Below are 72089 nucleotides of genomic sequence, written 5' to 3'. Positions count from 1 at the left end.
AACTGTAAAAACTAATAATTCTTCCCTAAGAATCATTTGCATTTTAGTCCTGTGACCACCACCACTCCATCCTGACACACGTTTCCTGAGACCCAAACATCCATAGGAACTGGCTGGGAAGGTTTTATCTGGGTGAACGTATCATAACACATAACACACACACGCAGATACACACGTGCACACACACACACACACCTCTATTATGGGCAACTCAGTGGTTCTCTTTCCCTCTTTATCAAATCATCCTCCAATCCATCAGTTGGTGAATTTGACTTCTTGTTTGGAATAAAAATATCACCTTCACTGGATAAGAAGAGAAAATTCCCTCCTGGCCTTTCCATCCCCTCCCCTTAGGCCACCCACCTCCATTGTTTATCTCAGGAAGTGCCTCTTTAAATGCCAAATATGGTAAAATGTGAGCTGTTGGGCACAAGACGAGTGAAACCCATCCAGAATATAGGTGAATAAGCAAAATTCCCCTACTGTTGTTAAGGAAAAACAAAAAGCTCAACGTGTGTGCTATATGGGCGGAGTTAAGAGCTTATCTTCACACATGGAGCCTGAAAGTGAAAGTTGCTCAGTCGTGTCCGACTTTGCGATCCCATGGACTGTATAGTCCATGGAATTCTCCAGGCCAGAATACTGGAGTGGGTAGCCGATCCCTTCGGGGGATCTTTCCAACCCAGGGATCAAACCCAGGTCTCCTGCATCGCAGGTGGATTCTTTACCATCTGAGCCACCAGGGAAGCCTATGGTGAGAAAGTGAAGCCCAAAGTTTCGGTGACAGGTTAGGGCTCAGCACAAGCAGAGCTGATCTCGTAGGACTCTGATCTCCCAAAGCTCCTGACACTCGCTGGTAAATACGCTCTTTTATGCAGTGAGGAAGGAAGCCCACTCAGGTGACCTCAGCCTCAGACACCTGGGCTGGGCATGCATGGCAGCCCAGAGAAGCCAGGGAACCTGCCCAGAACAGCCAGGCTCCATCCAGCCCTGGCAGGGAAGCCAGAAAGCAAGCCAGGTTCTAGAGGTGCTGGCCCCAGTCCCCTTGGTGGGGTCTGCCCGTTGCTCCTCACACTATGGCTCCATCATTCTGGGAACCCAGCCTTTCCGAGGCCATGGCTAAAGAGCCAACTCTTCCTCCTGCCTCTGCTCAGCCAAGGCTTCCACCATCTAAGACTTTGCTCACTGACTTTCTCTTTCCTCTAAACTCCCAGAAGGGCCTACAGACATGGCAGGCACCAAAAGCATCATATATATAAATATATAATATATACATTGCATATAATATATAAAATAGATAATAGATAATATAATATATAAAGCACATTGGATAAATTAAAAATAGACCTACCATATGATTCAGCAATTCCACTTCTGGGTATATAGCCAAAGGAAAGGAAATCATTATCTCAAAGAAGTATCTGTTCTTCTGTGTTCCTAGTGGCATTATTCACCCTGGGCAAAACACAGAAACAACCTAAGTGTATGTCCAAGGTGAATGGATAAAGAAAGTGTGAGATACATGTATAATTTATATATATATATATATAATTGAATATTCAGTTCAGTCACCCAATCATGTCTGACACTTTGTGACCCCATGAATCACAGCACACTAGGCCTCGCTGTCCATCACCAACTCCCAGAGTTTACCCAAACTCATGTCCATCGAGTTGGTGATGCTATCCAGCCATCTCATCCTCTGTCGTCCCCTTCTCCTCCTGCCCCCAATCCCTCCCAGCACCAGAGTCTTTTCCAATGAGTCAACTCTTCGCATCAGGTGGCCAAAGTACTGGCGTTTCAGCTTCAGCATCAGTCCTTCCAATGAACACCCAGGACTGATCTCCTTTAGGATGGACTGGTTGGATCTCCTTGCAGTCCAAGGGACTCTCAAGAGTCTTCTCCAACATCACAGTTCAAATACATCAATTCTTCGGTGCTCAGCTTTCTTCACAGTCCAACTCTCATATCCATACATGACCACTGGAAAAACCATAGCCTTGACTAGATGGACCTTTGTTGGCAAAGTAATGCCTCTGCTTTTGAATATGCTATCTAGGTTGGTCATAACTTTCCTTCCAAGAAGTCTTTTAATTTCATGGCTAATTGAATATTATTCTGCCTTAAAAAATGAAGGAAATCCTATCATTTGCAATAATATGGATGAACCTCGAGAGTATTATGCTAAGTGAAATAAGTCAGATAGAGAAAGACAAATTCCACATGGTATCACTTAAATGTGGAATCTTAAAAAAAAAGTTAAACTCATAGAAAAAGAAAATAGAAAAGAGGTTTCCAGGGGCTGGCAGGGTAGGGGAAATAGGGAACAGACTTTCAGCCATAAGATGAATAAGTTCTGAAAGTATAATGTATCGGAGAAGGCGATAGCACCCTATTCCAGTACTCTTGCCTGGAAAATCTCATGGACGGAAGAGCCTGGTAGACTGCAGTCCAGGGGGTTGCGAAGAGTTGGACATGACTGAGAGACTTCCCTTTCACTTTTCATTTTCATGCACTGGAGAAGGAAATGGCAACCCACTCCAGTGTTCTTGCCTGGAGAGTCCCAGGGATGGGGGAGCCTGGTGGGCTGCCGTCTATGGGGTCGCACAGGGTCGGACATGACTGAAGCAACTTAGCAGCAGCATAATGTATAGTGCAGGGACTCTAGTCGATAATACTGTGTTTTATAATTGAAATTTGCTATGAGAATAGAACTTAAACACACAACTTTAAATATGGGGGTGATGGGCACATTAATTGACTCAATGGAGAGAAGCCTTTCACAACTGCATAAACATGATAAATCATGTTGTCCATCTTATCCTACAATTTTATTTGCCAATTATACCTCAAAAAAGCTAAGAAAAAAATTCAGATCCTTACGTATCCCTCTATTTGAGGACATTGTTTGGGATCTTTGGAAGTTGGCCACTGATTTCTCTTACCCCACAGTCATCAACTCTGCATGCAGGTGATCAGAAGAGGAACAACTCATCTGTTTCAAATTCTGTCCAAGATGCACCATTCACTGATTTCCCTCCCCCACCACAGGGGGAAATGTGACAGACTGGTACTGTAATATAAAATAACAGCAATGGCATGAATCCATGAAGTAAGCAATGCCACCGAGGAATTTAGAAATACTTTTCTGTTCTACTCATCTTTACTAGGCTCTGGTTTCCTTTGAATTCCTCCAAAAGAGACACTGGATGTTTTCAGTTTCAATGGTATATACCCAGTAAACTTTCATTCGGTAAACTAAACTGAGTTTGAAACCATCTCTAATCCTATTAAAATCAACATGGGGCAATCTCAGAAGACAGGGACTAGGGTGTGATCTAGTGAGGGGACACAAAATCAATTGTATGATGCCTTGATTGGAGAAAAATTGGGCATTAAAGCCTGGTAGGCAGGTGCTCTCTAAGTATATTCATGTGTATGACTTGGGCAATGGGTGGATACATATCCAGAACTTGGAAAAAGAGGTAAAGCCCAAACCAGAGATTGACAAGATTCCTGGGGTACAACCCATTCAGAGAAGCAGGGAATGGATAGACAGATGGAGTCAGAAGAGGTGGCCAGGCTGCTGTCTGCAGGCACTAGAAATGGGTCCCTCCCTCGCCCAGAGGTACGTACCCTCCCCTGAAACAATTCACTTCCCTTGTCTCTGAATCCCATTGCTCACCAAGTAACCTACTGATTACGCATCTAAATTCTCCAGTGAAATTCCAGCTAAAAAGGAGGTAAGGACTTGAGCATTCTGATGCCTGAAAAGGGATAAATATTTGGGAAGAAGGCACCCCACCCCAGTACTCTTGCCTGGAAAATCCCATGGATGGAGGAGCCTGGTGGGCTGCAGTCCATGGGGTTGCTAAGAGTTGGTTGGACACGACTGAGCGACTTCACTTTCACTTTTCACTTTCATGCATTGGAGAAGGAAATGGCAACCCACTCCAGTGTTCTTGCCTGGAGAATCCCAGGGACGGGGGAGCCTGGTGGGCTGCCATCTATGGGGTCACACAGAGTCGGACACGACTGAAGCGACTTAGCAGTAGCAGCAGCAGCAGAAAAAACATTGACTATGAAGCAACATCAAAATTGGTACCAGAAATCGCCATCTCCCCACGGTTGATTCTTTTCCTACTTTGTCCAGAAGCCTGACTGATTTCAAAACCAGCAGTGAGCTCTGCGCAGCAATTGGTAAGAAGCTGAAGAACAACAAATCTAACTCTAAGCTCCAAAGTGTCCTCCTCTGAATACTTTGCGCATCTGACTTCCCCTATAACACAGTCTCTCTTAAGCCAACTTAAAAGCATGGTTTCCGCTCACTTTTCAAGAATTATGTAAAATAAACATTTCCGCAGACAGGACCGTGCATTAGCTCTGGCGACTCCGCTCCTTGATAGAATTACCTCATTACTTCTCACGGTCTGGCTTTCTGACCATGGTATCCTCTGTGGTGCTTCATAAGAAAAACCGCTGGTACAATGTGCACCACAGTCCATACATGGAAGTCCCACATGTACTGCAGCCTTGCAGTGAGGGGACAATATTAATTACCTTGCTCCTGGTGTGGAAAATGACTAAAATGACCCACGCAATGAGGATGTCAAACTGTCTTTTTTAATCTGACACCTGCACTGGAAATGCTAGGAATCTGTGACACTTACAATTAAATACCTGAGATTACCAAGCACAAGTTCAGACAAGGCTAATTTAGAAATTATTGTCAAGACTCTCCGAGGAACCATCATCATTTGGGAGAGAACTAAAGTTTCAAATACCAGAAGAGCCTTGTGGAGGGACTTTGCGCATGGCTTCCTCATTTAGAAACCCAACTGAAAGTCAAGAACATTTACTTTATTTAGACTGAAAATCACAAAGATTCAAAGACAGGTGGGATTCAGAAGAATCTGTAGTCTTGAGTTATTTCCAAAGAAGAGCTCTTTCTAGGAAATACAAGGCGGCGGGGTGGAATCTAAATTCTGAACCTCCCTTTTCTTCAAGGTTTTGGCAAAGAACAAAGCGTTCACCTCTGACTAATGTTTTGGTGGTGAAGTTTTGTGACTTTTTTTTTTTTTTTTTTTTGCCCCGCGCTGAATAAAACTGAGACAGGAAGTAATAAAAAATAAAAGTGCCAGACGGACTCAAACTCTCAAGAAGTCTCAAGTGTAGCCCAAGTCATCCTTTAAAAAAACCTAAACAATACAAAAACACAGAGAAGCCTTTTTCATATCTTACAAATGATACAAGATATTTCTCCTCAACCCCTTTCTCAGCCAAATGAAGCCTCTCTGAGGCTTCCAGAGAGATGTTCCATGTCTATCTGAAATGTCAGTATTCAGAATATGAAGAAATAAAGCATTTCTGATCCCAGGTATGACTAATATAAAGCCAAGCTGAGGGAGTGAGAAGGAAGATTAATCTAAGAACATTACATATGGCATAATGACAAACTAAAACCCGGCCAAGATCAGATAAATTTCTTGGGGAGGGGGGCGGGAAACAAAACCTGTGCATTAAATCATAAAGTTGAGTTTTCAGTTCAGGAGCTCATGTTCGAACAACAGCAAGTTCGGGACCATTACAATGGTGGGTGTGGGGCTGATGGAAAAGTTAGCGGAGGGGTGATTAGAACGTGAAGCCATTTGGCATCCATTAGTCAATGGTGGCGCCAGTGGTAAAGAACCCGCTTGTCAGTGCAGAAGACTCAGAGACGCAGGTTCGACCCCTGAGTCCGGAAGACCCCCTGGAGGAGAGCATGGCTACCCACTCCAGTATTCCTGCCTGGAGAATCCCATGGACAGAGCAGCCTGGCGGGCGACAGCCCATGCGGTCGCAAACAGTCAGACACGACTGAAGCGACTACCACGCATGTACGCAGCCAATGACAGAGAAAGGCCCAGAAAACCCTACGGATAGGCTGAGGGAGCGACGGGTGTGAGAGACCAGCCTTGTTCTGAGAGTTTTATACCCCGAAGCCCAGCCAAGGAGAACGGAAGTGGCCCCACGTGCTCTCTGGAGCATCCTTCTCCTTCCCACGAGCCCCTGACTCAGGACACGGATGAGGCAGTGCTGGAGGCCAGGCTGTCTACTCCCCAAGAAAAACCATTAAAATGGAGCTGCTGCGTGTTTTTGACATTCCTGTGACCACTTTAAAGACACAGTCGCTCTACTTCAATCCTCCGATTCCCCCAAATATCATAAATGGAGAGCAGCTCGGGGGCGGAACTGGAAAGCAGGCAGAGCTGGTTCCCGGGGGGCCAGGGCGGCCTGGCACAGGGCTGCTCACACGATGTGTCTTTCCTCTCTCCCTCCAAATGTGCTGGGGTCGGGGTGTGACGGGGAACGGTGGCAGCTGGTCCCACCGTGGCTGCGTGTGACAGACGCTCCCTGAGGCTACGCTGGCTTGCGGTGCTCAGGTGGCTCTTGGGCAGCACACCGTCCCTCTCTGCTTGTCAGGATGGAGGGCTCACTGGAGGAAGAGTAATGTTGGGCGGGGGGAGGTGAGTCATCAGGGAAGGGAGCCCATCTCTCCAACTTGAACCTGGAATTTGGAGGGAGAGCCTCAGACAGAACAGAGAAAGGGACCCTGGATTTCGGGGTTACAGTCTTGATGGGCGGGTACGTTTTCTGAAGCAAAACCAAGAGCTGGGACTCAAGAACCCACAAGGGGTGACCTGGTTTTGTGCCAGGTCTTTGGAGGTAAAAAGGAATTAGCTCAGTCTTTCAAACTGGGGCTGTTCCAATGCTCAGGTGTACTGGGTCTTCCTTTCCATCAGCTCCACCTTCTGGAACCCTGTCTGCAGGGCCCCACCTCCTGTAGCTATACTGAAGGGGACACAGAGAAGGTGATGGCATCCAGGCTCAGGCAAGCACTTTTCAAGTAGGGACACCCCTGAGGTCAGCAGAGCCCAGCGAACCCCAGCAGAAGAAAAACCTTAGCAAAGAAGGGAGCCCGGGAATCCCTCTCCAGCTAGAAAGTCTCCTTCTGGGTCCAAGCCTTGATTCTTGATTTTTTTTTTATTGAGTTTTGGATTTACTGAATTTTCATTAGAAAGTTAGTTTCGCTTGTTTTATTTAAAAAGTGCTGATCTTGCATTCTAGGCTCTTCACCACCCCTGCCCCCGCCCCACCTCCTAGCAAAACTCACTCTTAAGGGGGAAAAAAAAATCAGATCTATTTGTTTAGCCGAGGTACTGAAGGCTTTCTTTGTCTGGGCCCCAGGGAATGTTCCGGAAGCTACTACAGGGTGCTTCACACCTGGCTCTCAGGGAGCCGAGACTCCCACTGGTGACGGCTGCCTCTGCCAGCCTGCTCCCTTCGAAGCCTTATCTCTGAGTGAGTGGGAATGTTTCATTTTCTCCTCCCTTCCAGGAATATCCAGTGTTGCCAGCAATTCAGAGACAGGTTTCTGGATCTTTGCAAGGTCAGTTTTGGGTATGGATCCCAGCTGACTATACTCTCTTTCTAGGCTCTACACCACTGAGCAAATGATGATATTCAGCACATGACCAAGTGACTCGATCTGTTCAGCTGCACCCAACTGCTGGCTATTAATTGCACTAACTTAAATCTCCTAACAACTGTTTTCACAATATCTTATTCATGAACACATTTAAATCGACACACACACACACACAGCGCACACTAGATTCTGGATAATAAACAATATTAAATTTCAACGACTCGCCTCACCTTAAGTAAGATAAAGATGCTAATAAAGCCTTCTTCTGACAGGAGTGGAGTTAAAAAGTCATTGTTTCTCCCCGTGAAAGGCAACACCCAGACAGGAAAAAATAAGTGAAAAGACAGAACGAGAAAACACAAAGTTATCGTCCCTCTAGATACACATTGAATAAAACAGGCGAGCTCATCCTCTCGGGAGGAAATTCTGCACTTCCAAGCCTTCAGTTAAAGCCTTCTCTGTCTTGACCACAGTGCCTCCCTCGCCCCAACCCACCCCTCCCCAGCGCCATTTCAGCCTCAGGTTCAATGCCCAGACTGCACATACTTCAGTGCTTACAAAACTCTGCAAAAAAAAAAAAAAATATATATATATATATATATACAACTGCTGTAAAAATACAAAAGCCTACATAATTAATTCAGGTTCAATTAGCTATCTGTTGTGTCCTTGTACTAATATACAACAAAGTACTACAGATAGGGCATTTATGATGGAAATTTATTTTCCCATATTTCTGGAAGCTAGAAGTCCCAGGTTGAGGCATCCACAGGGTTGGTTTCTTCTGAGGCCTCTCTCCTGGGCTTGCAGTTGGCTGCCTTCTCCTGTTTTCATGTGTGCGTCCCTGCCCGTGTGTCTGTTGTAACCTCCTCTTACAAGGACGCCAGTCATACTGGATTAAGGCCCACCCCATGCCCTCATGTTATTTTAATTACCTCTTTAAAGGCCCCATCTCCAAACACAGTCGCAGGCTGAGATACTAGGGGTTAGAACTTCAATGGAGGAATTTTGGGGAGACATGGTTCAGCCCATAATATTTATAAAACATATTATGTCCATCTGATTATTAGACTCAGAATTCACAAATATTTTCTTTACTTGAGACAGTTTGTAGATTTTAAAGGTTCTCACTTTATACAAATTCCTAAGTGCTCCCGATGATTGCTTTTAAAAGTATACCCCATTGTAAACTAGATGAATTGCTTGTAGTCAAGTATTCATGGGAGTGATTTATATTTCTGGCTCACACTTCCCTTCCAAATGCCTCACTTGTATAATCTAACTGCCTGCTTGACACTCAGATGTCTAACTGACATGTCAACCTCGATAGGTACATATCCCCAAAACTGTTCCACCCACAACTTTCCCCATTGTGCTCATGGAAGAGACATCAGATGCTCAAGTTAAAAACCAGAGTTCAATCCTGCATCCTGAGTTTTCTCTCAACCCAAGTCCAATATAAGAAAATCCCACTGTCTCCAACTTCAAAATACATTCGTATCTGAACACTCCTCACCTCCTCCCCTGCAAGGGTTCAAGTCCCCATCACCTCCCACCTGGTTACTGTGCTGGTCTCCTAGCAATCCTTTTGATCCATTTCCTGTTCCTCTGTAATCTCTTCTCAACACAGCAGCCAGAGCAGTCTTTGTAAACCTAAGCTGGACTGTGTCAAACCTTGTCATGCTTTTCCATTTCACTCAGAGTAAAAGTCATGGCCCCAAAACAACCTACGAAGCTCATAACATTCTGGATCCCCAGTCCCTCTCGGAGTTCATCTCTTCCCTTTGCTGGGGGGCCTCCTTGCTGTTTTTCCAACATGCTGGGGTACTCCTCTTTAGCGATTCCCTCTGCTGGGAACAGCCTTCCCCTAGATAGAGCAAGGCTAATGCGCTGACTTCCTTCAAGCCTTAGCTCAGTTCTAACCTTCTCTAAAGGCTTATCCCAGCCACCACGTTGGAAACTGTAACCTGTGCCCGTCTCCTTAGGGATTCCAAATCTCCCTCACCCTGGGCTGTTCTTCCTTCCTTCCATAGCATCCTCTACCACATTATCCATTTCTGATGTTTATTGCCGGTGCTGCCCCCACCTGCCAACAACCTGCTTGAGATTAGCTCAGTTTTAGTTCACGAACGCATCCTCTCCACCTAGAATGATGTTAGCTTCTCAGCTGGTGCTCAAAAAATATTCTTTGAATGACTTACCTCACTTATAATCTCTAGTTGCATCCATGTTGCTGCAAATGGCATTATTTTGTCCTTTTAAAAATAGCTGATTAGTAATCCACGATACATAAGTGCCACCTCTTCTGCATCCATTCCTCTGTCAATGGACATTTAGGGTGTTTCTGTATCTTAACTATTGTGAAGAGTGCAGCTATGATAAGCCATAATGGAAATGAACATTAAAAAAAGAATGTATATATGTATGTATATATATATGTATGTATATAGATGTATCAGTGAATTAAAATCTTGTTGAATGAGTGAGTAGATAAGTCAATTTGGGTACAAAATTCTTTTCAATATTTTTCCATAATATATCAAAAAGTGACATTGAATGTAGGATATGGAAGAATTTAAAAACATTTGTCTGAGAGTGTTGCCTCTAAAACCAAGAAGGCTTATTAGTCTCTTTGGATATTCTGCTCTGTGGTTCCTCTGGTTTTTTTTTTAAACGAAACTTTTATAATTCCTAACAAACAAGGGTATCATCTTCTGATTTCTGAGATATTTACCTTCATCCTCTTATTTCTCCATCAAATTAACTCCAGGATTCATGTCTCTTCCTTAGGAAGAGGTATTATCTGGACAATTTCTGAAAGAAAAGAAACAACTTTCCACAAAAATGTCCTTCTGGAGCCTAACAGCCTGAATTTATATCCTGGCTTCCCTTTTTCTCATCCGTACAATGTAAAAATACATGATCATTTGAGGATTAAAGGCATTAATGAATACAAATTCTCCAAAACAGTGCCTGGCATATAAGAAGAACTAAGTGTAATATTGAGTTTCCTCTCAATAGTATTGTATGATGAAGAAATTTGTTTGATACACACTTTATTAGGTTTTAAATTGAGTCAATCAACAGAACCAAAAATAGAGCAAAACAAAAATTAAACTATCTGCATCATACAACATATCCAGACAGGTTTTCACCAAATGTAGAGTCATCTGACTTCAAAAATAGAATGAGTGGTATGGTCGAAATTCACTTTGGGAAAGTGCCAAAGGAAATTTCAAAATGATAGTCTTTGTCCAGAACAGCAGAAACTCGAGTATAACCAAAGTCTCATAGGACAGAAAATTAGGAGACATCTACGAATATTAAGATGCCATTGACAAAAGTCAGAGACATTTCGAATGTAAGCCCTAACCTGAAAATCACAAGGGCAAACACTTGCCTTCAAGATACTTTTCACGTGAGTAACTCTGTGCAGGCTGACCCAGGTGAGAGAGAGGAGTTGTTAACTACATGTAATGGTTAATGCTTCTCCAAAGAACTCTAGGGAGATCATGGAGCAGGTCAAAATAAATCAGTCCCTTTAGGAAAAAAAGTTAAATTATTCATTCAGTCAACATTAAGTCTGAGGAAGACATAAAGCAACTTGGTGAAGCAGAGGCTTTGGGGATATAAGGTCAACTCACAAGTAGGGAAGAGATTTATAACAGAATTTTAAAATTATAAGTAACTTTAGAAAAGATCATTTTGCAGTTGGGCGAAATTAATAAATTGAGAGGTTAAGCCCATAGTAAAAAGAGGGGAAAAAAAAGACCTTCTCCCTGGAGACACCCTATAATATAAGGATAATAAAAGATTAAAAACATATTAACCTGCAGTGTCAGAGAGATTGGAGAGTCCATCCGCAGATGAGGGATTTCCACAAAACTCTGAAGGGAAGAAGGCCTGGGGAGCATGATGGATGGACTACGCTGGGAGGAGGAAGAAAGCAGCGAGTACTCACCCAGGGGAATCTGGATGAAAGGGAGGGAGAGATGGTACGCCCTGTGGGATTCCTCCAGGCTTAGGAATTGGAGACTTCAGAATGGCAAGAGGGAGGTGAAACTTGAGGCTGCAAACATGTGGCTTCTTTAAAAGTAAATTAAGTAAATTAAGCAATCAACGTCCCAGCCTATTCCACAGAATGCTATGACCTAAGCATTCCAAAGCTGAAGAATCAGAGTTTCTTTTTTGGAAAATGAAATGACTACCTTCCCCTTGAAAGACCTCCAGATTCTGGCTTTTGATGGACTCCTAACAGTAACAGCTGCCTTCCTGCCTGATGACCTAACAAAACAAAACAACAACAAAACAAGAACCTTATTCCAGTTCATAATGTTCTCACCCTTCTTTTCGACTCTTACTCTTAAATATGAATGGATAATTTGAGATCAATATAAAATACAGACTTCACAATAAACAGATTGAAAATGTGATCTCAGAAGGAAGGAATGATGTGGAAAAATAGGGAAATAACTAAATGAACACACAACTTTGGCATTCCCCAGAAGATTGAAGAATTATATTTTATCTATAAAATTAAAGCAGGATGTTTTGATAAAGGAATGGGTATGAAACAAGTTGAAAATTCTTACAAATTAAAAATATGAGAAGGACTTCCTTGGTGGTCCAGCGGTTAAGACTTTGCTCTCCAATGCAGGGGTGCAGGTTTCATTCCTGGTCAGGGAGTGAAGAGCTCACATACCTCATGGCCAGAAATGCAAAACACAACAGAAGCAATATTGTAACAAATTCAAGAAAGACTTTAAAGATGGCCCATATAAAAATATTTTTTTTAAATGAGAGGCAAGATGAAATAAATCAATAGGGTAATTGGAGGAAGGAGTCAAGGAAATCTCTTAAAACAACAACAACAACAACAACTGGGAGAGACAGGCCTAAAAGAAACTATAAAAAAACTAGGAGAACTATATATGATGTCTTCCATCTTTTAGAAATATGTACGACATCCTTCCAAATAAGGGTTTGGGGAAGAAAGACTAGAGAAAATAGAGGAGTGAAAATTAGTGAAGATGTAACACAGAAAAATTTCTGAGTTGAAAAATAAAAATCTTTACATTTTCAGAGACCACTTGAATACATGAACAAATGAATGCATGAAAAAAGGCTTCTATCCAAGCATATCATAATGAAATTTCAGAATACTATAGATAATAAGAATCTCTTTCTTCTTGTGAGAATAAACAAGTAACATACAAAACATGAGAAAACAGAAGCAACACTGAAGCCGAGAAAAAAGCAGAGGGCAAAGTATATTTAATTATGGCAATTAATTGATCAGTTTTAAGGGTGGATTATAGACATTTCCAGATGGGACAATCTGCAATTACTTGAAGATATGCTTAAATTAAGCAAAGAACAGAAACATAAAAGGTGAGGGGAAACAGAGGTTCAGGCAAAGTACAGGTGAAGGTAAGTCAAGGGAATTTCCATGGAGCAAGTCTGCAGAGAAATTAACCAAGCTGGTAAAGAATCCGCCTGCAGTGAAGGAGACCTGGGTTCAATCCCTGGGTTGGGAAGATCCCCTGGAGAAGAGAACGGCTACCCACTCCAGTATTCTGGCCTGGAGAATTCCATAGACTGTATAGTCTATGGGGTCACAAAGAGTCGGACATGACTGAATAACTTTCACTTTCAGATCAGGAAAATCAGGGCTGTGAATGGCGGGTTTCCTGGAAAACACTGGGCACAAGAGAAATACCTACTGTTACAGACCATTTGAAAAGCCTGAGGACATAATAAAGAAAAGCAACACAAAAAAAGTGGTAACAACTTAAAACTCCCAGATAGACAAAAGCATGTTTACAAAAAGAAATCTCATGTAATTCTGTGACTTTTTAAAAGTTCTGGTAAAATGCATAAGATATAATTCACCTTTTTAACCATTATTACACAGTGGTGTTCGGTATGTTGACAGCATTTTGCAACCATCACGTCTGTCTAGTTCTAGGACTTTTGTATCACTCCAGAAGAAAACTCCATGCCCTCCAAGCAGTCATGCTCCCAACACCACCTCATTCCCACTTTCTCCTAGCTGCAGTAATTGCTTCTCTGCTTTCTGTCTCTACGGCCTTCCCTATTCTGGATATTTCATATAAATGGAATCATACACGTGGGTTTTTGCGTCTGGCTTCTTTCACTTGGCGTAATGCTTTCAATATCCATCCAGTTTGCAGCATATATTGGTACTTCATTCTTTTTGTGGCTGAATAACTTTCCTTGTGTGAACACACCACATCCACTCACCAGTTGATGGACAGGACACATTTGGAGCCTATCTCAAGCTTCAGTGGAGTATCAAAAATGCAGGACCTTAAGATTTACGATTTAAGCTCGTTTCCAACAAATACCTCTTCTCCTTCTGGGGGTAACAGCTCCTAGCTTGCCATTAGAACCTGGGTGGGGGCGGGGTGGAGGGGCAGAGTGGCAACTCACCGCCGTCCCCCAAGTGACCAGACAGACACCTTATACTTGCCATTCATGAACGTGTGCTATCTGGTTCGCTTGACCATAAAATTGGACATTTCAAGAAGTGCTCAACCATTACAGAAAGATGATATACACAGGTTGATGCCTAACTGTTCCTGAAGGCACAGATTAGGCCTAGAAGCCAGTCAGTCGTACCCCAGCATGCTCGGACCAGCCACACTGGTGACCTCAGCCGATGCCCATGGCCTCGTGGCGAATTCCCAATGACCAACTGATGAAAAGAGACGGCAAGTCAAGCCAGATTTAGATGGCCTTCCACCAGATGCCTGCACCAGCCCAAAGTGGGCTGACAGTCATTGTAGCCCCAATGGGGGCAGCCAAGGACAGGAAATCCTCCCAGGGTAGCACTTTGCTTGTAAGGTGAGATGCCCTGGAGGAAGACCCTGGATTGATCCACGGAGTGGCTAATGGCTGGCCATATGGTGAGAGAAAGCGTCATGCTTAAAAGAAACCCTAGCCATATATATATTAAATCATTAAAAGATTTTATAAATACAATATATACTCTTATAAATATGTTAAATATGCAAGCCATATTAGTAGATTACATGTTTATTAAAAGATGTATATGTGTATGCATGTGCACGTGTGCTTAAGTCACTCAGCCGTGTCCAACTCTTTGCAGCCCCATGGACTGTAGCCCACCAGGCTCCTCTGTCCATGGGATTCTCCAGGCAAGAATACTGGAGTGGGTTGTCGTGCCCTCCTCCAGGGGATCTTCCCAACACAGGGATCGAACCCTCGTCTCGTATGTCTCCTGCATTGGCAGGCAGGATCTTTCACCACCAGTACCACCTGAGAAGTCCTGTATATGCACGTATACATATATGTGTACAAATAGTAGTATTAAAACTGTGTATACCATGATGTAACATTATAGGTGGCTTTTATTTTTTCCATTTTTCTTTTTTACTGATTGTGCATTATTTTTATAAACAGAAAGAAAAGTTAAATACTATTTTAAAAAGAAAACTTCCTGATGGCTTGGCTTCATAGAAACACAACGCTCTGTGGAATTTCTCTGGCTCTGAAGTCTGTCTTCTGTAAACAGCACTGTGGTTAGACTGTGGACACGTTCTGCTATGACCCTTTGCGAGCCTGGTTTGGCATGCTACACTCCAAAAACACTGAAATCACGAACTCTGTAAGTAACTCAGTCTTATAAATAGAAGGCAAAATGATACTTTCCGTTTATCTAAAAGTACAGAAGGCAGCTTGACATCCCTGAGATCTAGGCTTTGGGGTGAGGCTGGCTGGGGTTTGACTCCTGACTCTGCTGTTTGTCACTGTGGACAACAGATTTGACCTCTGAGTGCAAATCTCCCCTTCTTGAAAAGGAGAGGATGCCAGCTACTTAAGCTACCCTGGTGGTGTGATCAAAATAGTTGACAGCGGTGAGTTACGTAAGCCATCTAACTTCCAGGGCTAAGCTCTGCATACATCTGATGCGGGCGCAGGAGGTAAGGGAGAGTGAATGATGGGCATGGATGGCTGAACATGTCCAAGCTCTTAAATGCTGCTTGCTTTCATCAGCAAGAAAGGGAGTCAAAGTCTCAGTTTCCCTCCTGCCCAACAGACTCTTCCCTGGTGGTTCAGATGGTAAACAATCTGCCTCCAATGCAGGAGACCTGGGTTCAGTTCCTAGGTCAGGAAAATCCCCCGGAGAAAGGAATGGCTACCTAATCCAGTATTCTTGCCTGGAGAATCCAGGGACAGAGGAGCCTGGTGGGCTACTGTCCATAGGGTCACAAAAAGTTGGACAGGACTGAGTGACTAACACTTTCAACAGACTCTGATGGACTACCTCTTGGAGCACAGAGTGGAGAGCTGAAGAAGGCTTCTCACTTCTCCTCCCTCGGAGACCGATTCCCTGGGAGGTTACATCCAAACACAGGAGCACGAGTCTCCATGCACACTCCTCAGTTAGAGGGGAAACCATTGGCTAGGAAAAGCATTTACAGATTTTTAAGCTCATGAAGCAAGTCTGCTCTGGTGAAAGCATCACAGGGATTGCTCCAGGATGGCACTGGCTTTCCTCTCTGTTCTTTAGTTCGGGAAACTCCTTGAGAAAGATAAACTCCATTCATCCCGGGTGGATGAAGCTTGAGAGCAATAAAAGAGACAGCGCCGTAGAGAAACTTTTGATCAACTTCCATGGCCACAGGAGGGCTTCCCTGGTGGCTCAGATGGTAAAGAATCGTCTGCAATGCGGGAGACCTGGTTCGATTCCTGGGTTGGGAAGGTCCCCTGGAGAAGGGAAAGGCTACCCACTCCAGCATTCTGGCCTGGAGAATCCCAAGGACAGAGGAGTATGGTGGGCTGCAGTTCATCCAGTCACAAAGAATCAGACATGACTGCGAGACAAAGCACAGTGCAGCATGTGGCCACAGGAAAGCCTAGAGTTCGTCTCTGTTCTGTTCAGGATCTTCCCCCACGTCAGGAGGAGGAATCCGGCGCTGTAGGGGCACCAGCAGTGAGCACCGAGCCCCGACTGTGGGCCCCCTAAAGGCAGAAAGAGCGTTTCTGCCAACTCTGTGGGTTCGGTGACGTCACACCATCGTGCTGAGAGCCTGCAATCAGAGGGGCTGGGCGCACTGAGTGCCCACGGGCCCCCGCACATGTGCTTTAGAGTCACACGGGTCTGGATGTGCAGGCTGGGGTCACCCCACAGGCCCCTGCACACATGCTTTAGGGTCACACGTTTGGACCACGTGTGCAGGCTGGGTTCACATGTTTGGACCACGTGCTCCCCTGAATCCTAGACCCCTCATCTAATAAATCAGGGTGCTGAATGCATCCTTGAAAGTCATCATCTCTAATCTAACAGAAGGGCCAGCATAATACAAGAGAAGTGGGGGAGGTTCAATTATTACCAAGTTCACTTTCCTTAAGGCAGCTGGAGACTTCCTGGAATTTCCTAGGGAGCTGACAGTTCTCCCTATAATTCTAAGGCAACAAGGGCTAAAGCAAAGAGGATGGACTCAACCAGAGCTCTGAGCAAGGAGAACTGCAGGAGGGACAACCCAGTGAACCACTGTCCTGCGATGCTGTCCACAGCCCCCTCTACACTGCCCTGTCCAAGTCCCACATCTGAGGCTGCCACCTCTGAGGTATCTCCCGACAACCCCAGGTCCTTTGGCCCTCAGCGCCAGCTGTGGTTACTGAAATATGGGGCAAGTTATTCCGTCAAACGAAGCTGCTGGTGGTTGGTTGCTAAATCACGTCTGACTCTTTGCGACCCATGTACTGCAGCCCACCAGCCTCCTCTGTCCATGGGATTTCCCAGGCAAGAACACTGGAGTGGGTTGCCATTTCCTCCTCCAGGGGATCCTCCCAACACAGGGATCGATCCTGTGTCTCCTGCACGCAGGTAGATTCTTTACCAACTGAGCCATTACGTGAGGTTACTTAGTCAACTAACTTTCAAACCCTCTGAATCCTTTAGAAAAGAAAGAAAAAGATGTGTGTGTTTGTGTATGTGCATGTGTGTGTGTAAGCGGGGGTGAGGGGGAGGGAAGAAGTAGGGGGAGGAGGAGGTGAAGGAGGGAAAAAAGAGAGGAAGAAAGAAAAAGAGAAGTCACAGCTCTTTCCCTGATGTCATCTATTATGTCTGGGAATGACGGTCATGCAGAAACATCTGGGACTCATCACCTGCCTTCTGCTCCACCAGAGAAGAGATGATTTCTGGATATTAATCTAACATGGGGGCACTCCATAAACCTACCAAAGGGAACAGCAGGCTTTTCTAATTTATTGTGCCAGATGAGAGAATTTAGAGATTTGAGGGAAAGTTTTCATTGCAATGTCAAGGTGGGAGTCCTCAGGACTCCCCCACCACCCCCCCCCCCAACCATCCAGATAAGTACAAGCCCCATCTGTTTCGAGGAAGACTCAGACTGAGGAAAACCAGCTCACATTCTTGCTTTAGTGCACACACTCAAAAGAAAAAAATTAAAAGTTCAAGGACTTTGAGACTTTAGTCCTCTAGGGTAAGAACAGAGTTGCACTTTAGACAGAATCAAGCTGTTTACAACTGCAGTTCTCTTCAGTAGATACTGGATGATTACTGTACTAATAGCTTGAAAAAGAGTAACCTATAGGCAAGACTGACATTCAATTCACCCCTGGCGGAACCAAGTTGGTCAAGTAGAGAAATCACAGTCCGGAACTGACAGTGAATTTGTTATCACAGCTGACCATTTAGAGTTCACTTCCACCTCAACAGATCTTGGGACGACTCTGAAATGATTTCCGGGTTGCCCAAATTCCTTTTATAAGGAAGGAAGCTCCAAGTTAAGAGTATGTGTAGGAGTATGGTCCCTACAATGTATAAACAGATGATTACTAACCAGGAAAAAAAGCAGCATACTTTCCAGAAACAATAGTATTTGTTCCTTAGATAAATGGAAAAGATGGTCTTAAGTCAAAAGACAGCTGAAAGAAGTGGTCTTTTATTTTTGATGGCTTTAAAGAAATGAAATATTTATAGAATTTTTAAAAAGTGATCATTTGCTTATTGGTAATTGGACTGTTATTTTAAATTAGGGGGAAAAAAAGGTCTCCAGCTTTTACATGTTAAAAATTGTAATTGTTTATTAGGGGCTCGGGACCAAAACCTCTCATTTTATTGATGCTGATGACATATACTCGGCTATTAACCTCTGTCATTGAAAGCAGAGCATGTCTTCTAAGTTCTAGCATTCAATGATAATCTAAACATTTCCCCCTCAATATTCTTTTATTACAGACAATTTCTGGTTCAGTGAAAGTGCAATGCATTATAAGACAACATTCGAAACACTAGGGAGAAATATTTTTTCAGCTATTTATCACCCTACAGGGTTTTCATTTTCTGCTGACTGTTATAACTGGTGAATAGAGGGCCTCACTCGGGGTGGGGGTGGGAAGCTATGAATAGTTTGTGATTTGGAGCAGCTGCTCTTCACTATATATCATCCTTTTTTGATAAGCATGTTTTCACCAAAAGCTACCACTAATAAGCGGGTGCATATGAAACAAACCGCTGCAGAGCTGTTACCTTGAAAGAAAGACGTCAAATAAAAAGCTTCTCCAGGTTGAAGTATCGTTGAGTTTCTTCATGATAGGAGAATAATAAATCTGAATACATGTTGCATCTTGGGAATCTAATGTTCCCGATAGAGAAGAATACTGTCAAGGCGTTTCCATGCAGCTTTCACTCTGGACTCAAATGAAAAACATAAGAGGTTACATCCTCGAGGGAATTAGAGATGCTTTCACTCAACCTGTACGCACAGGGTGAGCCTATCGGGGTTACACTGTAAGTGTTTTGCTGCCAAGCTGGAGACTTAATCGTACTTATACTGTGCTTCCAACTTGAGACAACAAAGTGGGAACAACTCTGAATTGGAATACGGTTGCTGGCCATCCACATGAAAAAGATACAAAAGCAAAAAAGTTCCTTTCTCTCAACATATTTATGACAAGACATGACTGATTCATTTTCCCATGGTGTACTTCTAAAGGTGAAAAAGTCAAAAAATCTGTTATCCTAATACTATTTTGTTAAAGGTTCATTAGGAGATGTGTGATATTAATATCTTTCCTGCTAAAGGCTAGATCAACAGACTGAATAATTCCGCAGATTAGACACCAGAATCTAATCCTTGAATATAACTGGCAAAGGAATGGATACAGTTATAAACATACCAAAGTAAAACCGACCTTTAAATACTTTAGAAAATAAATCTTATCATAACCTCTGGCAGGAGGGTAATTGGACACAACAAATCGGGAAAGGTAATGTGATAATATATTTTAAAAGTCTTAAACATGCATGCAGATTTTGACCCAGGAATTCTAATTTCAGGAAGCATTCAGATTTCTTTAAGGATGTTCGCTGCAGCCTAAAAATTCCAGCATCAGGAAAACGTTTAAAGAATAGTTCAACAATGAGAAACAGAAGGAAAATGATTCAAGGAAAGACCTGTTGTGCAACCATTTAGAGGAACATGGCAGAAGAATATTTAAAGTCATGAGAAATGTTCATGAAAACTTTGGGGGAAAAGCAGGTTGCAAAATAGTTTGCACTAGGTGGCCCCAATTTTTAAAAAAATATGTAAAAACATTAACAAGAAATACATACTGTGCAATACTTGTGATCATCTTGGGAGATATGACGATGCATAATTCTTGTTTGCTTCTTTTCTGCTTTCTTGTAATTTTCAGATTTCCTATAACAAACATATATTTGTTAACAAGAAAAAACATTAATATCAGTGAGGGATAACACATAGACCAGACATTCCAAATGCTTGTCTGTTCCCCACCTATGAACGGCTTTCCCATTCCTCACACTACTTGTATGATACTGCACTGCTATTGTTTGTATGCGTGAATACGTATGTGTGTGTTGGAATCTCTCCAGCCGTGTACAATGCAGTGGTCATGTGGTACAAAGGTTCAGGAGAGATTTGTATTATGAACCTAATTCTAATTTTACTCAAGTTGGTGTTCAACTACATAAATATGTGCTATCTCAAATATATTGCAAATATCATTGTTTCTGTTTTTAAAGTTCTTGCTAATCACACCTCGCTAGGAACATTGACAAGAATGCCACCTCCCGCCCCCACATAGATATCAGAATCAGAGCCACATGGTTTTTCTGAGAGGCTTCTTGGAAGAATGGACCATTATTCCACAGTCTCCTCATCTGGTTAGCCACACTTTAAAAGCAGAATGAAATGTGCTCCAGGTGGCTCTCATGGATCTGAGTCTTTGTTGCAGGTCATCTTACCGTCAGTGCCTACATTTCGTCAGCCACTCTCATGCACGCCTTCCTTTGTTTGCACGTGTATCCATTCATTCCTTCATAAACATCGAGGTTTGTGTCTGCACAGGAAAAGCATCCATGACTTAAGAAACAGCCCTTCCCCTCCAGAAGTTCGTTACAGACTGACGGGACAGAAAGACACACAGACAGACTCTTGTGAGATTAGGTGGAAGGTTGTGCCCCCTAGGATTTTCTCCTCTTGTAGGTTCTTTTATAACATGAACCCCTTTGGAAAAGAGAACGTTTCTAGATAGTTGTTGGCTTTCCTCCTGTGTCTGAGAGACAAGGCTGTAGGAAAGAACTGATGAGCAGAGGCCAGGGCGAGGCTCATTCACCCATTTCTCAGGTCCACCCAGGGGCAGCCTTGGGTACAGCGCCCACTTCTACAGAGCATCCTTAAAAGGGTGAATGTGACATTGAATCCGGAAGCAATGGCTCCAGGGGTCTGTGTTGGTGAGAGGATGTGCCAACAGCTGGCACATTATTCACTTCTAGTAGAAACCTTAACATCTCCAGATTGTCTTAAGGATGAGGCTTTCGGTTTAAACAGGATTCTTGTAACGGCAGGAAGGAATGTTTTAAAGGATTGCCTGTCCTTGGAAAATGTTAGTGGCTGTACAGAACGTCTCCATAGAATGCGCTTCAGCTTGGCAGTGACATACCCTCGTGTTTGGCTTTTTAGAACTATGTCGGATTCTGTTTCGCTTATACATTCACTTGTATTATTTTGTGGTTATGAACAGGGAGCGGGAACGGCAGAGGGCAAATTGGGGGTAAGGGAGTGAAGATCCAGGTTACTCGACAAAGATAGACAAGCAACAAGGATATACTGAACAGTGTGGGGAACTATAGCCATTATCGGCTAATAACCTACAATGGAGTAGAATCTGCAAAACTGTGTGCTGTGTCTGTGTGTGCTCAGCTGTGTTCGACTCTGTGTGTCCCCATGGGCTGTAGCCCGCCAGGCTCCTCTGTCCATGGGATTCTCCGGGCAAGAGTATTGGAGTGGGTTGCCATTTCCTACTCCAGGGGATCTTCCCGTCCCAGGGATGGAAACCGCATCTCTTGAATCTCCTGCATTGGCAGACAGATTCTTTACCAGAGAATCTGTAAAGTGCCACCTGGGAAGTCCATTATGTAATATATATAAACCTTAAACTTACATAGTGCTGTATGTCAATTATAACTCAATAAAACTGGAACAATTTAGACCTCATTTACTTTTCTAGTTTTGCAAAGATCTAGTCTACGCCTACAGGGCCTTAAATTTTTAAACTGCAACTGCTTAATGGACTACCTTTTTGAGGTGATACTTTTTAATGTCTATGATTGTGATATATTAGAAATTATGATAAGAATTGATTAAGTACAACATGAATTGATAAATACTAGATTTCAGATGCAGTAGGAAGTATCTAAAGATTCTTACTTAGATTCTTTAAGAAAAAAAAAAAACTTTATTCTTTTTTTAATATTTATTTTTTTGGCCAAGCCACACAGCATGTGGGATCTTAGTTCTCTAGCCAGGGATTGAACCCACGCCCAGAGTCTTAACCACTGGACTGACAGCAAAGTCTTCTCAACTGGATTCTGAGGGCAAATGAGTTAGCTGTGATAAATCATTTGGGAAGAATGTTCAATTACTAAAGTAACAACTAAGGAAAATGAATCAAGCACCAGCTTATCCGGGCTCCGAATGATTCACCGTCCCCCTGACGTGATGGCTTTTACTCTGCCCCTAAAAGAAGAATAATCCTTACCTTTAATCCTGTTTTTTTCCCCCCTCTTAATCCTACCTCATCTGAGGAAATTCTGGATTGCCTTTTATTGAGACCAGGAGACAGTTTATGCTCTGGAAAGCAGGAAATACATAGATCTGCAACTTGAACAATTAAGAAGGCTTTTTATACTCAAGAAAAATCTCAAGGTTCAGCATGTTGTCCCCATCAGAGGTGAAGTGGCCACAAAGTGCTGTGAGGAAGGTAGGACTTGACTGCCCAGGGAGGATTAAAACACAGGACACACATCACTCACAATTTATCACCCTTCTTCAACTTACTGTATTCTTAAATGTTTTACATTTTCACAAACAGTATTCTGACTTTAAAACAATATGTGCTTACTGTAGAAAAACTGGAATAGGTAGAAAACTAAAATTAAGATGCAGATTTCATAGAGGCATGACTTTTAGGAAGAATGGAATTAGAAGACTATTTAAGTTACCTAAAACACCCCCAGAGGGAACTAGACTATGTCATCATTGACTTCATCCTGACCCGAAACCACACCCCAGGGTAGAAACTGCATCACCATTTCTGAACCCTGGGGCCACAGAGAATAATGTTGTTCCAGCTTACCTACTCCGGGAGATGGTGATGAACAGGGAGGCCTGGCATGCTGCGATTCATGGGGTCGCAAAGAGTCGGAAACGACTGAGCGACTGAACTGAACTGAACTGAACTGAGCTTCCCTACTGAATAAGCCAACTCCCAACACCACAGCTGATCTAGAGCTTGAGGGGAGGAGAGCTGGTACACAGTCAACCCAAAGCAATGTTTAAAACTTTTTCTAAAGCTAATTTGAGTATTTGGGAATAATAGACGGAGGAGCCTGGTAGGCTGCAGTCCATGGGGTCGGACACGACTGAGAGACTTCACTTTCACTTTTCACGTTCATGCATTGGAGAAGGAAATGGCAACCCACTCCAGTGTTCTTGCCTGGAGAGTCCCAGGGACGGGGAGAGCCTCATAGGCTGCCGTCTAAGGGGTCGCACAGAGTCAGACATGACTGAAGTGGCTTAGCAGCAGCAGCAGCAGCAGCAGCAAAGAATTTTGCTATTACCTGGTTGGGCTTTTAAAATAGTCACTGCTACAAAATGAGTAGTCACAGCTGGGGACAACGTCATAGGCAGATGTGACAACAATAATCAAGAAAGAAAAATCAAGGACTTGTTTTAAAAGTGTGAGATGGGGGAGGGGAGAGCAATGAGCATATTAAAAGTGAGTTGTCAAAATCTTTTTTCTTAAAAAAAAAGGTTGGAGGTTGGGGAAAGAAATGACAAGAAATAGAAAAACATGTGGTTAAGATAGGCGAAAAAACCCATGAAATCAAGAAAGTAAACTTTTCATTATACTTTTATGGAACATTTGCATAGTCAGCTGTCTTTACATTTAAGATACAGTTAAAAAGAAACATACTGTGTCCACAGTCATCAACACCCCCACCACTTTGGGGAGACCCACTCTGCACCCACAGTCTCTTACACCGACACAAAAGGACTCCCCATAATCAGCGGGTGAGGCCTGCTCCTTTCACGTTAGACAGCGGCTCGTTCAATGGCTCCTGAGTAACAGCCCGGGAGTGAAGGATGGGGATAATCTTGCAAGAAGGGACTAAAGCTTCCCATTCTGCTTTTAATAAGCCCCTAAAGTTGTTGGAATCCTGCTAGAAGCCACCTCACTGAGTCTATTTCTTATCCAGCCCAGCCTACCTGAACTTTCCAAGCTCATAAGGACCACTGAGAAACAGTTACAAGAGGAGACCCCCCCCCGACCCCAGGAAATCCAGTAATCATTATAAAAGTGACATAAACTGTTTAGTTAATGTCATGGTTTCGGGTGGGAGTCCGAAGTCCTGACTTTAAAACGAAAATTGGGAACACAGAGTTGGAAATGGTACATTTATTGCAGGAGCGGGCAAGAGGCCATACTCTTGTCAGGACACAGAAGTGGGAAGGGATGTTCAGAGAGGCCTTGTGATGGAGAAGGCATTTGATCTGGACCTTGGAATATGGTTACAATTCAGATTTGCAGAGACTGGAGTGGGGAGAAAAAAGTAAGGTCTTATCAAACATATGGATATTGCTCTTAAGTCAACATACCACTTTCTTTCCAAGTACTAACAGTGTGACATAAGGAAAGGAGAACATTAAATAATATTAATTGTGCCCTTTTACCCTTTGAACCTTAAAATTATTTAGAGCAATCCCATTAGGAACTAACAAGCCCAAAGTTTACGATCTTCACAGTACTTCCATATTAAGCAAGAATAAGTTAAAAATGTTCCATTTTTTCACTTCCATGTTTATCCATATTTATCTAATCAGTTTTACAAAATGCAAAGGATGAGCTACTAAATGTGTACACTGTAACTGATTAAGTAAATGGATGATGGATGGCAGATGATGGGAGCCAGGATTCTTCTCACAGCTGGGGTGGGAGGTTATAGATAAGCAGAGGCAGGAGGCAGAAGGATCTGTGTAGCAATGGATCAGAGCTGGATACATCAGTGTCAATTCACATTTAGCTTAAGAGAGATAACCGATGTTCCACACAGAGATATTTATTGACATGTATGTACACAGGGTAGTACACACACAGGTCTCTCCTTGCTCTATCAGCTGAAGAAACTTAGGAATTACAGCTCTCTGGTACTGGTGGGTGGGCATAACTATCTCCTAGATCTTGGTTTTTTATCATCCTTCAATATAAGAAACTAAGTGCTCTGTAGAGAAGTGACTGATTCAGAGACTGGAGTGGGATATATAAAATGAGCCTACAGCATCCTATAATGCCAGGAAATTAGGACGTGCTCACAAAGAAATGAACAAACCACCATAACGATGGAGGTAGGTCAAAGGGATACGGGAGCCCATCAAAGGAGCAAATGAGAGCAGAAGCTGAAAAAACTGAGGCATAACATACAAAAAGTAGAAAAGGACTACAACCCAACACATAAAACAAGCGAGCATACACTGAGCAGATACTGATGTGACTCAATTATGTCAAAATTAATGGGGAAGAAGACATTTCCTGTACAGAATTTCAAATAATCTGTTTAAATTCTCCACCCTTCAAGAGATGGAGGGTAAATCCTGACTCCAGTGTGAGCCGAGCTTAGGGACTTTCTTCCGAAAAGGACAGCTAGAACTGAGGGAAAAAGAGTAACTTGGCAGTGAAGAGACCTCACGTTATCTTAAGCCAGGTGATTGAGGTTTCTGTCAACAGTGATGAATCATATTGTTAATATGCCTTCTTGATATATGATGCCAATGATACTTGACCTCTGTGACCCCCTCATAACCTGTACGCCCAGCCTAATCTTCAGAAAAGCATGAAACACCCAGATTGAGGGCTATTATACAAAATTCCTGAGCAGTACTCCTCAAAGCCACCAAGTCATCAAAAACAAAGTCTAAGAAACTCAGATCGCAGGAGATGAAGGCCACATAATAATGTGGTGTCCCAGACTGCCTCCTGGAATGAAAAAATGACAGCCGGGACAAACTGAAGAAGTCTGAATACAGTATTGCTTTAGTTCACAATGTGTCAATACTGTATTGTCATTAATTATGACCAATGTACCATACTAAAGCAAAAAGTTAATAACAGGGGAAACTGGTGATGGGGTAGCTACACAGGCATTCTCCATACAGCAGTCACAATAATTCTGTAATTCTAAAACTGTAATACAATGTTTGTTTAAAAATGCAGTGGGGTGGGGGGACGACCTTGGTGGCCCAGTGGTTAGGACTCCATGCTTCCCCTGCAGGGGGCACCGGCTCAATCCCTGGTAGAAGAACTAAGATCCCACAAGTCGTGCAGAGCAGCCAAAAAAAGTCTAAAAATGCAATGGACGTGCTTTGTTCTCAATAAGCTATCTACAAAATATTCTGACTGCTGAGGGCAGTCTCTCAAAGCATTGGTAGTTCTATCAACTGGCTAGAACAAAAGTCAGCTGTAAAAGATAAGCTCTATTGCACCCGTTTCCCTAACTTCTTATAGGGCCAGATGGAACCCCTGGTCCATCTCATTGGATCCCTTTTACAGGCAGGAGACACAGAAGGGATACAGCTGTGGAAATGGCATCTCCTGTTTCTAAGGGCATCTCTCCCTGAGAATCCTGAAATGTTCCCAGCCTGAATATCGATCTCTTGACAATTGACACAGATGTCCCATAACGGCCATCAAACACATATGAAGGGAAGGAATGGAAAGAACAACGCTTGTCTTTTCCAACCCATTTAAGATTTGTTAGTCCGTCACATGTCCTGTCAACAATGACACGCAGTGTGAAGCTGGACCATGTAGAGCAGACCCACTGCCACCTTTGCAGTCAGATGGGACGGCAACAGGGGAAATCTCATGATTGCAGGAAAAATTCAAAAAGAGATTTTAAATGCTAGAACCATTGAACTGTTATTGACATTGAACGAGTTGCGTTACCGGGGGAAATTTTCCCCACAATATAGGATACAGTAAAGAATGGCGGATGCTGGCTTGAAGCATGGACACAAGAGGGTTCCAAACCAGTTTCCCAATATAACAAATTTTCAATACATCATTACAACAGAGTCACACTCTTATTTTGTTGTCATTTACAGACTATAAAAAAATACGGAGATCTTTGGTCTAATGCAATATCTATATTATCATCTGTCTATCATCATCCATCTATATATATGAAAGTTTCTAGTGATTTCTCAGGCCTTTGATAGCTGGGATAAATTTATATCCCTGTGCTGGAGAACAACTTCTCAGTGCAAAGGTGAGTGGAAATGAGATTAAGCAAAGATAGTGGGCTTTGGATACAAGGAGTGTAAGACTATAAATGTGAAATTTAAAGTGCTAGTAATAAATTGTAGTTATATACAAAATTATTATGTATATAACTTATCATGTGTTATTATTACATATAATATGATATAAATATATATAATGTATATGGAGATCAGCCCTGGGTGTTCTTTGGAAGGAATGATGCCAATGAAACTCCAGTACTTTGGCCACCTCATGCGAAGAGTTGACTCATTGGAAAAGACTCAGATGCTGAGAGGGTTTGGGGGCAGGAGGAGAAGGGGACGGCAGAGGATGAGATGGCTGGATGGCATCACCGACTCGATGGACATGAGTCTGAGTGAACTCTGGGAGTTGGTGATGGTCAGGGAGGCCTGGCATGCTGCGATTCATGGGGTCGCAAAGAGTCGGAAACGACTGAGCGACTGAACTGAACTGAATGTATATGAATCTCAATTATATACAAGTATACAGTAATATACATTAATTTTATTATATTTTACATTGTACTATAATGTCCTTATTAACATAATCCTGTTGTTGTTCAGTCACTAAGCCGTGTTTGATCCTGTGACCCCAAGCAGCACAATATGCTTCCCTGTATTATTATTACTAATATAATTAGTGTTATATCCTATTCTGTATTATTATATGCTACATTATTACATATATACACTTGAGATTAGGAATGAGTCCAAGCATTACTAGACTAGAAAGTGTAACACAAAAATTCTTAGTTTTATATAGAGAAAAGAGTAATAAAGTGAAACAAACCCCAGGTAATAGAAAAGAAAAATAATGCCTGGAACTTCACAGCAAGGAAGAGCAACAAGGGGCCGTGAGGGAAGCTAGCCTGGAGGCGAGTATTGGACCGACTTTGGGGGCTGTCTAAGGAACCCACGGACACCGTCACTCAGACACACATAGGCTGACACGCTCATCCCGTGTAAGCCACAAACACCAGTCCTATATCTGACTTAGGAAGACAGAATCCGGTCTTCACTGAGCATCAGTATTTCAGTCTTGCCCTCTGAATTCCAAGCTAACATCTCTGGCCTTATTCCTCTTTTAACACATTGCATCTCTCTTCCCCCTTTTACCATCATATTTCTAATGCACTGCTTTTGAGAAGATTCACCCCAAACCTTACCCAGGGTATTGTGCATGCAGGTGGCTTGTTTTTTCTTGAAATTCCTGTGCAGTGTGTGACGCTCTGTGAACATTTATCACACGCACTTATCCCGTGGGTTAGATGACTAGCTGTTTGCTTTACAGGAAGAGTCTGGAGCCATGGAGCTCAGAGGAGGAATGTCACTAAATCCAGGTATTCCCACAGTAGGGGTAAGGTTTCACAGTTAAATAAATTATTAAAGTCAGGTGAATAACTTCTTTTTATTATTCAGCGGCTCTTGATTTCACAGCTGCAAGAGCGGAGATGACAAATACCAAGGACTCTGGATTTTCCTTATGGAGGAAAAAACACACCACTCTAAACACTTAAAAATAAGTTAAAACCATACCATTTCCTTTCGAAAGAAAGGATTTTTATGAACTGTGACCATTCTCTCAGAGGACTCAGAATCCTGCCTTCCAGCTTCTTGGTGAGTCACTACGTTTCCTCCTGTGTCCAGTTCGCCGGAAGGTTCTGAAAGGAACAATTGCCTTTCCTCCAGCACAGAGGTTTTTGCTCCTAGCATACAATTCACAGTGTACTTCCGGTATTCTTGTTTCCCCTATCACATGCTTGAAAAATGAAGCGTCTGTATAGACAAACAACTCAAAATAAGGCTTGTCCTTCAAAGGAGTCCCCTTAGTTTTCCACACTTAAGCAAATGGCTCTCTCATGGTTCAGAACACTTTTGGGATGTCTGCTTTGGGTCGCCCTCACAAGAAAATTAGGCTAGACTAACAATGTTTCCCAGCTCCATCATTTGTTCGACAGCAGGTCACTTTGGGTTTGAAAAAAGGAAGGTCCGTTCTCCCAGGACAAAGTTTTGTCACCACTGAGGAGAGTCAGAGGAATGGATAATAGATTCTGAAGGCAGTTAAACACGGAGGCACTCAAAACTGTACAAAAAGGCCTCCCTGGAGTACGTGGATAGCTTCCGAGTGGGTGCTGGATAGGGGAACCACATTCATTCGGGAGTAGAAACCGTGATACGAGTGATAACAAAACAAACTGACCATATTACTTTATAATTTCATTTAGAAAACTTAATTATATGCCTCTGTAAGCCTCTCTCGGTTTTAAATTTGAATAGCTGGCTAAAAATGGGACCTTTTTAAACATTCCTGAAAAAGATGTTGATCAGGAATTTCCATTTTCAGTTGTTTTAATTCAAAAGCTCTAATAACCAAAGTTGTGCAATCAAATTTTGTTATGATGTAATATTAATTGAGGAGAGAAATAAAAGTCGTCTCATGTAAGGTATTTTTCTCTCAAGTACCCCCCCCCCAAAAAAAAATCCACTTAGACATATAACCAAATGTTATTTAATATCTTAAAAAGTAACACAATCCAAAATGGATATTTCACACAGCACTACATAAACAACATGAACACAATATTACCATATGGAGGGACTTTCAAATATAGACTTACAAAAATCCCTGTGCTTTTTTTTTCTTTTAAGTTATTATACTAAGCATGACAAGTAATCATCATTTACAATATGGTACACTGACACGATAAAAACCATGTTACAAATGTGCTGTTATAAATCAGTAACATTAGGGAAGACATTTCATGAACTGTAATTATTTCATATGAAATACTGTACAATATAAGCAGAACATCCATCTTGGATGACCTTTACAGCAACCAGAGACCAAGTAATTTAAAATTTTTTTTTTCAGTGCAAACACATTTTATTCAAGGCAGTCTTGGCTGCAAAATTCCTTTCTAACATACAGTAAATCCCACTTGCACTTCTTAATTCATTTACCCTAATGCAATAGTCACATTCAATCACTCGGAGAAAGATACCTGCAGAATTATGATCCCTTTAAACTGAACGCTGAAATTTAATTCTCTTCTAGACAGTTGTATCTACGTCAACTACTCTAAGGACCTTAATTTGTAGCTGTCAATACTTACATGAAGGTGACCCTAGGGCAGCTCTATTCCTAACCCATCTTTGTGCGCACAGTACCACACACTGCTTTGCCCTTCCGATGTGGAAACCCTGGAGGTGTATCGGGATCTAAGTGGGGAGGAGGCAGGGAGGGTGGACTGGGAGGAAAGGCGGGCGAGGAGCTGTGTGTGTACACGACAGAATGGATTTTATGTAACTGCAGAGGATTCGTGCTGGGGACCTCAGATCTCGGGTCTGGTACCTCTTTCGGGAGGCAGGGCACAAGGGAACAGGCATGTCAAAACCAGGCTCTGGACAAGGAGGGAGGCAGCTGTATGTGGACCAAACATTAAACATTCTTGGAAAAGATGGGTAAGGCTTCTGGCCTTACCCTGGCTTCCAGAGTCTTGGCCGCCTCACCTGGGAAACCACCCCTTTCCTCGTTGGCAGGGTGTGTGTGTGCGTATGTTCACGTTTGAGGATAGTAAGGAGCAAAGAAAGCCCTGTAACTGGGAAGATACAATCATCAGAAGAAGGTTTAGTTCCCCTCGAGCCTTGCAGAATTCTGAACCTTGCAAACCAGCCTCTGTAAGTCCTAGAACAACTGTAAAAATGACCCAGAGACATGGTACGGGGAGGGACGTGGGAGGCGGGGCTCAGGATGGGGAACACGCGTACACCCATGGCAGATTCATGTTGGTGTATGGCAAAACCAATACACTATTGTAAAGTAATTAGCCTCCAATTAAAAAGTAAATTTTTTTTAAATAGAAAATTAAAAAAAATAAAAAACCACAGGACTCGAGTGTGAGAGGAGCCATGGCTAGGATGGTGCTGTAAAAGACGCAGGGATGAACTCCATCAGGGAGACGGCAGTGTGTGGTTCCAACACCCTAGGAAATAGAGTAATGAATTTTCTCATAGATCTAATTTATGAAACCTCTCCCGAATAAAAAAATCTATGGGAAAAGATTGGATGTATCCGGAATACTGTAAAACCTTCTGGGAGAGTTGACAGAGTGATGGCTGATTCCTTTATCTTACTTGGCAAAGATCAGACTGATAATAATCTTTCCTGTCTGTATTTTACTAACCCAGAGCAAAGCAATGTCTTCCATGGCTTTTGCCTCCATCTTTCCTGCGTCCTAGCTTCCTCAAGCCCTCAGTGTGTGCAGAAATTTGAGGACGGTGGGGTGACAGGAGAGCTGGGGTGGGTGGTGGAGAGTCGGGGTGGCAGGGGGAAGGAAAGGATCACTTCTGTGGGGGCCACTGCCACCCGACGGCGCACTGCTAGCTGGTTCTGTGACTGGCCTGTGATAAACAGAGAAGGTCCTTGACCAGGATCTTTTATCTCCTAATTTGAGATTAAAAAAAAAAAAAAAAAAAACCCACTTGGAACTAGATCAGCTTTCCTGGCAACTCCAGATTCTTCAGATTAGGGCTCAGTATACTGAATTTCAGTTGTGCTGAGAAGCACTGTGGAGAGGACTCGATAAAAGGGTTTTTTTAGTGAAATTTTCTGTATCAGCACCTTCCACTGCCAGGGGCAGTCATGTTCCTGAAAGATGGTGTTTTAGCACGGGATTGAGAGAAGCCCATGGGAAACTGCAAACACGCGTGTGCAAGCCAGATCTACTTCGGACCCCAAGGGCATCTGGGCGGCTTTTTTTTTTTTTTTGTCAAATTCCCAACACCCTGAACTTTTTGAATGAAAATGGACAAAAATGTCAAGTTGTATTTGTTTTCTTCGACTTTATTAGCACACATCAGAAAAATAGCATTGTATTTCGTGATTTCTCATGATGGTCTATCAAACAGATAGAAAATAGATCACTGATAGCTGCCACTGTGTTTCTGGGTAATCTTATGTCACTCCTTCTGTTTGTTCAAGTACAGGTATTACAAATAGGATCTGCTTTGTGAACTGTGAATCCGAATGCTTTGGAAGCACTTTGAGATCCCAAAATGAATGTGCGAAGTGCTCGTAGGTTGTTCTTGGTTTTTAATCAAGCTCCAAACACTGCCCATGTTATAAATTGTGAGGCTTTTCAAATCAAGATCACTACTGTATGGTGAGCAATATGCCTATCATTTAAGTTAAAAACTTTATTTTCAAGTACACTTTGTGGTGATAAGTGGTTTGTCCTGGGTAGAATTTTACAAAGCTGTGCCAACCTAAAAAACAAACAATGCTTTCATTGCTGCTGAACAGGTTTCTTTTTTTTTCCCTCCCCATGGTGACTGCAATATAATTTAAACTTACATTTTAGAAATGCTGGTTGGATTATGAAAAAGAGAGACTGAGGAACAGCTGGTGTTCACATCGTTGTGATTCCAGATTAACTTTCATTGGATGCTTCCTGAACTTGAACTTCACAACATCAGAAAAGCAGTCATTTATTACTTTTATCCAGCTAGTCCTCTTTCAGCTCTTCCCATTTTCTCTACTTGATGGCAACCCCCTTTCATATGCTTATGAAGGTCCCCTGAGATGTGCAAAATATATAAAATGAAATACAAATTATGGAACGGAAGTTGTGGATACAAAGCACAGCTCTTTTAATTCCAATGAAATCTGGGCTCGATACGGTAGCATGCAAGTGAAGGCAGAGGCCCAAAGTGCTTCAAAGTTGGCAGTCCAAATTTCTGGTGTGTCTTATGACCGAAAACCTAGAATTCAAATCAGATTTTCATAGGAGTAAATAGCTTGCTAAATCATGTTTACCAACTGGCTCTTGGCCAGAGAGAGCTCTTAGCAGGAATGAGGTGGGGGCAGGGGCAGGGGAGACAAGAAATTTAAACTTTTCATTCATAACAAAATCAAGTGCGCTTTCTGTGGGAAAGAAGAGAGACGGGTTTACAGCTGAGAATGAAATAATGCCATCAAAAAAAAACCATGGCAATGAGACAGTCACGAGTCCACATAGGCAACCACTGACACACACACAGAATGCCATGGCCTAATGGTTAAGAACGTTGTCAACTTTGCTTTTCTGAACAATACACTTGAACGCACTGCGGCCGCTTCATCAAATTTATGGAGGTAGTTATATGTAAAAATAAAATTACCATAAAGTAATATGCTGTATCATAATAATACATAAGTGTGCAAAATGCCGACAGATGGGTTGACCCTTTAAAGTTGAACGCTACACAGAGATTCAACCAGATTCAGTTTTGTAAACCTTTCAGTTGATAAACTCTAAGTGAAGTCTAGGTAAGCAGCCGTGGGCCACAAAGCGATCGTTTCACCGGAGGAAAAGGACGCGGGCAACGCTTGGAGCGGGTTACTGAGAACATCACCGCAGACCATCTGGGGTCGTACTCGTAACGTGCTTCCAGCCCCCTCTTCTCCCCCATTCATTCAGGCATCCCAATTCGATTCAGACGGGTATGTATCTGGATGGAACGTCTGCTCACACCATATCCTCCTTGAAGTCCATCGTTTCTATGCTAATGGCTGCTGGTCTAAGGGAGTTTGTTTTTTTTTTTCCCTAAATCATGTACCCCATAGCATCGGGCAAAGAGTGTACACATTTTATTCAAATGTCTTCTGTAAACCTATTTCTTGTGAAATATTGATAAATTCATATTTTAAAGCTTCTCTTTAAAGGTAATGCTTTTCTTTCCTATTCACACAGTATTTGATTATTCTAATGGCTACTTTAGGAGGATCAACTAGAGGCTGATGTATTGTTTCAATGGTTCTATTATTTATGAACTGATTGTATGATTCACGCTGGAGGGTAGGTTTAGGGGTGAAAAAAAGAGAATTTAGACAGAAGAATTTAGTAACTGTGTGGTATACAACTCCCCAAGGACACAGACTCTGTGTATAGTCTATTGGATACATTATCATTCCTTCTGGACAAATTTAAGCAGTGAGACAAGAGTGCATTTCTGAGCAATCAAGGCATGCCTTGGAGGAAATAAAGCGTGAGACTGAAAGCCAACTGACAGAAGCATTTTAAAGGTGTGGGAGTTTGCCAAGAAACGTGCTCACGTTTCACTATAAGCACAAAGAAAGGAAAACTATACTAAACTTGACCAGTCCAGTTTGACCCAACGAAACTTCCAGCTATCTGAAAAAGCATGAGAGAGTCTCTAAATGCTTCAAGAAACAGCCCAACTGTGTCTATTTAAAGACTCTACTCTTTAAACAGATGGCTAGTGACTCAACCTAATACTGAAGCAGAAGTGTTTTGCCAATTTATGCCAATTCCTGAAATCCGAGGTGAAAATATTTTAGATTTATTTTTGGGTATTTATTTTATGGTATATGGCTCCAAACATCACATGCCACTAGCTAAATAAAACTGTTGGTCAGACCATTTACTGGTATCAAATGAAATCCTTTTGTGAATAAATTTCCATTATCTACAGATTTATTCCATGGTTCTCCTAAAATAAGACATGGGAACTTTTGAGACATCTCTTTCCTGGAGAAATGAATCTTGATTATTTGTAATCCCTTTGTTGCTGAGAACCTTCTCTGTAGTCATCATGACATTGTAAACCAAAACAAAATGTAATTAACAAATCATCCTGAAATAAATTGGGCTAAAAACTATACATCCACCTAAAAATGCCTGCTGAAATTGGTTACAAAGTTTCTGTAAACATTACTCTGGCATAGTTCATGTATGCATAATTGTTATTCTGATAAATTTAGGGGGCATACAGTTAGGGTTCCACCACACTTGCAGAATGATCACATTCTGTTGTTAATTACATGGGCACATGTATATTTCTAATCAAAAAGTATTTTAAAGTTTTCTCTATAGATATCTTCCCAGGAATAAAAGGCCTGAAGTTCAACTCTCCCTAAATTTGCTCTTTCCTATAACCACTAAAAATTATCTCCCACAGCCTAATTTAGGCATTCTATTTAAAACTACATAAAATAGATTTATGTCCTTCCATTAGAAAGAATAACGTCCCCAGGCCATAGTCTTCATTTGTATCACAAAGAACATTTTGCTTTTAAACAAACTAATTATCGTTTATCTCTGATAGTAAGATAGCATCACCCTCAAGTCTCACAAGGAAGAAATGCTCTTCCTTCACTATCTGATGAACACCTTTTTAAAAGTCCGCATTACCTCTCCCATCACTCAGTGCTATGCCCCAGCCAGGCTGGGGGACCCTTCCTTTGTCCATTTCAGAATCAAAGGCCTATATTCCTGTTTGTGATGATGGAAGGTTAAACATATCAGACAAGCATCCGTGACACTTAAAAAACAAAATCCTGAAAACAAACACTCCCAGTATTTGGATCACGACCCCTTCTGACACACTTCCATGGGCTCCTACAAAATCGTGTCAAAAAAACTCACAGTGCAAAATGACTGGGGCCTCAATGATTCACACACAAAGGGCTGGGGTCCCTTTCAGTCAGTTTGGCATCAATTTCCCTCAAGGTAGACCCTTGCATTTGACATTTTGTGGTGGCTTAGTTGTTTATCTTTTTTTTTCTTTTGGAAGTGTCAAGGATCAGTTCTGTGGCACCATCTGGCACAGACTGGGAGCAACACGCATCTGTGGCATTTTAAAATGGACTTGGCAACTGCAAGACATCGAAAATGCATATTACACTTACAGTGTCTAGACTTCCCTATGTGTGCTCAGTTACAATTAGTGAAGCAAAAGTATACATATCACCCTACTGCTATTCTTGTTGCTACAGAGCCATAAATGTGAAAAGCAATACTCTGAAATAAAGATTTTTTCGGTTGTTGTTTTTTGCCCTAGCCTACTTAGCAGCACAGTTTAAGTCAACACAAAAACTGCCGTTGAGATGCTTGTCTTTCCAAAGATGTAAACACCAGCCACAGCGTCGTAAACTTGGCTGTATCGAATGAGACGGGAGGTCGGAGGCAGGATGACTATCACACACTAGTAACAGAAGCTTGCAAGCAGTTGGAAGGTTTCTGTAATTTCTCAGCTTCGTTGGTGGGGGGGTCCGTACTTGCTCGGAAACTGAAGGCCGGGCCAGCTCCACCGTGGGCCGGGCTCCAGGTAGGGTTCTGACGACGGTTACTTTCAACAATGCTTGATGTGTTGGAAGCCAGGCTCTCCCGAGTGCTACAAGAGTAAAAAGGTTTTGTTTGGTTTGGTTTTTAACATAAATAATTATATATTGAGCCCTAGAGGAAGAGCAAATGATGGAGTTAATGGATTTCTTCTGGCGGTTTATCATGTCATGTATATAGCATCTCATACTGATTATTCACATATGCTCCAGCAACGTGGACTCCAGAAGCTTTTCATAAGACATGTTATCATCAGCAGTACACTGAGTAAAGGGTTTTCATACAACTAAATATATGTCTTTCCTAGACTTTCACATTCAAGGAAACGCCTTCAAAATCCGATGTGATAGATGGCTCTCGTGTTCCTTTTTTTAAAAAGACTAAAGACTTTAAAAAGATTTTGTAAATTATACATAGGTAATGATTTCATTTCAGGCTCAAAGTTCATGGATAGAATTGCTCCTGAATCAACTGCATACTTTTATCCTAATGATTCTGTTTTCATTCTTGCTTAGTAGATTTTTGACTCTGGAGGTGAACTTCAAGCAGGACACTAGCCAATTTGCAGCAGTGATGGGAATAACATTCTTTTTTACAGACGTCATACCTCTGTTTTAAATACGTAACACTTTAGTTAATGTACATTCTATTTTCAGATAAGGAATCTAAGGTTTTCTCTATTTACATTTATTTCCTCCCTTCTTCCACTTTGGTAGAAATATTTAACTTTTTAAAGGAATCTTTAGAGGTGATTTTAAAGCTTTAGTATTTCGATTTCTCTTTTAATTTTTCTAATTTAGAAATACTTAAATCTATTTTATTGTCCCAAGAGGTTTATAACAAATATTTAACATGTCAAATGTGTAGGACAATGACAGATATAAGATTACTTGGCCTGACTGATGGGAACTGAGTGGGTTTCATGTTCTAGGTCCTCAAAATGGTAATACGAAACTTACCAGCTCACAAAGAGGTAGAACAAACCATAATGATGCTCAAAACATCCACCCTATTGGATAGATTCAAGGTTTATAAAATATTCTTCCATGCTGGTCCCCATCACTGATTTAAAGTCAAACCACCCAGTGGACATCCTCACCACCTGGCTTTCATTGTCATCCAAAACCCATAGCGAGTCTATCTGAACATTATACCTTGGCAGCCATGCCTGACAGGGTATTTCATCCTGACCCTTTGTGGCCTTAAGCTTGCTTCTCATCAAAAAGCCAAGAGTTAGTTGTTTACGAGGGAGTTTGTTTACCAACTACCTAAAAGACAACTGAACGCTGCCTGACTGAAGAGGGTACCTCCAGAGCGTTCATACATTCATAGAAGTAAATCAAGTTCTTTCATGATGCTTACGGTCAATCTGGGCATATCTAAGGAATACTCCAAAATATCATCAGTAAGTGATGGAAAAACACTAGACTTACCTACTTACCTGCCTTACACCTCCTCTAAGAAAATCCATCAGTGTTTTTCCAGGACTACAACTGAGAGTCAGGTGGAGGAAGGAAAAAGGACAAGAAACACGTAGAACCCCAGAGAGGTTGTGACACGCTCCTTGGGTTGCATTCGTAAGCACAGTAGCAACTTTTTAGGGCATTTGACTTCCTCATCTTTAAAGTACATCGAGTTTTGGGCTGTACCTACTCAGTGAGTGACTCAGAAGAAGAAATAAGCAACCAGGAAAGATCTGTACACCCAAAAGCTAGACAAATGCGAGTTATTTCTGTTGTACATCTGGCATCGCATGAAAAAAAACCAGTCACTGTGGGGAGGCTTGGGAATCTATGTATTACTAGTGACTTTTGTTTTCTATGGGAAAATGCATTTTGAGGTCCAAGGAATTCACTTTTAAACCAGTTTTTGAGGTGGGAATTTAACTTATCAAGTCCCTACTGTATGTCAGGTACCGTCAACACGCATCATTGTAACAGATGGCCTAAGCTACACGTGCTCTAAGATACCTCGGACTACCTTTGACCACGGCCAACATAATAATAGTGGTAAACACAACAGGGCATTCCAGTGTCTCCAAAGGATATATCTCATTACTACTGCGACAGTGAGTACAGTGTTTGACAGTCATATGGAAGGCTGTGGATATGACGATGAAACAATTCATGGAGATGGAGGGTGAGCAGTAACAATAGTCATCACATTTAAAATATCATACTTTTTAAAAGAGAGTTAATGGAGTGTAATCTATACAAATCTATAAAACCTATAAAATCTCAGAATTTTATAGGCAGAAGAACTGAACCAAGAGGCCCTGCTGTTCCGTGCCCTGCATGCACTCCCCTTGGGCCCGCACCTGGACAGCACAGGACGCATCGGACACGTGCTGGGCAGCCTGGAGCCCTCTGATTCTCATATTGTGTTTATCAACAGGTTTTCAGCCTCAACTCTGGAATAGCAGGCTTTGCACGACAGGAGTCTTCATTTGCAACATTCGATCTCACGGCATAGTTTAAATTGCTACCTCGTTTCCTTCTGTCAACACACTTTGAAGTGAAAGTGTTAGTCGCTCAGTCTTGTCCGACTCTTTGCGACCCCACGGACTGTAGCCTGCCAGGCTCCTCTGTCCATGAGATTTCCCAGGCGAGATTACTGGAGTGGGTTGCCATTCGCTTCTCCAGAGGATCTTCCTGACTAAAGGGGACTAAAGAATTTTGGAAATGTGGCTGAACGTGACTTCTGAGTCAGCACTGAAGACTTGACAGTGTGGAAATCACCGTTTTTTTTGGCAGGGGCAGTGGGGTGGTGGCGCAGGTCGGACCTTTGTTGCTCAGTGAGCTCTTTCACCGAAAGATCTGAATAAATGGCCCCTGAAGATTCCTGTATCTGTAATGGTGGAGCCGTGTCAGCATGATAATGCTATTTGGCTAAAAGACTCCTTACACTGGAGAGTAAAACCCCCTGTACCTCAAATATTCTCCTTCACAGACAATCCTCATGCATCCGAAAGGTAACTTAGTAAATTTATCGAAGTAGAGGGGAAACATAATTTAAAAATAAATATCAAAAATAAGTTTGTCACTCACGTTCTAACCAAAGGATATGAAAAACAAAAGGCGTGTGATCAGGAATTGTTTTGTAGATTGTCTAACTGCATGACATTTACGGGTGATCTACATATTTCTATAAAGAAAATTCTACCTAATAAGAGAGGGAAGATAGCTCCTGAGTGAAGACAGACTCCTCAGGACAACCTACCAGGACAGCACATTTGACCCTGAGTACACTATTAAAGCTATGCAAATAAGCTTTGTTCAAGAAATGATCCCGTTCATCAATTCCATAATCTGTACTCCTAATTTAGAGATAATAAAATATATTCTGTGGAGAGACTGGTTCAACAATTCCATGAACATTTCTGTTTACCTGCCCCCATAACAAAAAACGTTCAATATTATGCAGTGGTCAGGTTTTGAGTCAGAACCCACTAACCTCTCAATATCCCCCTTGCAACTATCTCTGGAGCATGGTGGTTTTCCCTCTGTGGAGGTCTAGGGGCCAAGAGTGCCCCGTGAAGAGCTGGAAACTGGTGTGGAGAAACATCAAGCAGGGAGAGCCCATAGGATAAGAAACAGCAGAGCAGGAGGTCCAGGCCAATAACCCACACCTTCCACAAGCAATGGTAGTAAACGTCTACCACCAATGGCAGACTTTTAGTTATGCTTATCTGCTATCCCCTACTAGGAAATCAAGAGGAAAATGAGAGTAGAAGAGGGAAGCAGAGAGAAAAGAATATGTAAAACAATTGGTATATAAATTAAGATTTCATTTGGGATTAAAAAACATTTAGCAAAAATTATTTCTGAGCAAAGTCACTTAACAGGCCAGTAGTCTGCCGACTGAGTTCCATGGCCCCCTGAGGTTTTCAGGTCCCTGAGGGTGGGCAGAGGAGACCTGGAGCTCCTGGCTTCCACGTTAACCAGGGTGCCATCTCTGTGGTTTGTTTAGACATCAGACTTCCACACATGTTAACTCAGAAAAGAAACGTTACTTGACAATAATAATAATGGTAATAAAGAACTAGCCCTTTAAGAAATAACCAAGGTCTAATATGAGACAAACAGATGAATGATTCCCAGTTCTGGTTTTGGGATGCTCTGTCTCCAAATTACCCAGAGACAGAGTCAAAGGATTATAATGCAACTAATTTTAATTCTTAATAATTAAAATAAATATAAGAAATACATATTCGTATCTTGGACTTGTTCAAATACAAACTACTATAAAAAGTTGGGAATCACAACTAATGGGAGATGTCAATCTCTCAACAGTATTTCTGCATCTCAGAGTCACCAATCTGGAGTAGAATTCAGAAGGAGAGTCAGGTCCCAAGTCGCTCTTGGAAGAGAAGGAAGAATTAAGGAGAAAAAAAGGAAAGTGGCATAGACTCCCTTTTGCTTCCTAACCCTCTGAACCACTTCAGTGCCCTGGCTGTGGCCATTGGGCACTGCACACTCAGCTGTTAACCCTCTGCTGAATTACCAGCACCTACCAAAAAGAAGGCACCACGATCAGCGTGCCTACAAAGTGCCAATTCTGCAGGAGGAGAAAAGAAAGTGCTGGCATGCACTTCGATCTAACGGAGCACAGGCCCCCAGTCTTCCTGGGACGGGACCAGTTCCATGTGCCTGCAGACTTTTGAGTGGTGAGAGGAAGGTGTATGAGAGCAAGGGGTGCAGGCTGCACAGAAAGTCAGGGCTGAGACAATAAGAAGCTTCTAGATCCACTGCAGAGGTTGTGAGATGAGCTATTATATTCTCACTAGATGGATTCCCCATCTTTGAGTCAATCAAGTTATTCCCAACCCCTACCTCCCACCATCACACTGACTACTCATTTTACTCAAAAAGCTAGTATTTTTTGAAAGACTTAAAGAAAAAAAAAAAAAAACCCTTCCTTTATCAGCGTGGTGGCAATATCAACATCGAAATACTGGGAAATGTTGGTCTTAGATTGGACGGGAAGGAGCCAACCCACCAGTCCAGATTGGTGATCTCTACAGCTGCAGAAACATTTGTTTCAATTCCTGAAAAAGAAGTCAGAAACAGGCTGTTAACAATACAACTCACACAACTCTTCACCCTCTTTCACAGAACTGAGACTGAAATTAGAAACTCTGAGTTAACCTGCATAAAGCCCCAGGCCCCGGTGGACGTATGTGTATGCGCACAGACGCTGCTCCCTACCGTGGGGAGTTGAATCCACTATCCACTGTGATGCTGCTGCTGTCCATGCTGTCTAGTCGTGCCGAATGGGTGGCCCTCTGGTTGCTGCTGCTGTCGGCTTCCTTTGGGGCGAGCAGGGTGAGGTTCTTCTCAAATTTCCTCTGCAAGTCTCTTTCCTTCTCTCTCTCCAGAAGCCACTGCATGGTACCTACATCGTCTCTGTTTTTCTCCTCCTCTGTGTTCTTGTTGGCCCCTTCCTCAGACTCGTCGTCATCAGAGACGTTGTAATAGTCGAAAGAGGCCTCCTGGTTCCCCACAGACTCCTGCTGACGCTGGGAGGCTGGCAGGGCAGGGGCGGCCGAGGTCCCCAGGGACGGCTCCGGTTTCTCGCATCGGCCTGGCAGTGTGTCGGCAGGGGACTTCGGGTGCGATTTGAGGAGGGACAGGGTTGATTTGTGATAGCTGTTTACAGACAAGGTGCTGTGAAGAGGTTTGAACAGTGTGTCTTTGCTGAATATCTCTTTCCTCTTGTCCAGGGTGCTGGGCTCGGCGCTGTGATGCTGGATGAGGCGTCCATTGGCAAGGCCTTCAACTACCGCGCCTGGAGTGACTGGGCCCCCGCCCGGCCCCTTTGGCGACTCCTCCTTGTGCCCTGCAGGCTCCCTGGAGGAATGAGGGGCCTGCCTGTCCGACAGAGGCAGCTTTTTCACCCCTTCCGCCAGGGTCAGAGTGTCGTGGTCCTCTTTGTTCTTCCCCAGAGGTGACGGCGCCGTGAGCACCGTCTCACTGGAGGTGTTGCACTGGAAATAGTCATCTGCAGCCGTCTTTGTTGGACAAGAGTTGAGTTCACCAAAGGATGGCAAACTCTCTGGCGCTTTGCCTGGCTCCAAGAGGCTGCAAGCGCTGGGTGGCTCCTTGCTGCCACTGACTATTTCTGGAATACACACCTCTTTATAGCTTGCAGATGAAACGTGAGCCCTTTGATGACCGACAGTCTGTGCAGGCCTTAAAGTACTGTCGTCAATGTAGGACTGGCTGGGGGTCTGGTCATCTTGGCTACAGCCTTCGGCCAGGTCTTCAGGCGTCCCCAGAGAAGAAGCACCCAGAGGGCCTTTAGAGTTATCCATCGATCTGGACCTCTCCTTGGCCTTGTTGGATCTCTCGTTCCTGGACCTTCGGTCCTGGGTATGGCTGTGGCTTCGGTGCACTTTCGAGTGGGAGCTTCCCCTGGAAGGCTCAGGAAAAGGCATCTCAGTCCTCCTTTTGGCCAGTTCCCCAGACACGTCCCATTCTGGGGTCATGGGGAAATGAGACTCGATCACGTTCGGGTTGCTATGCATGATGAAGTTATCCCCTTTGTGTTCGATGATGAAGCAGCCCTCCCGGGGAGCCCTGGTAAGAGGATCACAAAAGTCATACTCCCTCTCGCCCGGGATATCCAGATGGGAACCATCGGACGGGTCTCCCTTGGACACTCGCGTCTTGCTGTGTGACCGAGACTTTCCGTGGGATTTGCGGTGAGTCCGGCTCTTTTTGCTTCTTCCGCTGTGATGGGCGGAGGACCCGGCTTTACTCCGGTGCGCCTTCTCTTCTTCAAGTTTCTTCATCAGGGCAGTGTGCCGCATGACGTTTTCCACGGTCAAGTCCGGGTTAATACGCCTGATGATCTCCATCTCCACCTCCCGAGGGATGGTGGTCGGCGTGTCCTCGTCTCGCAGGGGCCACTCTTCGGGAGGAAACTGGGCGGAGAAGTTGGCTAGCTGCTTGGTCTTGTCCTTCTTAAAGCTGAGCCGGAATAACTTGAGCCCGAATTTCTTGGACTGCTTTTCACCGTCCTTCGGTTTGGAGAGGGTTTCCGTTTTGTAAGAGAAGTTGATAGTACTTTTGCTCTTTTCAGTGGCTGGCACCTGGCAGAGGGAAGGAGGGCAGTAGGGGTCTTTGCAGTCCTTGGCGGGCTTCCTCTGCAGGGTGGCCGCGTGCATGCCATGCACGTCTTCCCTGCAGCAGTGGCAGGAGTCGCAGTGGTTCCTGGGCAACGTTCTCTCCCTGACACAGCCTGAGGCAGAGGGCGTGATGGTCCCTGGCTGGGGAGAGGTACACTGAGACCGGTCAGGTATCCTCTCGTCCAGATGGTACCATTTACTGTTAGTTCTTATGAGGGAAGGAGTTATGAAATAAGTCTGTGGGGTGACGATGAAGTAGCCATCAGGAGTCGGGTAGATCTTCCTCTCCCGGACCAGCGTGTTCAGCGTGTGCCGGAGAATTTCTTGGCTTGGGGTGGGAACACCTGAAACCAAAGGACACACTCATGAGAACGGAAGGAGAGGGGTGTGGTTGACCCTGGAGTGTTTTGAGTCTGCTTATAGACTGAATGGTGGCCCCCCACCCCCACCCCACCTCCCCCCACCCCCCCACCCCGGCCAAACCCATCCCCATGTTCAAGCCCTAATCCCCACGGTGATGCTACTAAGAGGTGGGAGTTTTGGGGAGGTGATTAGGCTCAGATGAGGTCATGAACTTGCAGCCTCTGTGATGTGCCCTTATGAGGAAAGGAAGAGACTAGAGCTCTCTCTCCGTGATGTGAGGGTATGGCTGTCTGCAAACCGGGAAGGATGCTCTCACCAGACACCAAATCTGCAGGTGCCTTGATCTTGGATTTCTTGGTCCCAGAACTGTGAGAAATAAATGTCTTTTGTTTCAGCCAACCAGTCCATGGTATTCTGTTATAGCAGTCCACATGGACTAAGACAGAATCTTGTTAATTTTGCCCAGCTTCTAAGTATCATCATACAGCAACCTAGCAGGATTCAAAGGTGTTCATTAAGTTTAACATGAATCCTGGTTTTCTCTGATAACTCATGGAATTGTACTACCAAGAGAACAGGAAAAGATAAAAGCTGGGAAAAGAAAAATGGATGCTAGATGGAGTTAAGTGGTTACTGTTGTTATAAACCTTTACTAAACTGAATTGCTCAAGACAGAATTTTTTTTTGGCTGCCCTGCAAGGCATGAGGGATTTTAGTTCGCCTACCAGGGATTGAACCCGAGAACCCCTGCAATGGCAGTGCAGAGTCCTAACCACTGGACTGCCAGAGATGTCCCAAAGACAGAGTATCCTTAAATGAAGAAAAAACGTTTTCAGTATCTTGTAAGTTTACAGAAAAGACTTTCAATAAAAGCAACTAGGAAGTCATGGTTGAGAGAGCCATCCTGGTATTGAAAAGAAATCTAATATATATAGAGGCTACCACATTCGCTTGAAGCTGCTCCATACTCTCATTCCAAGATTAAGTTTATTTAAAAACTTAATTTTATAAATTATATAAAAGGGCAACTAGACTTGACCACTGTTTAGGATGTACTCTCCAATTTTGAAATCATCATCTTCAAATTCGAATGTGATTATAGCACTGGTGATAGTTAGCTGAGACCTTCCTCCTTCTTGTCATAAGCCAGCAAAAGGAAGGTGGCAGCAAAATGAATTTTTCAAATTCATAGGCAGAGAGCTCTAATAAACACACCAGTGAAAGCTTAGAGGCTCTTACATCCATCTGATCAGAGTCTCAAGCCGCTGTATTTGCTAGATGTTCCAGAAGAAAATCACAGATGCTCTTTTGTACACTGACTGTTTTCAGAGTTTTGTGTGCCCGTTTAAGTGCTGTCTTAACATGCTTAAAGAGACTATTAAGAACATACATTCTTCACAGAGTATAAATTCTCCAGGCTGTAGCATGTTTAATTTCTTTAATGTTCTCCTTTCCTCAGTGCCACAAATCAAGGGTGATCATATTTCTAAGACTGACCTGAATGATATCATTTGGAAATAGGTCAGGTGGAATCATCCTGGCAGTATGCCACGGTGTCTGACCCACAAAAATGGCAATTTCAGGGGAGACCGAACGCTCGGGCTCCTGGGTCAGACTGCAAGGATCCAAATTCCAGCTTCACCACTGGTAGCTGATGTTACTGGTTGAATTAAGTGTGAGTCCCTCTGCCCCCCATATTCATATGTAAGTCCTAAACCCCAGGAGCCTAGAATGTCACCTTATTTGGACATGGGGTCTTTACAGAGACAACCAAGTTAAAGTGAGGTCATTAGAATGAGCCCTGATGCACACTATGTCTGGTGTTCTTCTACAAAGGGGAACCGTGGACACAGAGATATCACACTGAGAAGAGGAACTGGTAGAAGGCAGAGAACTACTAGCCCCAGGGAGAGGCTGGGACAGATTCTTCTCTCGCAGCCCTCAGAAGACACCAACCAACCCTGCCAATATGTTGATCTTGGAATTGTAGCATCCAGAACTGTAAGACAATAGATGTCTGTACTTTGTTAAGACTGCTCTAGAGAACTACTACAGCTGGTATCTCCTTAGGCAGCTTGCCTAACGACTCTGAGTCTCGACTTAGTGTCACAAAACGTAGACAATAACAGTCTGTGCATGCTTAGCCGCTCAGTCATGTCCAGCTCTTTGCAACCCCGTGGACTGTAGCCCACCAGGCTCCTCTGTTCATGGGATTCTCCAGGCAAGAATACTGGAGTGGGTAGCCACTCCCTTCTCCAGGGGTCTTTCCGACCCAGGAATAGAACCCAGGTCTCCCGTACTGCAGGCAGATTTTTTACTGTCTGAGCCACCAGGGAAGCAGGACAGCAATAGTACCTATCTTCAGAGGGATGATGTGAGTTTAAATGAGTTTAATGTATGTAGAATAGGGCCTGACACAGGGCATGCTCACAAATATTAGCTATCAGTAGTCTCAACTTTGGGTCAGGACCCATGGAAACTCCGATTACCTTCAAAGAACATTGTGTAACTGCCTAGAATAACTGGGTAAGCTGAGAGGTTTAGGCTCCCCCAGTCCTTCCAAAACTATAAAAGTAAAATACAAAAACACTAGAAATGGTCTGCAGTTCTCAAGGGGAGAGAGTCCATGTACGATGGAATCTACATATTCAAAGATGTAACAGATGCCAAGTTCCATCTCTGGGTCAGGAAGACCCCCTGGAGAAGGGAATGGCTACCCATTCCAGTATTCTTGCCTGGAGAATCCCACTGACAGAGGAGCCTGGCGGGCTACAGTTCATGGGGTGGCAAAGAGTTGGAGACGACTGAAGCGACTTAGTACACACCCATGCTTCAGAAGGCACCCTTCGTGACCAAGGCAGAAAAGGTTTAACAGTACTTCTGAATGATGTATTGTTTAACATAATTATTTAATTTTTGAGCAGCACAGTTTCCTTTTTGTTTAAGGTTCTCCTCTTAAGAAATGTATGTTGTTTTTTATGCAAATGTATGTTGGTTATTAAGGCTGATATAATATCAAAAAAATTTTAAAACATTGTATGGTAGTTCATGGGAAATAGATGGGGAAACAGTAGAAACAGTGTCAGAGTTTTTCTTGGGGGGGCTCCAAAATCACTGCAGATGGTGATTGCAGCCATGAAATTAAAAGACACTTACTCCTTGGAAGAAAAGTTATGACCAACCTTGATAGCATATTAAAAAACAGAGACATTACTTTGCCAACAAAGGTCTGTCTAGTCAAGGCTATGGTTTTTCCAGTGGTCATGTATGGATGTGAGAGTTGGACTGTGAAGAAAGCTGAGCACCAAATATTTATGCTTTTGAACTGTGGTGTTGGAGAAGACTCTTGAGAGTCCCTTGGACTGCAAGGAGATCCAACCAGTCCATCCGAAAGGAGATCAGTCCTGGGTGTTCATTGGAAGGACTGATGCTAAAGCTGAAACTTCAATACTTTGGCCACCTCATGAGAAGAGTTGACTCATTGGAAAAGACCCTGATGCTGGGAGGGATTAGGGGCAGGAGGAGAAGGGGACGACAGAGTATGAGATGGCTGGATGGCATCACCAACTCGATGGACATGAGTCTGAGTGAACCCTGGGAGTTGGTGATGGACAGGGAGGCCTGGCGTGCTGCGATTCATGGGGTGGCAAAGAGTCGGACACGACTGAGCGACTGAACTGAACTGAACTGATGATAGTTTCTGTTCAAAACAAGAATGAGTTTCAACTGAACTGGGTTGTAACCCAAGCCATATATTTCATTTTGTGAGAGCCAAAATACAACAGAAGATGCTTGCACAGAAGAGGAACAACTTAGCTTCTCTGCCCTGTGAGTAGCCCTACAAACTATTCTAGTTCGGCTGAACAACTTCAGGGGGCAGCAGCCACACGGAATACAACTTTCAGGATAAGACATTATTCACATTAGAGTCTCACAAACAACAACCACTAGCGCTGCAAACTATAGCACTCAGTTGACAAACTCATATTTGAAACGGACTCTGTCCTACATGGTAGTGTACTTTTGATTAACATTGTTAACAGAAGTTTTTCAAAAAACGGTAAGCCTTATTTAGAAGAATTCATGATTGACAAGTTACTACAGTATTACAATGAAGGAAAGCTGAAGGGTCATTGATAAAAATAGCTATTATAACAAAAATAGCTATAGCTATTATAGCTATAAGACAAAAATTTCATTGTATTATAGAATCTGCTGATTGGAGGCCTTCCAAGTGCTGATCTTAGAAAACTCAGGAAACTACACGAAATCATGACTGCAATGTAATCATGTCTACTCACCAGGAAGAACACGCTTTCTGGCTGTTCACAAATGAAGGAATAAGAGTTTCCAGAGAGAATTTACAGTAAAGTTTTGACATGGATTTTCAAGTACATCAATCAAATAATGTTTAATTGGAAAAAACCAAGTAGAAACATTCCCTGTCCAATCTGTTTTCCACACCCTTAACTGGGAGTTTTCAAAGCTTTAGCTGAAAGTCACTGATATCTATGATTTTTATTTTACTATTAAGCCTCAGTATAATGACAGATATTTCCAACTGTCTACAAAGTTCAGGGTTCCACTAGAAATCTGCAGGGCTCACTTGTAAAGGGATGGCTGTGATGGAGACTGTCAAGGTTTGCATATTCTATCACATCCAGATTCCAGTCCCAAAGTTCATCATGAGTTCAGATTCTGCTGGTGTAAGGAGCAAAGGTAAGCTCTATATTAATATAGGGCTGGAATCCGACCTTTCTCCTTGCCCATATCTTTTCATCTCCCAAAGCAAAAATAGCTATTTAAATATATTGCATGCTGATGGGAGGTTATTTAGACATATATTGCTTTAATCTTGCAAGTCTGACAAACTGTTGGAACACAGCACATGTGCTCATGTTCTATATAGTAAGAACTTTAGACTGAAAACTTAATGGGTTTCCTTGGATGATTTCTTTGTGTTGGTGAAGGACACTGACCAAGGGAGAATTCAGTAGGAAGTGATTTAAGGGGATGAATTGGAGACAGAGTACAGCACAGATCACGCCAACAGTCTCCAGCAAACTCCAAAGCCAACGGCAAGTCCATAAGCAGTCAATAAGCAGTCACTTTCCTCCCAGGAAGATCCATGTGTAACAACTTAACATGTACCGGTCTGATTTAACTGATCACTCTGGAGGGATGACGACCTATTTACTTATTCTTAATTAAAGTTTGGTTGATTTACAATGTTGCATTAATTCCTGCTCTATGGCAAAGTGATTCAGTTATACATATATATATATATCCCTTTCTATATTCACTCCCATTATGGTTTATCACAGGAGACCAAATACAGTTTCTGGTGCTATACAGTATGACTTTGTTGCTTACCCACTCTACATGTAATAGTATGCAAACCCATTTAGAAGGCTGAAAAGCAACAATTATTCTTTTCAGATCCTTTTTAAAATATCCATATTTCTGTAATGTGAATTGGTATATAAAAGTTGTTTTCAAAAATTCAAGCAATAGAGAAGCATGATAAAAGGGCTTAAGTATCAGCCTACAGATATTTTCACTAGAAAACTTCTTATTAAAAACTCTTTAGAATGTGAATGTCCAAAACAGGAATAGAGGTCAAAATCTAGACTATTTTTTTGACTTATATGCATTAAAAATAAGTTTGAATATTTTAATAATATTCAGTTAGACTTCAAAACTTTATTCTCAAATAGTAAACTATGAAAAAGTAAATAGTCTTAGCTTTAAAAAACAAAAATATAAATATGATAGCTAAATCCTTCCAAACTTTTAGAACTGTCATTGAAATGCATTTTTCAAATAGAATTTGACGAGTATTAAGCTTTCTAAATTGTTCTGTTCTGAAGTAGTTTAAATGACACCAAAAGAAAAGCAGAAAATCAAAGGAAGAAAAGAAAAAAGAAGGGAGATAAGAAAGGAAGAAAAGAAAGCAAGCAGGCAGGAAACAATACTTGCCATGAATCAAGATGCTCATGTACTTTAGGAAGGTTGAGCTGTAAAGGTTAAATGGAAATGTGGTAGTTTTTACAGACTTCTTTGTGGATTCTGATTTAGTTTCTTGCCCTCAGTGCCAATGAAAAATTATTAGAAGGTGGCAAATTATTTTTGAAGTAACACTGATGCCTTGATTTTTAATTGCGGAGCTAAGAAAAGTCACTGGTTGGTTTTGGAAAAGACTTTTTTTTTTTCCTATTGAATTTAATCATGGGATGAAGTGTCCATATAAAGTCCCAGGGCGGCCAGAGTGCACATCCATTTGGAAAGTATATCACCCTTTTCCTGTTACCTGGGAAACAGGTGGTCAGGTGTTCCATCAGTGCTTCTTGGGTGACAGGTTTTCTTGCCGAGTTCATTGCGGAGATGGCCAAGCAAAGGATTTCCCCAAGTGGGATAAACTGAGATTGACTGATGGGAGACATACTGATTGGTGATACATCACCTGTAGAAAGACAATTACCAAGTAAGCAGTTCGTTAAGACCCAGCCACTTGTCACACACACACACCTTCAAACACACACACACACACACAGACCCCTCCCGTGACTCTCAACTGTGCTGCAAATACAATCAACCCTCAACCCTGAAATGCGTTACTGCCCCAGCCACGTGCACTCAGGCAGAAAGACTTGCACAGAACAGTGGAAGCTTCAGCTGCCTCCACAAAGAAAACTTGCCTTTAAAACCTGAGCTCTCGTTGGAATAGACTTACTACTGAAAGGCGTGCAACTGTGAAGCTTTTTTCCAATGATCTCTGGTCTTTTTTTTTAACTTGGAGCTGATTTGTTTAATAACTGTCATTCACATCTCAACAAGTGCACTTGCGGTAACTTGAAGATTCATTCATTCAAACTCTGGGTGCCCTCTGTACATCAGCATCTTCTGGGGGCTTGAGAAGCACCTGGGAGAGTGAATAAGCTCCCTCCCACCAACATCTCTGCCCTCAAGCAGTTTCTATGTAAGTGGAGGAGACAGACAGACGAAAAGCTCCCTATGCAGAAGGCTGAGCAATAATCTGGGGCAGAATAGGAGTGACGTACACAACTGGAGGTGAGGATAGGACTGAGAAGCAGGAAGTGAGAGAAGGTTTTTCCGAGGTCGTGTAGCCTGAATCTGGTGCTGAAGTGGGAGTGTGCCAGGAGCCTGCGAGGTGCAGGGCTATTTTCTGGGGAGCCGCAGAGAAGGGGGACAGGGATGGAGGGACAACTATGAGCAAAGAACTGAGTGCCCAAGGGCTTCATCCTGAGGGAATTCAAGCAGTGAGAGAGTCAGACGTGAATTTCAGGAAGACACGCCGGTGGCTGCGTGGAGGATGCGCCTACCATCCAGCAGGGCCTGTGGCCTCCCGCACACATTTGGATCTGAAAGAGCAGGCGGGGCAGGGTGCAAAGCCAGCAGCGAGGGGCCCCACATGGTTCTCGGGGAGCTGGCAACATTTGGCGCATGGAACTGGCTCCCTTGCTGCAACCTTGTACCACAGTATGATTTTCAAGTCATGTTCTGAGAAAGGATCCCCAGCGTTCCCCAGAGAGGCTTCTGGGGGCAGGCAGGGGAGCCCCCCACAGAGGGAGAAATCCCGCCTGACATCTGGGGGCCACCTGTTCCTACCTGGGGTTTTGTAAGGTCTCTCTTGAGAAAGGCCATTCAGAAAGGGGGTGAGGCTCTCAGCAGAGTATCTGTGAGCTTTGAAGCTTCTTTGTCACATGGATTTACATAATCTCTCCTCCTCTGCTTCCAAGTAGGAGCTCACCCTTGTTATAAATCACCCTGACGCACCAAAGCTGGACTCAGGCCAGCCTGTGCACTGAGCAACCCCCCTCCACTGCCTGGCAGTGTCTGGGTGCCCTGGGGTGGACCACCTCCTGTGTCCAGACACGACCTCTAGCTTGACTGGGGCAGGGAGGAGTCTCAAGGGCCTTCGGAAGAGAATGTGAACCTTGCTTTGATGGACCGGATGGTCTGACGGATGAAACCAGGCAACAGCGCCTGGAGATGAAAACCACGAGGTGAGAGGGTAAGTCTGAGAGGTGCGCCAGATGAAGCAGTGGGACCCCAGGTCAAAGGCTGAAGCCTGACGCCCCCGACCCCGTCCCCAAGCCCAGCTCAGTCCAGTGCTCCCCTCTCCCGGGCATCCCTCGGGGTTCCAATCAGCTCTGCTGTGGTTCCATTCTCTGTAAGACGGGTCTGAGAAGAGGCAGACATTTCCCCTACAACCAGGGGGCAGTGCCCAGGTCCAGAACAGCAGGTGGCCAGTGGAGATAAAAGCCAGCAGAAACCAGGAACTGAACCCACAAACTGCCAGGGTCTGTGGCATGTATGTCTCGCAGATGGACAGACAGACCTTGGAGAGATTCTTGCAAATATCTGGTGGGGTAGCAGTGGGCGAAAGCTGGAAGACAGAATTTCGGGCTGTCCTCAGGATCTGAGTTTCACTCACTGGCTAGTGAAGTTCAGTTCATATCAATGACTCAAAAATGACAGAATCATGTGGGCCGGGACCATCTCCGTGGGCAAGCTTGCTACTGCCTAGAAGACTGTATTTAAGTCTTCAAAAGACTGTTGTACCCTTCACTCAAACACAACCTTATTCCAAAGGCTTCTGTGTGAAAGATGAATGACCGGTGGTGCTGAGATGCAGTGGAGTTGGTGGCGGGGGCGGGCGCGTTTGGAGCGACTGATGTTCAAACCCCCCTTCCCACGGTGGCCCCATAGCTCAGTCATAGATACTCTAATGATCTCTCCTGTGCATTCTTCTCTCTCCTTCCACTTTCCACAGAAGAGGATGAGGGCAGTGAGGCAGGTTTCCTGATGATTTGCTAGGCTGGCCACATGGGGTGATTTTATAAGTCAGATGAAAACAACAATGGGGTCAGCTGACAAAGGGTGGGGAGATCAAAGCGCCTTCCAAGTGTATCGGTGTATCACTTGGGAGGCTAACCCCTTCCAGAATTTGCCTATCATAATTATGATAGTCTCAGAAGACTAAAGATCCAAAAATACTACATATTTTCTTTTAAATGCAGGTCTATTTTCTGATTTTGTATAGGTGAAAGGGAACTTGAGCTTTCCGTAAAAATGGAGTGACCACTAGCAAAACCAACTGGTTTAGGTCATGCTAGTCCTTATGCTTTTAGCAGAAATTATTTAGTTTAACTAACAAAGGTCAAACGTTTAGCAGTCTTCTCAGTTAATTTCTTTGCAGCCAACTGTAAGAGGCAAGGAAGCCTTAAGTGTCTGAAATGCATTTATATTGAAACAGCTCAGTTTCACTATAAGGCTGAATACGTGGAATGACTTTAAACTCAGGATAGAGAACCAAATGAAATGTGGATGCTCTAAATAACTCTTCCACATCGTCTTTGTTTTTATACTGCACTAAGTACCTGAATGCGATCTCAAAAATGACAGAATGATCTCTATTTGTTTCCAAGGCAAACCCTTCAATATCACAGTAATCCAAGCCTATGTCCCAATCAGAAACGCTGAAGAAGCTGAAGTTGAACGGTGCTGTGAAGACCTACAAGACCTTTTAGAACTAACATCCAAAAAAGATGTCCTTTTCATTATAGGAGACCAGAATGCAAAAGTAGGAAGTTAAGAAATACCTGGAGTAACAGGCAAATTTGGCCTTGGAATATGGAATGAAGCAGGGCAAAGACTAATAGAGTTTTGCCAAGAGAACGCACTGGTCATAGCAAACACCCTCTTCCAACAACACAAGAGAAGACTCTACACATGGACATCCAGATGGTCAACACCGAAATCAGATTGATTATATTCTTTGCAGCCAAAGATGGAGAAGCTCTATACAGTCAGCAAAAACAAGACCGGGAGCTGACTGTGGCTCAGATCATGAACTCCTTATTGCCAAATTCAGACTTAAATTGAAGAAAGTAGGGAAAACCACTAGACCATTCAGGTATGACCTAAATCAAATCCCTTATGATTATACAGTGGAAGTGAGAAATAGATTTAAGGGACTATATATGATAGAGAGAGTGCCTGATGAATTATGGACAGAGGTTCGTGACATTGTACAGGAGACAGGGATCAAGACCGTCCCCATGGAAAAGAAATGAAAAAAGTAAAATGGCTGTCTGAGGAGGACTTACAAATAGCTGTGAAAAGAAGAGAAGTGAAAAGCAAAGGAGAAAGGGAAAGATATAAGCATCTGAATGCAGAGTTTCAAAGAATAGCAAGAAGAGATAAGAAAGCTTTCCTCAGTGCTCAATGCAAAGAAATAGAGGAAAACAACAGAATGGGAAAGACTAGAGAGCTCTTCAAGAAAATTAGAGCTATCAAGGGAACATTTCATGCAAAGATGGGCTCGATAAAGGACAGAAATGGTATGGACCTAACAGAAGCAGAAGATAATAAGAAGAGGTGACAAGAATACACAGAAGAACTGTACAAAAAAGATCTTCATGACCCAGATAATCATGATGGTGTGATCACTCACCTAGAGCCAGACATCCTGGAGTGTGAAGTCAAGCGGGCCTTAGAAAGCATCACTATGAACAAAGCTAGCGGAGGTGATGGAATTCCAGTTGAGCTATTTCAAATCCTGAAAGATGATGCTGTGAAAGTGCTGCACTCAATATGCCAGCAAATTTGGAAAACTCAGCAGTGGCCACAGGACTGGAAAAGGTCAGTTTTCATTCCAATTTCAAAGAATGCTCAAACTACCGCACAATTGCACTCAGCTCACATGCTAGTAAAGGAATGCTCAAAATTCTCCAAGCCAGGCTTCAGCAATACGGGAACCGTGAACTCCCTGATGTTCAAGCTGGTTCTAGAAAAGGCAGAGGAACCAGAGATCAAATTGCCAACATCTGCTGGATCATGGAAAAAGCAAGAGAGTTCCAGAAAAACATCTATTTCTGCTTTATTGACTATGCCAAAGCCTTTGACTGTGTGGATCACAATAAACTGTGGAAAATTCTGAAAGAGATGGGAATACCAGACCACTTGACCTGCCTCTTGAGAAACCTATATGCAGGTCAGGAAGCAACAGTTAGAACTGGACATGGAACAACAGACTGGTTCCAAATAGGAAAGGGAGTACGTCAAGGCTGTATATTGTCACCCTGCTTATTTAACTTCTATGCAGAGTACCTCATGAGAAACACTGGGCTGGAAGAAGCACAAGCTGGAATCAAGATTGCCAGGAGAAATATCAATAACCGCAGATACGCAGATGACACCACCCTTACAGCAGAAAGTGAAGAGGAACTAAAAAGCCTCTTGATGAAACGGAAAGAGGAGAATGAAAAAGTTGGCTTAAAGCTCAGCATTCATAAAACCAAGATCATGGCATCTGGTCTCATCATTTCATGGGAAATAGATGGGCAAACAGTGGAAACAGTGTCAGACTTATTTTTTGCCGTTCCAAAATCACTGCAGATGGTGACTGCAGCCATGAAATTAAAAGACGCTTACTCCTTGGAAGAAAAGTTATGACCAACCTAGATAGCATGTTAAAAAGCAGAGACATTACTTTGCCAACAAAGGTCCATCTAGTTAAGGCTACGGTTTTTCCTGTGGTCATGTATGGATGTGAGAGTTGACTGTGAAGAAAGCTGAGTGCTGAAGAATTGATGCTTTTGAACTGTGGTGTTGGAGAAGACTCTTGAGAGTCCCTTGGACTGCAAGGAGATCCAATCAGTCCATTCTGAAGGAGATCAGCCCTGGGATTTCTTTGGAAGGAATGATGCTAAAACTGAAACTCCAGGACTTTGGCCATCTCATGCAAAGAGTTGACTCATTGGAAAAGACCTGGATGCTAGGAGGGATTGGGGGCAGGAGGAGAAGGGGACGACAGAGGATGAGATGGCTGGATGGCACCACCGACTCGATGGACGTGAGTTTGAGTGAACTCTGGGATATGGTGATGGACAGGGAGGCCTGGTGTGCTGCAATTCATGAGGTTGCAAAGAGTCGGACACGACTGAGTGACTGAACTGAACTGAAGATAAAGCATGTCCCACTCCAGTCCCACCCCCAGCCCCATCAGCCATCCGATATCCACTGTGCCCACGTGTTTCTCTTCTCTCCAATCCATCTCCAGTGCGACCCCTGCCCCAGGCCTCTGTGCCCTCTCAGCTGGTCCATCACAATAGCTTGATGATGCCTAGCCCTCCCTCCTGCTACACACTCCGTTCTCTGCAGAGCAGCCAGGTCTTCCTTGAAAAACTGAAAACATGCCGCTTCCCTGCCTGAAATTCTCCACTGCCTGCTGCGCCTAGGAGGCGGGGACTCCTGCCAGGTCTCCACTGGCCTGATCCTGTCCACCCACCTCTGCGAGCATCCCCCAGGCCCTCCCCACCTCCGCCTTGCAAAGGGCTCACCACCGCTGTTGTTCTTTGACCTTACCCACCTTCCCCCGACTCACAGCCTCTGTCTTTGTTGAGCCCCCATCTGGGGGGCTCCTGGCACTTCTCTCCAGACGGGCTGCTTCGCCTTCTCTGGGTCTCTTTTAAACGGGGCCTCCTTGAGGAGCCCTGCCCAGGGCACCAGATCTAATGCTATCCTAAAACCACAGCACACTCCCTCTCATGTTACCCAATACTGTGGTTTATAATAAGAAATAATTGTTTGGTCTTCGTCCTCAAGTCTGGCACAGAGCTCCTAAAACCCGTGCAATTTCCTAAGTGATGAGAGAGACCACGGTATCTTTGTTGGAGAACCAACCACGTGGTTGTATGTGCATGCTAAGCCGCTTCAGTCGCGTCCGATTCTTTGCAACCCTATGGAGTATAGGCCCCCAGTCTCCTCGGTCCATGGGATTCTCCAGGCAAGAATACTGGAGTGGGTTGCCATTCCCTTCTCCAGGGGCTCTTCCCAACCCAGGGATCGAACCGGCATCTCTTTATGTCTCTTGCATTGGCAGGTGGGTTCTTTACCACTAGCGCCACCTGGAAGCCCAACAGCGTGGTTAGAAGGCTGGAACTTTCAGCCCCGCCCCCGACCTCCAGGGAGGAGACAGGCGCTAAAGGTTGAATCAATCCCCAATGGCCAATGACTTAATCAAACATGCTTATGTTATGAAGCCTCCATGAAAACCCAAAGTATGGGGTCCAGAGAGCTTCTAAGATTGCTGAACATGTGGCAGCTGGGGCAGGGGTGGACCTGGGGAGGGCATGGAGCTCCATGTCCTCTCTTTACACCCCGCACTGTGCATCTCTCCCATCCGGCTCTTCCTGAAGTGCATTCTTTTACAATCTTCTTATTTTAAACTATTACTTACTGTACTAACTGAAAGGTTTCTCCCCGTAGGCTGCTCCAGCAAAGTAACTGAACCCAAGGAAGGGGTCATGGACGCCTCCAATCTACTGCCTGGTCTTTCAGAAGCACAGGCCACAATCTGGACTTGCCACTGGCATGTGAAGTCGGGGTTGGGGTGAGCTGGGGTGAGGGCAGTCTGTGGACCGAGGCCTGAACCTGTGGGATCTGATGCTTTCAGACAGATGGTGTTGGAATTGCAGTGAATTGTAGGATACTCAGCTGGTGTCGCAGACTTGCTGGTATAGTGGAAGCCCCCTCCCCCAACACACACACACACACACACACACACACACACACACACACACACAGAGGAATTGGCACCAGGGCCTTACCAAGCCCCGTCTTCACTCTCTGAATGCATGCATGAGTGCTTTTGTGTACCGGTTCACTGTCTGTCTCAATCCCTAGAACACAAGCTCCGTGGCAGAAGGAAAGGTGAACCCCACATTCCCACTATGCTCTCAGTGCCTAGAATAAAGCAGAGCCCACACTAGACACCTAGGACATGTGTGCTGAATGAATGAATTTCCATTTATAACAAAATCTGAAGAAACGCTCAGGGTACTTAAAGGGTTATGATTTTACTCAAATATTTTGCTGAATAATTTGCAAAACAAACACAAAATTTAATGAGAGCCCAAATGTACTTAACCATGCAATTTCTAAGATTCTCCCTGTTAATTTCTCCCCAAAAACATAGCAGTTGCCAGAGAAAAAATAACTATATATTATATGAGGATTAAGACATGCACTTAAGGAATAAAAGGAATTATAGGTATCGATCAACCCAACATAACACATTATTCAAGGTTACCACGATTTTCTTTGGCTCTTAGGTCAAACCTACTTAAGGAGCCAACTAGTCACTCTTAAAACATGCTACTAGAAAATTCTTCCAATAGGTGGACCACTTTTAAGGTCAAAGACGAAAACAATATAAATACTGCTATAATGTTACTGGTCACCATAATCTACAGAAACAACCACATTTTGCATAAATGATGAATTGTTACTTGTCTAATTTATAGAATGGATTTTTCTACTGCCAGAATTAGTTCTGAACATATTCATAAAGACAACTCCTGTAAAAGCTCACAGCTACTTTGTGGGCTAGCCAATTCTTTCCAAACTGCTATAATGCTGTCCTATTGTTCTAGAAAGCAGGGATAAATAGGTTTTATTTCAGCTTTATTTTCTTACAAACATCCATTTAAGTACAGTCCTCAGGGGACATGTGTCAAATCCAGGATTGTTCAGATCAAACCAAGCACAGTGCCTTGGACTGAGTGAGCGTTGAGCAAACTTCTGTGAAATGAATTTAAAATGTGAGAAGGCGTGGCAATATTATAATTCTAAGTACACGTCTTTGATTTTAAAAGCATTTCACATTCAGTTTCAAATATCTCCGTGAATATGTGGCCACTGCTTTCATGTAAGGTCAGCTGAGAAGCATGAGGGTGGAGATAAACGCATCCATGGTGACGGGAGGAGGGAAGGATGGAGGGGCTGGACCAGAGGCAGGAGTGAGCATGCGCAAGGCTGAGCTGGGGAGCTGAGGGTGTCCTCTGGCACGGCTGGAGCAGGCTGGGGGTTGAGATGGAGAGAACTGTAAGAGCCAGATCCTGGGTGACCAGAAGGCTGAGACTTTACCCCGATGCTGATGGGAACTCTGATATTTATACAGAGGAATTATCTATACATGACATGTTTGTGTTAGAAAATCGACTCTGGCGCAACTGTGGGGAACAAACCGGTGACCGTTAACATCACTGAGAAATTGACAAGGAGGGTCTGGGACAACAGGCAGAAATCACCCACATGCCAACTTCCTCTTTCATCTTCTACAGCTGGTGACTTATACCTCAGAAATATAAGGAAAAATGCACGTGCATTTTTACTATTTAACTCTATTGTATTTTTACTATTTAACTCTATCTATTCTCCCTTCCAACTTCAGGCCAGTTTCTTTAGCTGGAATTATTTTTTAAAAATCCTCTCTCACATAATTCATCCTTTCAAGAAATCTATTTGAGTGTGCCTCTTAGATACCCCAAACCTCTGGGCACTCACGTTCCAAAATTATTCCTATCTTGGTTCTTTTTGTAGGGGAAAAAAAAAGAACTATAATAAAGCTCAGTTCTCTATGAATGCCATTTTCCCCCCAGTTGCTAACTGAGGTTCTCTGGGCTCCACAACCTTTGCATATGGTGGGGACACAGCTAAGAAGGCGTGACTTCCATGGCAACTGACATTTGTCCCTTCCCAGATGACACTCACAGCTTTCCAAAAGATACCTACCAGAAAAGCAAACGTAAATTTATTTCCTTTCATCTTGAAGAACCCATAGTCACGCAACTGTACATGCAAAGGAAAGCCATAATTTTTCCAGGTGGATCACATCACAATGAACTACACCCTTGCAAGTACCCTGAAGTTCATCTTCTATCTTAGCCTTCTTTAAACAATCTCCCCCCACCAAATACTAGCATTGTTTTCCATTGTAAATGTCAACTCATTCTGTACTTAGGATTCAAAAGTTACCTTTGACCCTAATGAAGTTCATGAAACAAAGCCACCTCCTTGTAAATGTAGTTCTCAAACTGTATTAATTTATCATTGGGAAATTGCCAATAAAAAAGGCTTTCAGGAGGTACTGTTAAGTGCCTAGGCTCTTTTAACAAAATGCAATTATCCACTCTGTGTCTATTTCCTCTCTGTAAGATGAGGGTTTGGATGACACGGTTTCAAAGATTCCTTCAGACTCAAATTTGATTCTCCGTCAAGGCAGCAGAATTCTGGCATAAACACATAATACAATACTGCTGCTGCTGCTGCTGCTGCTGCTGCTGCTAAGTCACCTCAGTTGTGTCCGACTCTGTGTGACCTCATAGACGGCAGCCCACCAGGCTACCCCGACCCTGGGATTCTCTATTTCCATCTTGCCGGAGAAAATGATTTTAATGCCCATCCAACCTGAAAAAGTAGTTTTAATTTTTTTTTAATGACAGAAAAACAGATTGGCTCTGAATTTTTTCCTTGTAATAAAGACTTCAGAATTTACTCTTTCCTAATTCAAAGTCGTGCTCCTTAGAACCAAAGGGTGCCTGTTTTTGTTCTCTGGACTGCCAAAATTAACACTAAAGTTAAAATTATAGATGCCAATAAAATTACCACATGCAGTAGATACCATGACTCATAAAAACAGTCAAACATGCCTGTAAAATGTATGGTGGGTATACTGATAATACAAGTCTATTCCTTTAACAAGCTGTTCAGAGAACGAAGAATGTTGCCAAGGTTTATCTTCCATACCCTTGGGCCTGAGGAAATCATAAGCTCTCTGAGGTTAAGTGAACAGCTTCTCAGAAGCAGAACATCACACAAATCTTAGTGTTTTACAATTAAGTTTAATTTATTAACCCTGATTTTATGTATACATGTTGTTTTTGGGTCTTTTAACAGATGGTTCTTTTTTTTTAAGCTATTCTAAAAAAAAAAAAACCACAGACAGCCCCTTCCTATACACCCTCCTCCAGACAGAAATACCCTTTCAGCAGGGCAGAACATATAAGCATCATCAACTTACATGATGCTTCATTTTAAGCAGCTTTCCCTAGAAATCAGATTACGGTACTTGACTTTCAAATGTCTGTATCGGAAATTTAAAAGGAACCTGGCACGGAAAAAGGCTCTTTTACCAGTTTACTGCATGTCTGGCTTAATGCCACTGATCTCAGAAATTTAAGGTTGAATCTTAATTGCAATCATCAATGGCACTGACAATAAAATTTTTTAAAAAATATTTAGAAACTCTCTAAATTCTTTTGAAAGCTCCTTGGTACTTTATTTCAAGTCTTGATGGAGTTCTCATAAAAAAGGTCTAACTCCTAAGCTATTACTTGAATAACTTGTTTTAATTCAAAAGAGAATGTAAATAAGAAGCTCTCATTAATAATACTACATTTAATGGTGTCGATCAGCTATGACTTGCTAAGAAACTTCTACTGCTGCTGCTGCTAAGTCAGTTCAGTCGTGTCCGACTCTGTGCGACCCCAGAGATGGCAGCCCACCAGGCTCCCCCGTCCCTGGGATTCTCCGGGCAAGAACACTGGAGTGGGTTGCCATTTCCTCCTTCAATGCATGAAAGTGAAAAGTGAAAGTGAAGTCGCTCAGTCGTGTCCGACCCTCAGCGACGCCATGGACTGCAGCCTACTAGGCTCCTCCATCCATGGGATTTTCCAGGCAAGAGTACTGGAGTGGGGTGCCATAGCCTTCTCTGAAGAAACTTCTAATGAGAGTTAAATAAGAGTGGTTACAGTGGCAGACGGCACATGTGCACAAATACAAATGGGTTAGTGTCCACCGTTATCACCTATTTAGCAGTCCGTCTAATGCAGAGATGCACTAGGTAAGTCTAATGCAAATCAGTCGCTTCACTGGCTTGCAGAAGAAACCTGTTATCTTCCCCAAGCTACAAGCTTTCATTAGTCATATTAGCTAACACTCTCATTACTGAGATTGGACTATTGATAAAAATAAATAAATAAACTGGCTGAAGATAAGCAGAGATGGACAAACCACAAAGGGTAGAGAATCAGATAGAGAAGACAATCAATGGATAGGGAGAAGTGAGAGCTCCCTGGCTCAGGAGCTGTCTTCACCATCAGCAAGGATGATGACTGACATCTCTGACCACAAAGATGGAACACGTCTAGACCATGCCACTAGTGCAATAGATTGTGAGCTGAAAAGTCAGGATGGAAAGAAGAGCCATTGGGCCAATTTATCTGTTTCTGTAATTCACAAACCTTTGCTAAGAAGTCTCCACATCATAACCCACGTGGTGTGTATATTTAGGCACTACAGAATAAACCTATCGATATGTCAGGCACTCAAATGCTGTCGAGTAAATACGTACTACATATATAGTTGAGGCAAGGTAAGACCCGGCTAGCCAGTGAGATAAGGGCAAGGAAATGGCAACTCACTCCAGCATTTTTGCCTGGGAAATCCCATGGGCAGAGGAGCCTGGAGGGTTACAGTTCCCAGGATGGCAAAGAGTTGGACACGACTTAGCCACTAAACAACAACAACAAACCATTGAGATGTTTTCCATCAGCTGTCTCCTCGATCTCTAGTCCCTCACCCAGAGCTAGGTTAAGGCCGCTTACCCCCAGCAATAAAATCACAATGAAATACCAGTCCTAGATGACCACAGGGAATAAGAGCTCTCAGATGTCATGCAATTCTGTAAGTGAAAGTCGCTCAGTTGTGTCTGACTCTTTGCGACCCCATGGACTATACCGCCCATGGAACTCTCCAGGCCAGAATATTGGAGTGGGTAGCCTTTCCCTTCTCCAGGGGATCTTCCCAATCCAGGAATCAAACCCGGGTTTCCTGCATTGCAGGCAGATTCTTTACCAACTGAGCTATCAGGGAAGCCCCAATTCTGTAAGGCACTTGGCTAACCAGAGTCCTGTGTAATATGTGTGTTTTCCTTTTCTTCGTTATAAGCACATCATATAGGACAGCATCTAAATTTCTATTTTAAGCTACTTCTCTTCCATCTCCATTCTATATGGGAACCTAGCCTGAAAACAGAGACAGAGTAGATGCTCCAAAATCCATGGATGCTACTTCTCAACTATACTTCAATATAAATCAATCTTAACTTTCCAGAGTCACTCTCTTTCATTCTTTGTAAGTTAGAATCACTATAGCTAATTCTCAACCTTTGTAGTGTTTGCTTAATCTGTTTAGGTCTTAACTACACTGTGACCAACTTCTATAAAATACAATCATAATAGAACAATTAAATATAGTTCAAAAATATATGTTGATAGTTCCCAAATTAAAATCAAATCATACAGAATGACTACAACCAACTCCCCAAGGACTGCACATCTATCACCCCTTCCAACTGTTATTGAAAGAACTATAGACAGGTACACAGGGATGAGAGAATACAAAAAGCCAGAGGAAACATACATACAAACATACAGAGGAAACTCCCAACTCACTGTACCAGAGGTAACTTTTCTTTCAAAGATATGGCATTACAAGACAGCGGTAGAGGCCACGGACTTTGTTAGCCAAAACTTTAAGTCCAGAGCCCAGTTCTGTTCCTCATTAGTTGTGTCATTTGGAGCAAATTAATTCATTTTTTTTTTGAGTCTCACTGTCTTTTTTCCTAAGGTGTACACTGTGATGCTCACCTCATAGAGTTATGGAAGGGATTAAATGAGATAATGGATGCTGAGTGCTGACATGGTCCTTGAGACATAACAGATATTTAATAAGTAGTAGTTAGTATTAAAATGATCATCACCAAGCTCACCTAAATTTATTCAATTTACTCTTCTATGATGTTTGAATTTCTACTAATAAAAAATAATTTGATCCTTTAAAAAAAGCTTTTAAGAAGTAATTTAAGGCATCAGTGAGAAACAGAGAGGGCAGTAGTCATTCTCACTCTGGCATGAATTAGACTGATTAGATTGCTCACCTCTTGATTCTTGCCTGTGAGCATGGGCACTGAGTGAATGGAATATTTTGCCTGGAAGGCAGAAAAGTTATGATATAACCTATTATAACATATAGCATTTAGGATGTATTATTGGGCTGGAAAGGATTGGGAAATATCCATTACACAGGGATTTTGGAAATAGAAAAACACTAAAAGACGGGAAATTGTTTGGACAGAGTCACAGGGATATAGACAAAGTTGGCTTATTTTAAGATTTTTGGCTGAGCCGATCTTTTACCTAAGAAAGGGAAAGGAAACTCAGCACTTCAGTACCCTTATGTGCTGAGGATCAGTGATGCTAGGAGTTAAATAATTTCTAATGGAATTTGGGATGCAAAGAGTCACCATGATCATTTCCGTAATAGTAAAAGAGTAAGGTGAAACAAAGCCTGTGGACTTTCTAAAGCATGAACTATACTATGACAAGCTGTAGCATGGTTAAATAAATTATATTTACTATGAAAATGTTATATAAAAAAGTATATTAACCAATGAAAAAAAAGGAAAACATCCCACAGAATTCAAACAAGTGACTGCCATACAAAACATCAGAACTCTTTGCAACCCCATGGACATTAGCCTGCCAGGCTCCTCTGCCCATGGAATTCTCCACACAAGAACACTGGAGTGGGTTGCCATTTCCTTCTCCAGGGGATCTTCCCGACCCAGGGATCCAACACAGGTCTCCTGCATTGCAGGCAGATTCTTTACCATCTGAGCCACCATGGAAGCTTACTCCCTACCTAAGAACAGTTTGTCCAAGAATATTATTCTTCCTATTCAAGTAAATCATAACCAATGTCCCTATTTAAGGGACTCACCTTCACATCTGGTCTTAACAACAATCCTTTAGCAGCAGCGTAAGGTGCTGTCTGTAAACATACCTCAAGGTAAGAGCAATCATCATTTCTAGAGTTACACTTAACTCCTGAGGTCTACCTCAGCATTAACCCATCCTGAAGAATTAAATGAACAAACAGCATTCTCACCTTCTATGACAAATTAATGCTTTTTGAACCATCTCTGTTCTTAATCAACTACTTACTGCCCGCTTTCCATGTGTAGGCAACTGCTAGGAGAAATGAATTGTAGAGGAAGGCACAAATCTTGATCTTTGCCTTCAGTGGGCTTACAATTTATATGGGGAAACATGATATAAATGTGTAAAAATACAAGCAATTATATATATGTTCAAATTACTGTTTAAAACATCCTTAGAAGAGATATAAGAAGAAAATACTTGAATAGCTAGCAGATTAACTCCTATAATAGGAATCTGCTCTAATTACATCTACCCATCTATCTATCTAGAGAAGTTAATTCTATAATAGGACTAAGAAATGACCTCCTACAATCAGAGAAACCCTTCTGTGGGAAGCAGATTTTGAATAAGGTCTTTAAGAATGAGCAGAATTGATGGGTGCGGGGACATTATATTCTCAATATGGTATGATGTGACCAAACATCCTTTGAAACTGACTCAACGTCCTCGACTTTGCTTTGAAGATGCCAAGTATTAGTCACAAGGAAGACACAACTTGACAATGAAGAAAGGGAACGAGCATTCTTTCCTTCAGAGAAAGGGTGAACTATGGGAGTGGATATGAGAGCAAAGAGATGTTCAAGGGGCCTGCCCAAGGTAGGGTTTGTACTATTTTAAAATGTTCTAGTTATTATCACAAATTGCACTTATGACTCTCAGAAATATTTTTTACTAAAAAGTGCTAAAACCATCAATTTGATGAGATGATAAAACCATGCTTCCAGATTTGCCAGGTTTCAATTTGGAGCATGTAATGTACCTTTGAGAACCAAATTTTACAGTCTCACTGTTTTTGTTTTTTTTTTTTTTAAGAGCTTTTGTGTGAAAAGTCCATGGATGTCGTAAGGAAACAGCCCTGTAATCACCTGGATCCTAAAACAGATGATGATGAGATATGCTTACTTCCTGAGCAGTTAATAGCAACCTCTGTCTGATGTTAGTGCTGGAAACAGCCCCTGCACATATAAATCAGACTTTCTGGGACTTCAGTGCATCGCATATAGGTTAACAGGCCAAATAACACACGAACATTATTTAGGGATGATATCGAGAAGAAAAAGTTTGCAAAGAATGTTTACTGAATGCCTCCATCAGAGGGGTGAAAGAGATATATCACAGCTGATGGAAATGTGGAGCTGTTTAATTATTTCCAATTCACATATCCTACAGTTGAATCTGGTTTCTGATGTAAGGCTGGGATGCATCAGGCTGTGGAGGTGGCATCTCGTGGTCACCTCCGCGGGGCACCTCTCCTGCCTGAGACTGAGACTGCAGAGGAATTATCATAGCAAGATCACATTTCAGGGGACACGACACCCTTATCCAAGGGGCTGCAGACATTTGACCGTGTTTCTTTGCACACAACCACTCTTGAAAGAAAATGAGGGGAGACCTACCTGGCCCTTTCTGGACTGGCTCCATCCCCCAGGTAGCTCTGGCGCTAAAGCCTGGTGCATGCTAGGGGTTAGCATTCAGGCACAAGAAGGAGCCAGTAACAGAAACGGACGTCCTAGAATCTGGAATAAGAAGAGAGAGTAAACTTTCCAGTCATAATATTCTAAATGAGCATTTCAGAAGGGCTACCGAGGGCCCATGGACCCCCACAGGGATCTGGTACTTTACCTGAGTACATCTACTTGAAAAAATAAATAAGTTCCAGAACTCTCAGCTCTTCTGACAATTTAGGTCTGGAGATATTGGCACAAGTTCAGTTCAAAAGCTTGGCACAAAAAGCACCTTGAAAAGGCTTTGTGAATGGACTTTTACCGGTCATGATTTTAGGGGGGAAAAATAATCCTCCTTCCCCTTCTCCCCTCCTGTTTGCCCAGACAGCTGGCATCCCAGCCCATGCCTGACCCGTCCATCACTGGCCCCTGGGGGCCCCGAGCCGACAGCCCACTGCAGTGCCTTGGGAATCTGCAGTGTCGCTCCTCTGCAAAGTGAAGTCATAGGCGTGCATCAGCCAGCCTGACTCCTCACTACCCTGCCCAGAATCCTTTGTGAGCTGAAATGAGTCATCACTCCAAGAAAAGCTACAGCCTCCGACTGTCAGTATGGGCTCCTTTGTCTGTGCGGTGCAGAGACTTTGGGGCTGGGATCGCACTGCCCCCTCCGCACCCCCGCCCGGGAGGGGGAGCTGGGGGCCGCCAGGGGCACATGGTCCTCTCCAAGGGTGGCCGAGGCCCCCTCCCATGCACTGAGCACCAATGCAGATCTTTTCATCATAAAAACAGGAGAAAGGGCAGATGCCTCCGGACTTGGAGAAAACACGCACACATGAACATTGATCTGGCAACGTATACTCACCAGTTCGTAATTATAAACCTGACACACGCGCGCTCTCTCTCTTTTTTTTTTTTTTTTTTTGGTTCCTTTTTTTTTTTTTTTTTTCTTTTTAAGGCTGGCTTTTCATGGCAGAGAAGGACGCTTCTCCCTCCTGTGTGTAACAGGCGGTGCGACCCCGTACCCTGGATCAAAGTTTAGCTGCAGCGAGCTCTTTTGTCATAAATTCCAGTTGTCGGGCAAGTCCTCGCAAGCCCTGGTCGCATCATTCCGGACGCGGCGCCAGCGGCCTTGCAGCAGAGGCGGCCGGGGAGCCGGCGCGGCTTCCGCCGCCAGGAGGGCGGCGTGGGGAATGAGGTCACTGTGTCAAGAGCTTGTTCCCGGCGTGCGGAGCCCCCTGGCTCCCACTGCCACCGGAACTGCACGAGGTGGGATGAGTGCATACGATTTCTTTTGCAGCGCTGCTCTCTCTGCTTTTTTCTCGTTTCAAGAATCGCTGTGCTTCAGATCGGGAAGGCGCGCGTACACACACACACAGACACACACACGATCCCTTCCAGATCTGTGCCAAAATATATCCTTTTCACTGCACTGTCTGTACCGCACCACACGCGCGGATGAGCCCCACGCGGAGCCCCTCGGGCACAGGCACGTGGGCACACTGTATTTACACACCCACAGACACACATACATGGGGAGGAACTCATTTAGACAGGACCGTGGAGAAGAATGATTCATCTCTATTTACAAGAAATGACACAGAGATGGCTGGAGAAGGAAAGAGGGTGGGAGGGGGTAGGAGAGGAATGCTGACCATCACGTTAAAACCAGAGAAAAATGGAGTCCAAGAGGAACGGAATAATTAAGAGCGACGTGAATGAGGGTGTGTTAATTCCTCCAAACAAAATAATACCCAGGCAGGCACCTCTCACTAGCTCCACTCAGAAACCAAAGAGATGTTGATAAAGATAAATTATCCCCTACTCGGAATGGAAGTAGATTTGGGTAGCCAAGGATGCCTGCACCACAAATTCTCCCCCATCCTCTCCAGTAGCTAACCGACAATAAGGATAAAGCACAGGATGAGACTGGAGTTGGGACGTACAAAAATGTCATGCATCTCTCAGTAAAACTATCCCACAGCTCTGAGTTAGAAAGATCACCAGGCTAAAGCCTCAACAGCATCACGTCATCTCTTCACTCCTGTGATTTAGCCTGTCTTTAAAATTTCTATTTGTTTATTTTTTGGCTCGGCTCCATAGCATGCAGGATCTTAGTTCCCCAACAAGGATGGAACCCACACCCCTGCACTGGAAGCGCAGAGTCCTAACCACTGGACCACCAGGGAATCACCTAGCCCATCTTTCAAGGACATCTTTCCACAGAGCTCGGGCCTTGTCCACGTCATTCACATCCTCTGGTGAAGGCTTTCCCCACGAACTGAGTTCTGTAACTGCACACAGCAGTTCCCATCCAGCTCTCGGAAAACTAAACAATGTAGAAATCTGACAACTCATCCAATGGCTACAAATAATAATCCCATCCCTACATTCCAAGCCATCTCCTCGCTCACTGCCCACCGTCTGGGACACCATAGGTAAGTACACAGTCTATGTGCATTTATGGATCCACTGGTACTTGTGATCTCAACATGGTTAAACAAAGCTTCTTCAGCTCCTTCTTCCAGCGGATCCTTCGCAAACTCTCTGCTCTCATGGCTCTTGCCTTTGCTCCCGCTAGGGCATGTCAATCTCCCTGTAAAGCTGTATGAAAACTCAGGTAGACTTTAGGCGTATCTCCCCATGGCACCCTCAACTCCCCCACGCTGGACTCTATATACACTTGGTCTGAGACAGTGGTAGGCTTTCAGCTATTGTCATACTGTCAACCCCCAGAGAACTTTTCTACATTATCTGTGTTTAAACGAGGTCTCATTGATCCAATTAAGGAAAAAAAAGAAAGAAAACCTCATCAATGATGCCGTAGACATCAGATATGGTCTGATGGCAATTTTCCCTTCCAGGAGGTATTAATTCCCCTCACTGGACATGCGCCCTGGGCTCTATCCATGACTATGACTCAGCCTGCAACCCACCACCACCAAGGCAGGTCTCCTTTACTCAACTGTCTCTGAGCTTGGTTCTGCTGGTGGTCGTTATAAATCCACCAAAATCCATCTAACTCAGTCCATTCCTCTTAGGCACAGTCTGATCATGATAAGGTCCAAAAGTGTTAAGTCAGTTAGTCGTGTCCAACTCTGTGACCCCAATGACTGTAGCCCACCAGGCTCCTCTGTCCATGGGATTCTCCAGGCAAGAATACTGCAGTGGGTTGCCATTCCCTTCTCCAGGGGATCTTCCTGACCCAGGGATCAAATCCAGGTCTCCCGAATTTCAGGCCGATTCTCTACTAAGTCACCAGGGAAGCCCGTTAGGCCCAAAGCCATGCCTAATAAATAAACCCTGCACTTCAGAAGGCGATGACCTACTGAGTAAAAGTTAAGATCTAAATTGAGCTATTGTGACCTCTGGCCATTTAAGAGCATCTTGGGAAAAAGGTCGAGACACTGGACCACCTCTTGACAGCTAAAAACTCAAGTTTCCTCTATGACACAGACAAGGTTGAATAAATGCATAAAGAAAACAACAACAACAACAACAAATGTTCAAAGAAAAGGGATGGAAAATTACAACTAAAAATATATTCAGATTTTCTAATACCAAACATGTATATTTCCATCTCTATGTGGGCCTACTCTGCCCGTGTATAGATATTCATCCAAACTTTACAAGGACCCAATAAGGTAAGTACTGTTACTTAAAAAAAAAAATTTAGATTGTGAATCTTTACTAATCTTTTTAATAATACTTTCCACCTTTTTTATTGGCATATAGTTGCTTCACAATGTTGTGTTAGTTTCTGCTGTGCAGCAGAGTCAATCAGCCACACATGTACATACACATATAGCCCTTTTTTGGGAACATAAATATTGTTGTTATTGCCATTCTTTAAACTTTATTTTCTAGTGCATTCTTTCAAAAAAAAAAAATTTTGGCCTCATCTTGAGGCATGTGGAATCTCAGTTCCCGAATCAGAGATCAAACCCGTGACCCTTGCATTGGAAGCTTGGAGTCTTAACCACTGGACCACCAGGGAAGTCTCTATAATCACCATTTTTAAAAAAAGATTAATTGCCTTCCTCAAGCTTCCACAACTGATTAAGTGCAGAGACTAGATCTGAACCTGGGGCCGGAGGCCTTAGAGTCTGCCTCTCAACTATTATAATAAAATAACCACTGGAAACAAATTAAAAAAAAAAAATCCTTAAATTTTTACCTTTAAAGGGAAGCCAGCTCACCTCATTAGCACATAAGACCCGCAGAGTGGGGCCTCCGGGCTGGGTCCCTTTAGCAGCGGTTGCCTCTGCTCAGTCTTCCAGCCCCTGATGGAGTGTGTTCCAGCCTCAGCCGCAGACTGCCCAATGCCATGCAAAGGGAGCGTAACTGACCTACCAAAACCACAACCACAACCTCACTCCATAGTCCTACTAGTAAGAAGTCGAGTTTATGATGGACACGTGTTCACCTCAACTCAGAACAAAGAGCTGAGGCTAATGCGAAGTCAAGGCACTCTGCTGTCTCGTGTGCCAGTCTCTGATGGAGAGAGGAATGCGAGCATCTCCTGCAGACATAATTAGCGCTCCTTCTCCTCTGCCTCTCGCTCCTTTGAATAATAGCTTCGGTGTTACAGTAATGATTTACAAATATCATATAGAATATCGCACAGGTGATTTCCTTGGTGGATGAGATGTGGGCAGAGGCTTTGCTGGGCATGTGACTGGTTCCTCAGCAGAGGCTTAAGTAGCATCACCAGTCCTGACTCAGACACTCAGGATCCTTCAAAAACACTGATGACTAATGGTAGAGCGTGGTCTTACGGCAACTGTACTTGATAAAGCAGAGAGTACCGGATGTTCTCAAATCAATTAAAGATACTTACTGGAGAAGGAAATGGCAACCCACTCCAGTATTCCTGCCAGGAGAATCCATGGACAGAGGAGCCTGGTGAGCTACAGTCCATGAGGTCGCACAGAGTCGGACACGACTGAAGTGACTTAGCACGCACACATGCAATGAATATTTACATGGGTACACAAACTTTTTCATGAACAGATGACATGGTCTCCACTCTCAAGAAACTTCTAGTGCACTCGAGGAGCTAAGATAGTCACATATAAAAAATATCAAGAATACAACAGTGTGTTCCAAAGGGAGGAACAGGTAGCAAATGGGTGCCTCTAAAAATCCGGGAGATCTGTGTCTCTTTTGCTGGCTTGCATATAGGGTCATCGTTACCATCTTTCTAAATTCCATATATATGCGTTAATATACTGTACTGCTGTTTTTCTTTCTGACTTACTTCACTCTGTATAATAGGCTCCAGTTTCATCCACCTCATTAGAACTGATTCAAATGCATTCTTTTTAACAGCTGAGTAATATTCCATTGTGATATACACACAGCTTTAGTACCACAGCTTTCTTATCCATTCCATCTGGACTCTGTGAGAGAAGGCGAGGGAGGATGATTTGAGAGAATAGCATTGTTGAAACATGTATATTACCATATGTGAAACAGATCACCAGTCCAGGTTTGATGCATGAGACTGGGTGCTCAGGGCTGGTGCACTGGGATGACCCTGAGGGATGGGGTGGGGAGGGAGGTGGGAGGGGGGTTTAGGATGGGGAACACATGTACACTCATGGCTGATTCAGGTAATGTATGGCAAAAAAACACTACAATATTGTAAAGTAATTAGCCTCCACTTAAAATAAATAAATTTTTTTTTTTTTAATCTGGGAGAAAGAACCTGGGCCGACACAGTCAGGAATGGCTTCAAGGGAGGGGCCAGCTCATCCTAGAATCTGGACAACGGGGAAAGGGCTACCATCAGGGAGAACATGAGCTCCGT

At 43.3% G+C, this 72089-nt stretch overlaps 1 protein-coding gene across 3 annotated transcripts; it reads right to left on the bottom strand.

Moving 5' to 3' along the window:
* Positions 1-29841: 29841 nt before the first annotated feature.
* Positions 29842-53436, bottom strand: STOX2 (storkhead box 2). 3 transcript variants are annotated; one of them, XM_040243039.1, is made up of 4 exons: positions 50273-53436; positions 41678-43943; positions 41469-41517; positions 29842-36522 (listed from the first exon to the last, which is right to left on the bottom strand). In XM_040243039.1, the coding sequence occupies exons 1-3, from the start codon at positions 50403-50405 to the stop codon at positions 41511-41513; spliced, it is 2406 nt and encodes an 801-aa protein (XP_040098973.1). In that variant the 5' UTR covers positions 50406-53436; the 3' UTR covers positions 29842-36522; positions 41469-41510. The 3 variants fall into 3 exon arrangements, with proteins under 3 accessions (XP_040098973.1, XP_040098972.1, XP_040098974.1); XM_040243038.1 differs by lacking the exon at positions 41469-41517; XM_040243040.1 differs by lacking the exons at positions 29842-36522; positions 41469-41517 and having other exon boundaries at positions 41674-43943.
* Between the last annotated feature and the right edge of the window lie 18653 nt (positions 53437-72089).

Source organism: Oryx dammah, unplaced genomic scaffold (assembly GCF_014754425.2).
Source record: "Oryx dammah isolate SB20612 unplaced genomic scaffold, SCBI_Odam_1.1 HiC_scaffold_7, whole genome shotgun sequence".
In the NCBI taxonomy this organism is placed as follows: domain Eukaryota; kingdom Metazoa; phylum Chordata; class Mammalia; order Artiodactyla; family Bovidae; genus Oryx; species Oryx dammah.
The sequence above is the reverse complement of the archived record's forward strand: the minus strand, read 5'-3'. Positions and strand labels throughout refer to the sequence as shown.

Coding starts and splice junctions, on each gene's coding strand:
- STOX2 (XM_040243038.1), bottom strand. CDS start 50,405: ATGTCTCCCATCAGTCAATCTCAGTTTATCCCACTTGGGGAAATCCTT. Junction 43,944..50,272: donor CCTGACCACCTGTTTCCCAG/GTAACAGGAAAA, acceptor CTTTGGTTTCAG/GTGTTCCCACCCCAAGCCAA. Junction 36,523..41,677: donor AGTGGATTCAACTCCCCACG/GTAGGGAGCAGC, acceptor TTACTCTTGTAG/CACTCGGGAGAGCCTGGCTT.